Genomic DNA, 72,089 nt, shown 5'->3' with positions numbered 1-72,089 from the left:
ATAAATGTATAGAAGCACTTTGTTGAAGTCCAAGGAAACGTTCAAGGTTAAGAATGTATGTGTAAGTGTGTGTACATTTGTATACATCTTTATCTCAAATAAACATGTTCACACACATTTATGTAGACACACAGAAACTTATTTAGATCTCATCTATTGTGTTGAAAAAACCTGGAAGTTGGAGGGAATATATATTGAAAGAACAAATATTTGAATCAACATAGAACGTAGAATTTTGACACAAACATTTAAGTAGAATGGGTGACCTTAATTTTAATAAGAAATTGGTTCTTTAAAAAAAAAAAAATTGGTTCTTTTTATCTCAAATCTTCAAAGTCCTCAGAATCATGACCACATTAGTATTTCTGCAGTGGGAAATCATTGTCCAGCTAAAGGGGCAGATTATCTCCAAGCTGAAACTGATTTTCTCCTTCCATTTTAGGTGGGATTTCAATACCAAATGCCTTTACCCAAGGGAAGTTGACTGAATGAGTTGAAAGGCTCAAACTCCATTCCTACAAAAAATACTTTTCTGAACAAATGTCTGTATTCAATTCCTGCTGTAACAAATGACCACATCAGTGGCTTAAAACAAAGATTTATCCTATGTTTCTAGAAGGTCAGAAGCCCAAAATGGGTCTCATTGGGCTATAATTAAGTCTGCCGGGCTTTGATCCTTCTGGACACTTCAGAGGGGAATTCACTCCCTTTCCTATTTCACTTTCCCATGGCTACCTGCCTTTTTTGTCTCACGGACATTTTCCATCTTCAAAGCCCACAGCACAGAGTCTGAAAATGTCTCTCAGATTCTAGTTCTTTGTCCTCCCTCTTTCACGTTTAAAGGACCATTCTCCTCTGTAGATGTGATTACACTAATCACATCTAGATAACCCAGGCTACTCTCTTTATATCAAGATCAGTGATTAGCAGCCTTATTCCATCTACTGGCTGCATTCTCCTTGCTCTGTAAACAAAGGTTTTCAAAAGTTCTTTTTTTTTTGTATATTTTTTATTGGAGTTCGATTTGCCAACATATAGTATAACACTCAGGGCTCATCCCGTCAGGTGCTCCCCTCAGAGCCCGTCACCCAGTCACCCCATCTTTCTGCCCTCCTCCCCTTTCACTACCCCTTGTTCATTTCCCAGAGTTAGGAGTCTCTCATGGCTTGCCACCCTCTTTGATTTTTCCCACTCATAATTTCTCCTTTCCCCTATTACCCTTTCACTATTTTTTATATTTCCTGTATGAGTGAAACCTCAAGATTGTCCTTCTCCGATTGACTTACTTCACTCAGCAATAATAACCTCCAGTTCCATCCATGTCACCATCTCACACCAGTGAGAATGGTAAAAATTATCAAAAGTTCTTTGAATGAGGATGTGGACATGTTTTGGAAGCCCTTTTTTGCCTATTACTAAGTCTTTTTCAAATATAAATTTTTTTATGACACTCAAGAGCCTTTATACAAAAGAATTTCAAGGCACCTGGGTGGCTCAGTCAGTTGAGCTTCTGATTCTATTTCCACTCAGGTCGTGATCTTGGATCCATGCAGGATCAAGTCTTGCATCAGGCTCTGTTCTCCTTGCAGAATCTGCTGGAAATTATCTTCCTCTCCCTCTCCTTCTGCTTTTTCCCTGCTGTCTCTCCCTCTATCTCTTTCTTTCTCTCTGTCCACTTCTCCCTCTCTCTCTTTCTCTTCCCCCCCCCCATTGTAAAATAAATAGATAAGATCTTTTTAAAAATTAAAAATTAAAAATAATTGAACACAGAATTTATCAATACCCATAGAGTTATGTGAAAAATTTTTCTTTCAAAATTACAAACACAGAAGACTCCTAGTGGAGAAGACCTAAAGCTACCCACACATGACTCTAACACAGGAACATAGAGCCTTACTCTCAAACTGTGCCCCACAGACCAGGACCTGAAGCATCAACACTACCTTGAAGTCTGTTAGAAATGCAGCATCCGTGGACCCACTAGGCACCTGATGAATGAGAATTTGCATTTTATCTACAAACTTTGGTGATTTGTATGCACAATGAAGGTGGAGAAATGTTGGTCTAAAATCATATTTCTCACCTTCTCACTGTTGACACTTCAGCTGGATAAATATTTGTGTTGGGTGTTGCTGATTATAAATGTTCAGCAGCATCACTTCAGACATGGTCAAATATCCCTTTGGGCAAAATCCTGTCTGGTTGAGAACCACTGTGCCAGTGTGAGAACTGGAAGCATTGTGACAGAATTCCAATAAAGGCTTCATCCAGTCCTACATTTATACTGTGATATTGTGATTTATACCTTAAAAACATACATTTAGTCTACATCCCCATTTCTGGCACAGAGCTTCTAAAACTTCAAATTTTCTAAGTGATAAGAGCCATAAAGATGTCTTTTATTAGGTTAATGAGGTGAATTTGGGAAAGCAAAGGAGGACTATGTGATTAGAGGACTGGAACCTTAGTTCCCACCCCCTAATCTCCTGGGATCAGAGAGGGCCTGGAGATGGAGTTTAATCACCAATGTCCAATAATTTAATCAATCATGTCTATATAATGAAGCTTCCATAAAAACCCAAAAGGATGGTTCAGAGAGCTTTCAGGCTGGTGAACACATGGAGACTGGTAGAGTGGCATGCCTGGAGAAGGCATGGAAGGTCCACACACTTTCCCCATACCTTGCCCTATGCATCACTTCCATCTAGCATCATCCCTCCCCTGAGGTAGTACAGCTTAGGAGGACAGGACTCAAGAGATAGCCATAAACTTGAGCATGCACAAGCTTGCCTACTGAGTCCATCATTTGAGCACCTAAGGTCAGACCCAAGGTGGGCAAGAAGATTCCTGGTAGAGAAGGTCTAAAACAATATCCTTGACTCAAATGCTGAATGACACCCTTAATATTCAAAGACTGGCCCACAGACCTGGACTAGTAACATCAGTGTCAACTGGGAAACAGTTATAATTACAGGAACTCTGAGCCTCACCCACTTCCTGCCAAATCAGAATCTGAATTTGAACAGAATCCTCAAGTGATTTAAATATACATTAACGTTGAAGAAGTTCTGGTCTAGAATAGTGTTTCACAACCTCTCCACCATTGAGACATTTGTGCTAGATGATTCTTTGTGGTGGGGGCCATCCTGTGCATTGTAGGATAAGGGGCAGCATCCCTGGCCTCAACCTCTAGATGTCAGTAGCACCTCCCTAGTTATGACAACCAAAGATTTCTCCATAATTGTCAAGTGTAGTTTGGAGGCAAAATCGCCCCTGCTTGAGAATCACTGACCTAGAGCATGAGAACTAGAAATATCTTGGGGGAGTTCCAGTCAAAGCTCATCCCTCCCTCAGCTAATAACCTTGGGTATCTCATTTCACACTTCTGAGTCTCACTTTTACAACTGTAGATTAAGGTTCATTACTGTACAGATCTTACAGAGTGAGCTTTTGTAAAAATGAAATAAAACAATCCACATAGGATTCTCACTCAGTGTGTGGTGCCTAAAAAAATTTAAATATCTCATAATTAACAAACTTGTTTAAATGGAACACTAAATGGCAGCTCTTAATTTGTGTTATCAGCATAAATCACCTGATTAATCAAAAACATCACGAAGACAAGGGCACAGAACCCATATGTTTATAGCAAATTAACATATCCCTTTCTCTTGTTGAAGAGAGGAAAAGCAATTTTCTAGAGTGATCTGGAGACCTTCTCTGCCATAAGACAATACTTTGAAGGTCCATGAGACCTGGTTACCAGGTCCCTCAGTCTTAGATTTGGAGAAAACATGAACTCAAAAATGGAATAAGATGCAAGGAGGTTAGAGCTCTAGAAGGCAGGCAAGATTATGGAGAAGAAGTAATAAAAACTGAATTGACCTGACTTCTAATCTGGTCTCCTGGGAACAGAGAATTGGCAGGACAAAATCTCTTTTCTGTCCAGACTAGTGGCCCATGGGGAAATAATATGCTCTGGGTGGGAGTAACAATGGAAACAGTGTCTAATGAGAAGACACAGTGAACTGTAAATACCTCTTCCGTTGCAGTCCCTTATCATGGTGCATCCTTGTGTGGGACAGGACATGAATGTTGCTTTTGAGTTCCTAAGTCTGTCTGCAGGACCTATGCTTCACAGTTTCCTGCTGTCCTCTCTGGGAACAGAGCTTCAGTCTCCATCATCAACCATCCAGGGAGGAATTGGGACCTTCACACAGATCTTTCATCTTATAGACCCCACCCAGGTGAGTCTGAGAGCTCAGCAGGTATTTCAAGAAAGGATCAAAGAGAACAAAACCTAAGAACTTTTACCCGAGATCATCTGAGAGCCCGACCAACCTACACCAGAGCCAAGAGATTGCATGTTTGTTTGATAGGTTGACTACTTAGTTTAAGAATCATACAGATTCACTCATAAGGGGAATATAAGAAATAGTGAAAGGGATTAAAAGGGAAAGGAGGGGAACTGAGTGGGAAAAATTAGAGGAGACAAACCATGAGAGATTCCTAACTCTGGGAAACAAAGGGGTGCAGAAGGGGAGGTGGTTGGGGGGTTGGGGTAACTGGGTGACTGCCCATCTCTCCTTCCACCACCCCTAGTTCGTTTCCAGAGTTAGGAGTCTTCCATGTTCTGTCTCCTTTTCTGGTATTTCCCACTTATTTTTTTTCTCCTTTCCCCTTTATTCCTTTTCACTATTTTTTATATTCCCCAAATGAATGAGACCATACAATGTTTGTCCTTCTCTGACTGACTTATTTCACTCAGCATAATACCCTTCAGTTCCATCCACGTCGAAGCAAATGGTGGGTAATTGTCATTTCTAATGGCTGAGGAATATTCCATTGTATACATAGACCACATCTTCTTTATCCATTCATCTTTCGATGGACACCAAGGCTCCTTCCACAATTTGGCTATTGTGGACATTGCTTCTATAAACGTGGGGTGCAGGTGTCCTGGTGTTTCATTGCATCTGCATCTTTAAGGTAAATCCCCAGCAGTGAAATTGCTGGGTCGTAGGGCAGATCTATTTTTAACTCTTTGAGGAACCTCCACACAGTTTTCCAGAGTGGCTGCACCAGTTCACATTCCCACCAAAAGTGCAGGAGGGATTCCTTTTCTCCGCATCCTCTCCAACATTTGTGGTTTCCTGCCTTGTTAATTTTCCCCATTCTTACTGGTGTGAGGTGGTATCTCATTGTGGTTTTGATTTGTATTTCGCCAGGGGAATTTTTTAAAAGAAAACCATAGCTAGGGGCATCACAATGCCAGATTTCAGGTTGTACTACAAAGCAGTGGTCATCAAGACAGTGTGGTACTGGCACAAAAACAGACACGTAGATCAATGGAACAGAATAGAGAATCCAGAAGTGGGCCCTCAACTTTATGGCCAACTAATATTCGACAAAGCGGGAAAGACTATCCACTGGAAAAAAGACAGTCTCTTCAATAAATGGTGCTGGGAAAATTGGACATCCACATGCAGAAGAATGAAACTAGACTACTCTCTTGCACCATACACAAAGATAAATACTAGATTATTGTTCAGTTTTATTTAAGACAGTTATGGAATCCACCATATTTTTTAATAAATTAATTTTTTATTGGTGTTCAATTTACCAACATACAGAATAACACACAATGCTCATCCCATCAAGTGACCCCTCAGTGCCCGTCACCCATTCACCCCCACCCCCCCTCCTCCCCTTCCACCACCCCCAGTTCGTTTCCAGAGTTAGGAGTCTTTATGTTCTGTCTCCCTTTCTGATATTCCCCACACATTTCTTCTCCCTTCCCTTCTCTTCCCTTTCACTATTATTTATAGTCCCCAAATGAATGAGAACATATAATGTTTGTCCTTCTCCGATTGACTTACTTCACTCAGCATAATACCCCCCAGTTCCATCCAGGTTGAAGCAAATGGTGGGTATTTGTCGTTTCTAATGGCTGAGGAATATTCCATTATATACATAAACCACATCTTCTTTATCCATTCATCTTTCGATGGACACTGAGGCTCCTTCCACAGTTTGGCTATTGTGGCCATTGCTGCTAGAAACATCGGGGTGCAGGTGTCCCGGCATTTCATTGCATCTGAATCTTTGGGGTAAGGATTTTTGTTTCCCTACCATTTTCTCTATTTAATGAATTCTGATATTTTAAAACTTGTTTCTATAAAAATGCACACCTTTGTGAACACAAAGAGGTAAAAAAGGTGAGGTCCCTGCTTCTTTGGATCATACTTTATAATGGAGAACAGGCAAATAAGTGCTCATATGACATAATGTCTTCAAGGATAAGTCATATACAGAAAGGGAATAGATTGCCACAGAATATGCCAGATTTTGCAAAGTATGGTCTGAGAAGGTTTCTGCATGGCAAAGAACAGAGAACCAGGACTGGAACATACCCATTAGATTTTGTGTCAAACAGACTAACAGACACCTGCGCGCTCAGGAGAGTGCGCCATTCACCGAAGCCGAGCTCCCTAAGGGCTGCAGCGCATGGCTGGACCCGGAGCAGCTCAGAGGGGCTCGGGCGGTGGCTCCGCGGAGGGGGCTGCGGGGCGGGAGCGCGAATCCAACAGCGCAGGCGCCGGAGCACAGGGCGCCGGGACACAGCCCAGGATCCGGCCTCCCCCGGGACAGGCAGAGGCCGGGAGGGCCCAGGACAGCAAGGACGCTCCTGCCCCGAGCTGAGCAGATCAGCGGCCCCGCCCGGAGCCTCCAGGCTCTGCAGACGGAGAGCCCCGGAGTTACTGCGGGGGCTGAATCCAGGGCTCCAGAGCTGCCCCCGCCACTGTGGCTGTTCCTCCTGGGGCCTCACGGGGTCAACAACCCCCACTGAGCCCTGCACCAGGCAGGGGCAGAGCAGCTCCCCCAAGTGCTAACACCTGAAAATCAGCACAACAGGCCCCTCCCCCAGAAGACCAGCTAGACGGACCAGTTCCAGGGGAAGTCAAGGGACTTAAAGTATACAGAATCAGAAGATACTCCCCCGTGTTTTTTTTTTGTTTGTTTTTTGTTTCTTTCTTTTTGATTTCTGATTGCTTCCCCCACCCCTTTTTTTCACCTTTCTTTTTTCTTTCTCTCTTTCTTCTCTTTTTTCCTTTTTTTCTTCTTTTTCTTTTTTCTTTTTCTCTTTTCTTTCATTCTCTCTCTTTTTCACCTTTTCCCAATACAACTTGTTTTTGGCCACTCTGCACTGAGCAAAATGACTAGAAGGAAAACCTCACCTCAAAAGAAAGAATAAGAAACAGTCCTCTCTCCCACAGAGTTACAAAATCTGGATTACAAATCAATTTCAGAAAGCCAATTCAGAAACACCATTATACAGCTACTGGTGGCTCTAGAAAAAAGCATAAAGGACTCAAGAGACTTCATGACTGCAGAATTTAGATCCAATTGGCAGAAATTACAAATCAATTGAATGAGATGCAATCCAAACTAGAAGTCCTAACGACGAGGGTTAACGAGGAGGAAGAACGAGTGAGTGACATAGAAGACAAGTTGATGGCAAAGAGGGAAACTGAGGAAAAAGAGACAGACAATTAAAAGACCGTGAAGACAGATTAAGGGAAATAAACGACAGCCTGAGGAAGAAAAACCTACGTTTAATTGGGGTTCCTGAGGGCTCTGAAAGGGACAGAGGGCCAGATATGTATTTGAACAAATCCTAGGTGAAAACTTTCCTAATCGGGGAAGGGAAACAGGCATTCAGATCCAGGAAATAGAGAGACCCCCCTAAAATCAATAAAAACCATTCAACACCTCGACATTTAATAGTGAAGCTTGCAAATTCCAAAGATAAAGAGAAGATCCTTAAAGCAGCAAGAGACAAAAAGTCCCTGACTTTTATGGGGAGGAGTATTAGGGTAACAGCAGACCTCTCCACAGAGACCTGGCAGGCCAGAAAGGGCTGGCAGGATATAATCAGGGTCCTAAATGAGAAGAACATGCTACCAAGAATACTTTATCCAGCAAGGCTCTCATTCAAAATGGAAGGAGAGATAAAGAGATTCCAAGACAGGCAGGAACTGAAAGAATATGTGACCTCCAAACCAGCTGTGCAAGAAATGTTAAAGGGGACTCTTAAAATTCCCCTTTAAAAAGAAGTTCAGTGGAACAATCCACAAAAACAAGGACTGAATAGATATCATGATGACACTAAACTCCTATCTGTCAATAGTAACTCTGAATGTGAACGGCTTAATGACCCCATCAAAAGGCGCAGGGTTTCAGACTGGATAAAGAAGCAGGACCCATCTATTTGCTGTCTACAAGAGACTCATTTTAGACAGAAGGACACCTACAACCTGAAAATAAAAGGTTGGAGAACCATTTACCATTCAAATGGTCCTCAAAAGAAAGCAGGGGTAGCCATCCTTATATCAGATAAACTAAAAGTTACCCCGAAGACTATAGTGAGAGATGAAGAGGGACACTATCTCATACTCAAAGGATCTATCCAACAAGAGAACTTAACAATCCTCAATATATACACCCCAAATGTGGGAGCTGCCAAATATTTAAACCAATTAATAAACAAAGTGAAGAAATACTTAGATAATAATATACTTATACTTGGTGACTTCAATATAGCTCTTTCTACCCTCGATAGGTCTTCTAAGCACAACATCTCCAAAGAAACGAGAGCTTTAAATGATACACTGGACCAGATGGATTTCACAGATATTCACAGAACTTTACATCCAAACTCAACTGAATACACATTCTTCTCAAGTGCACATGGAACTTTCTCTCCAGAATAGACCACATACTGGGTCACAAATCGGGTCTGAACCGATACCACAAGATTGGGATCATCCCCTGCATATTCTCAGACCATAATGCCTGAAATTAGAACTAAATCACAAGAACTTTGGAAGGACCTCAAACACATAGAGGTTAAGGACCATCCTGCTAAAAGGTGAAAGGGTCAACCAGGAAATTAAGGAAGAATTAAAAAGATTCATGGAAACTAATGAGAATGAAGATACAACCGTTCAAAATCTTTGGGAGGCAGCAAAAGCAGTCCTGAGGGGGAAATACATTGTAATACAAGCATCCATTCAAAAACTGGAAAGAACTCAAATACAAAAGCTCACCTTACACATGAAGGAGCTAGAGAAAAAACAGCAAATGGACCCTACACCCAGCAGAAGAAGAGAGTTCATCAAAATTCGAGCAGAACTCAATGAAATCGAGACCAGAAGAACTGTGGAACAGATCAACAGAACCAGGAGTTGGTTCCTTGAAAGAATTAATAAGATAGATAAACCATTAGCCAACCTTATTAAAAAGAAGAGAGAGAAGACTCAAATTAATAAAATCATGAATGAGAAAGGAGATATCACTACCAACACCAAGGAAATACAAACTATTTTAAAAACATATTATGAATAGCTATGAGCCAATAAATTAGGCAATCTGGAAGAAATGGACACATTCCTGGAGAGCCACAAACTACCAAAACTGGAACAGGAAGAAATAGAAAACCTGAACAGGCCAATAACCAGGAAGGAAATTGAAGCAGTCATCAAAAACCTCCCAAGACACAAGAGTCTAGGGCCAGATGGCTTCCCAGGGGAATTCTATCAAACGTTTAAAGAATAAATCATACCTATTCTACTAAAGCTGTTTGGAAAGATAGAAAGAGATGGAGTACTTCCAAATTCGTTCTATGAGGCCAGCATCACCTTAATTCCAAAACCAGAGAAAGACCCCACCAAAAAGGAGAATTACAGAACAATATCCCTGATGAACATGATGCAGAAACTCTCAACAAGATACTAGCCAATGGGATCCAACAACACATTAAGAAAATTATTCACCATGACCAAGTAGGATTTATCCCCGGGACACAAGGCTGGTTCAACACTCGTAAAACAATCAATGTGATTCATCATATCAGCAAGAGAAAAACCAAGAACCATATGATCCTCTCATTAGATGCAGAGAAAGCATTTGACAAAATACAGCATCCATTCCTGATCAAAACTCTTCAGAGCGTAGGGATAGAGGGAACTTTCCTCGACATCTTAAAAGCCATCTACGAAAAGCCCACAGCAAATATCATTCTCGATGTGGAAGCACTGGGAGCCTTTCCCCTAAGATCAGGAATAAGACAGGGATGTCCACTGTCACCACTGCTATTCAACATAGTATTGGAAGTCCTCGCCTCAGCAATCAGACAACAAAAAGACATTAAAGACATTCAAATTGGCAAAGAAGAAGTCAAACTCTCCCTCTTCGCCGATGACATGATACTCTACTTAGAAAACCCAAAAGCCTCTACCCCAAGATTGCTAGAACTCATACAGCAATTTGGTAGCGTGGCAGGATACAAAATCAATGCCCAGAAATCAGTGGCCTTTCTATACACTAACAATGAGACTGAAGAAAGAGAAATTAAGGAATCAATCCCATTTACAATTGCACCCAAAAGCATAAGATACCTAGGAATAAACCTAACCAAAGAGGTAAAGGATCTATACCCTAAAAACTGTAGTACACTTCTGAAAGAAATTGAGGAAGACACAAAGAGATGGAAAAATATTCCATACTCATGGATTGGCAGAATTAATATTGTGAAAATGTCAATGTTACCCAGGGCAATTTACATGTTTAATGCAATCCCTATCAAAATACCATGGACTTTCTTCAGAGAGTTAGAACAAATTATTTTAAGATTTGTGTGGAATCAGAAAAGACCCCGAATAGCCAGGGGAATTTTAAAAAAGAAAACCATAGCTGGGGGCATCACCATGCCAGATTTCAGGTTGTACTACAAGGCTGTGGTCATCAAGACAGTGTGGTACTGGCACAAAAACAGGCACATAGATCAATGGAACAGAATAGAGAATCCAGAAGTGGACCCTGAACTTTATGGTCAACTAATATTCGACAAAGGAGGAAAGACTATCCTTTGGAAGAAAGACAGTCTCTTCAATAAATGGTGTTCGGAACATTGGACATGCACATGCAGAAGAATGAAACTTGACCACTCTCTTGCACCATACACAAAGATAAAGTCAAAATGGATGAAAGATCTAAATGTGAGACAAGATTCCATCAAAATCCTAGAGGAGAACACAGGCAACACCCTTTTTGAACTTGACCACAGTAACTTCTTGCAAGATACATCCACAAAGGCAAAAGAAACAAAAGCAAAAATGAACTATTGGGACTTCATCAAGATAAGAAGCTTTTGCACAGCAAAGGATACAGTCAACAAAACTAAAAGACAACCTACAGAATGGGAGAAGATATTTGCAAATGACGTATCAGATAAAGGGCTAGTTTCCAAAATCTATAAAGAACTTATTAAACTCAACACCAAAGAAACAAACAATCCAATCATGAAATGGGCAAAAGACATGAAGAGAAATCTCACAGAGGAAGACATGGACATGGCCAACATGCTCATGAGAAAATGCTCTGCATCACTTGCCATCAGGGAAATACAAATCAAAACCACAATGAGATCCCACCTCACACCAGTGAGAATGGGGAAAATTAACCAGGCAGGAAGCCACAAATGTTGGAGAGGATGTGTAGAAAAGGGAACCCTATTACACTGTTGGTGGGAATGTGAACTGGTGCAGCCACTCTGGAAAACTGTGTGGAGGTTCCTCAAAGAGTTAAAAATAGATCTGCCCTACAACCGAGCAATTGCACTGTTGGGGATTTACCCCAAAGATTCAGATGCAATGACACGCCGGGACACCTGCACCCCGATGTTTCTAGCAGCAATGGCCACAATAGCCAAACTGTGGAAGGAGCCTCAGTGTCCATCGAAAGAAGAATGGATAAAGAAGATGTGGTCTATGTATACAATGGAATATTACTCAGCCATTAGAAACGACAAATGCCCAGCATTTGCTTCAACGTGGATGGAACTGGAGGGTATTATGCCAAGTGAAGTAAGTCAATCGGAGAAGGACAAACTTTGTATGTTCTCATTCATTTGGGGAATATAAATAATAGTGAAAGGGAAGAGAAGGGAAGGGAGAAGAAATGTGTGGGAAATATCAGAATGGGAGACAGAACATAAAGAGTTCTTTATGTTACAAAGTTAGGAACTCTGGGAAATGAACTAGGGGTGGTGGAAGGGGAGGAGGGCGGGGGTTGAGGTGAATGGGTGATGGGCACTGATGGGGACACTTGACAGGATGAGCACTGGGTGTTATTCTGTATGTTGGTAAATTGAACACCAATAAAAAAATAAATTTATTATTAAAATAAATAAATATTGGGGATTTACCCCAAAGATACAGATGCAATGAAACGCCGGGACACATGCACCCCGATGTTTTAGCAGCAATGGCCACAATAGCCAAACTGTGGAAGGAGCCTCAGTGTCCATCGAAAGATGAGTGGATAAAGAAGATGTGGTTTAAGTATACAATGGAATATTACTCAGCCATTAGAAATGACAAATACCCGCCATTTGCTTCAACCTGGATGGAACTGGAGGGTATTATGCTGAGTGAAGTAAGTCAATCGGAGAAGGACAGACATTATATGTTCTCATTCATTTGGGGAATATAAATAATAGTGAAAGGGAATATAAGGGAAGGGAGAAGAAATGTGTGGGAAATATGAGAAAGGGAGACAGAACATAAAGACTCCTAACTTTGGGAAACGGACTAGGGGTGGTGGAAGGGGAAGTGGGCAGGGAGTGGGGGTATATGGGTGATGAGCACTGGGGATTATTCTGTATGTTGGTATATTGCACACCAATAAAAAGTAAATTTAAAAAATAAAAACAAAACAAAACATAAATAAATAAAAAATAAAATTAATGGTGAAAAAATAAAGTAAAATAAAATAAATAAATAAATATATATATATAATAAAATATCAAAATAATAAAAATTAATGAAAATTTTAAAAAAAGATTTTGTGTCAAACAAAGATCAAACCCCAAAGTCCAAGATAACAAAGGAAGGAATGCCACCCAGCCAGGAATTTAAGAGAAGTCAGCCTTATCCACTTGGGCCACATAAAAACCAGTGTGGTCAAATAAACAGGGAGTAAGGACAGTAATAACAATTAGATCAGGGTCCTGAGGCAGACCCTGTGATGAGACTAGTGGAGCAGCGTGGGCTCCCTGGAGTCTGATGTCACATCAGCACCACGCTGACTGCCTTTTTCCTCTGTGACCTGGTCTTCTTATGAACTCTTATTTATATTATTTTCCTACATTAACAGGCACTGACCTTCTATTAAAACCATTTTTTCCTTTACTGCAGTGTATTCCTTTTTTTTTAACCATCCACAGTAAATATGCCTTATATGTTATGATCAAGTTTGTGTGCATGTGCAAACTCACAAATAACATATGTGTTACACACACGTACAAACACGTCTGAACAGAGAGAATAACCATTCATATACTAACAGGAAGGAACCATGCTCAACTTTTTATATATGGACCCAATCTGTCAACCGCCTTAGGAGGATGGATAGCACTACCCCACTATTCCGGTGAGAATATTATTATTTTAGAATGAATTGGTTGTTTTCTCAAAATCAAATAGGGATCATGTGGTAGATCCAAGGTTCAAAACTCATTTACTGATTCCAAAAGTTGCATTTAATTTCATTTTTGAAAAGTCCTTTACCATTTCATCTTGATAAATCCCCAATATTTTTGTAAGTTAAGTATTTCCTTTGGTCAATTGTGGATTAATTCCTTTTACTCATATTTCTCGAGGATGTTCATACATTAAGGTGTCCTGACACCGCATAAATATATCACTGTTTTCTCTTTGGAGAATTGGTTTTTTGTGACTTTGTTATTCTGCGCATCAAGGGGCAATACCTAGGGCTGGAATGCAGCCAGGACCAGTGAAGCTTTCTCATCATCTATATCTCTCAAGGACCACATGAGCTTATCAAATGCTTCTCCCTCCTCTTCATTTTCTCTTCTTTTTGAATTTTTTATACTTCTGTAAATACGGGACAAAATGGTCCTATTAAATTAAAACACCAAGTTACATGATCATGGGCGTCTTACCAACTGGAATTTGAGTACTTTTCTATATTCTTTATGGCAATGATAATTTGATGTTGAGAGCTTAACTAGTATCATTTCTTTCCTAAATATTGTAGGAGGGGCTGAGAAGAGCCTGGTAGTCACATGGTCCCAGAAATGTGTAGTGTGCCAATATAGTACCTTTAAAATACAGACTCCAGGGTCTTTTTTTAATATTTTATTTATTTATTCATGAGAGACACAGATAGAGAGAGAGAGAGGCAGAGACACAGACAGAGGAGAAGCAGGCTCCATGCAGGAAGCCCAATGCGAGACGGATCCCAGGACTCCAGGATCATGCCCTGGGCCAAAGGCAGGCACCAAACCGCTGAGTCACCCAGGGATCCCCCAAGACTCCAGGGTCTTAACCAACACTTGGAAATAAGGAAGGGATCCATTTTTATTGACAGGATTCCTTGGAAACAAATTAATGAAGTGCAAAAATACCATGTGAATGAAGGCCTCCCTGTGTCTTGAAGTCTCAGCTGCAGTGGGGAGGCCATCTCATTCTTCAACATTCCTGACACCTACTCTCATCACTCTCCCTCTTGCTTGTCTTCTGACCATTCCAGTTCCATTTTGAGTCCTAGATATCCATCTGAAACAGGTGCCTTCCACAGGGCTTTTGCACTGGCTCTTTCTCCTGCAGGGCCCACACGTCCACAAATAAACTTGTGTCTTCCATGCAGACTTCCCTGAGGTCTCTCTTCAAGTGTCACCTTATTTTAGAGCCCCTTGAACTCCTAGTAAAGATAACACCCCATCTATTTTCTTTTATGCCTGCTTCCTTTTTGCACATGATATTGTAATGCTACCATTTCTACCAAATTACTAATGCCCATTTGTGTTGAAATTAATCATTTTTTCTAATTTCTAGTCATCACAACCACCACATGGGATCAGGCAATAATACCCAAATTTCAGGATTTCTTCTTCTGGGATTATCAAACAAACCAGAACTGCATCCCCTCATATTTGGGCTTTTCCTCTCCATGTACCTGATCACTGTGATTGGAAATCGGCTCATCATCCTGGCTGTCAGGTCAGACCCCCACCTCCACACCCCCATGTACTTCTTCCTCACCAACCTGTCCTTTGTAGACATCTGTATCACCTCCACCACTATCCCCAAGATGTTCCATAACATTCAGACTAGGATTAAAGTCATAACCTATGAAGGCTGCATCACACAGATATACTTTTTCTTACTCTTTGCTGGACTGGGTTACTTTCTCCCGTCCGAAATGGCCTATGACCACTCCGTGGCCATCTGCCACCCCCTGCACTACATGGCCATCAGAAACCCCAGCTCAGTGGATTGCTGGTTCTAGTGTCCTGGATCATCAGTGTCTTCAATTCCTTATTAAAAAGTTTAATGGCATTGCAGTTGTCCTTCTCTACAGCCTTGGAAATCCCCCACTTTTTCCTGTGAACTCAATCAGATGATCCAACTTGCTTGTTCTGATACCTTTCTTAATGACACAGTGCTATATGTTTCAACTATGTTGCTGGCTGGTGGTCCCCTTGCTAGGATCCTTTATTCATACTCTAAGATTATCTCCTCCATACTTAGAATCTTATTAGTTCAGGGCAAGTATAAAGCATTTTCCACCTCTGCATCTCACCTCTCAGTTGTCTTCTTCTTTTTTTTAAAACTTTTTTTACTGGAGTTCAATTTGCCAACAAATACCATAACACCCAGTGCTCATCCTGCCAAGTGCCCCCCTCAGGGCCCATCACCCAGTCACCCCAACCCCCGCCCACCTCCCCTTCCACTACCCCTTCTTTGTTTCCCAGAGTTAGGTGTCTCCCATGTCTTGTCACCCTCACTGATATTTTCATTCATTTTCTCTCCTTTCCCCTTTATTCTCTTTCACTATTTTTTATATTCCCCAAATGAATGAGACCATATAATGTTTGTCCTTTTCCGATTGGCTTATTTCACTCAGCATAATACCCTCCAGTTCCATCCATGTCAAAGCAAATGGTGGGTATTTGTCGTTTCTAATGGCTGAGTAACATTCCATTGTATATATGGACCACATCTTCTTTATCCATTCATCTTTTGGTGGACACTGAGGCTCCTTCCACAGTTTGGCTATTGTGGACATTGCTGCTAGAAACATCAGGGTGCAGGTGTCCAGGCGTTTCACTGCATCTGTATCTTTGGCGTAAATCCCCAGCAGTGCAATTGCTGGGTCGTAGGGCAGATCTATTTTCAACTCTTTGAGGAACCTCCACACAGTTTTCCAGAGTGGCTGCACCAGTTCACATTCCCACCAACAGTGCAAGAGGATTCCCCTTTCTCCACATTCTCTCCAACATTTGTTGTTTCCTGTCTTGTTAATTTTTCCCATTCTCACTGGTGTGAGGTGTATCTCATTGTGGTTTTGATTTGTATTTCCCTGATGGCCAGTGATGCAGAGCATCTTCTCATGTACTTGTTAGCCATGTCTATGTCTTCCTCTGTGAGATTTCTGTTCATGTCTTTTGCCCATTTCATGATTGGATTGTTTGTTTCTTTGCTGTTGAGTTTAATAAGTTCTTTATACATTTTGGATACTGGTCCTTTATCTGATACGTCATTTTCAAATATCTTCTCCCATTCTGTAGGTTGTCTTTTAGTTTTGTTGACTTTTTTTTTTTTTTTTTTTTTTTTTTTGCTGTGCAGAAGCTTCTTATCTTGATGAAGTCCCAATAGTTCATTTTTGCCCTTGTTTCTCTTGCCTTTATGGATGTATCTTGCAAGAAGTTACTGTGGCCAAGTTCAAAAGGGTGTGCCTATGTTCTCCTCTAGGATTTTGATGGAATCTTGTCTCACATTAAGATCTTTCATCCATTTTGAATTTATCTTTGTGTGTGGTGAAAGAGAATGGTCTAGTTTCATTCTTCTGCATGTGGATGTCCAATTTTCCCAGCACCATTTATTGAAAAGACTGTCCTTTTTTCCAGTGGATAGTCTTTCCTGCTTTGTCAAACATTAGTTGGCCATAGAGTTTAAGGTCCACTTCTGGATTCTCTATTCTGTTCCATTGATCTATGTGTCTGTTTTTGTGCCAGTACCACACTGTCTTGATGACCACAGCTTTGTAGTACAACCTGAAATCTGGCATTGTGATGCCCCTGGCTCTGGTTTTCTTTTTTAATATTCCCCTGGCTATTCGGGGTCTTTTCTGAACCTACACAAATCTTAAGATGATTTGTTCCAACTCTCTGAAGAAAGTCCATGGTATTTTGATAGGGATTTCATTAAATGTGTAAATTGCCCTGGCTGACCTCTCAGTTGTCTTCTTATTTTATTGCATAGTCCTGGGAGTGTACCTCATCTCTACTGCTCCCAGAGCTCCCACTCAATTGCAGTAGCCTGGGTAATGCACACACCCATGCTGAACCCCTTTATCTACAGCATGAGGAACAGAGACATAAAGGAGGCTCTGATGAGATTTTTCAGGAGGGCAGCCCTAAAAGAGATAATTGTCCTGGTGGTGAAGAAGTGCACTTGATTACAAGGCTCAAAGCCATGATTTTTGATCATTGTGAAGTAGAATTTGCTCCTATATACTTCCAGAAATTTCCATTTCTTAGAATTCAACTTCCCTATACAAAAAAAATGCTTTTCATGTCAAATCCTAAAAATTATTGCCAAGACCAATATCTTCCCATTTGTGTCACCTTCCATTTTTTTCACCAATGTCTTATAGTTTTCAGTGTATGGGTGTTTTGCCTTCTTGTTTAAATGTATTCTTAGGTATTTTATTCTTGTTGGTGCAATTGTAAATGGGATTGCTTTCTGAATTTCTCTTTCTGATAGTTTCTTATTAGTGTATAGAGTTGTAGTAAATTTTTGTATATTGACTTTATATCCTGTTGAATTCATTAATTAGGTATAATAGATTAATTTCTTTTAAATAATTCATTGAAATACAATGATATATAATAAAACTTAAAATGCAAATTTTTCTGAATTAAAGTAATAATATAAAAGTTAAGAGTGCATACTGCATTAATCCATTTACACATAATTCCAGAAAGTACACAAAAGTTTTAAAGCTTTGTTATAGGGCAGCCCAGGTGGCTCAGCGGTTTAGCACCGCCTTCAGCCCAAGGCCTGATCCTGGAGACCTGGGATTGAGTCCCACATTGGGCTCCCTGTCTGGGGCCTGCTTCTCCCTCTACCTGTGTCTCTGCCTTTCTCTCTCTCTCTCTCTGTCTCTGTTTCTCATGAATAAATAAATAAAATCTTAATTAATTAATTAATGAAACTTTGTTATATAATTATAGAAATGTAATCAACCTGAAACCTCGGTTTCCTTGTTTCTGATTCATGTGGATGTTGTTAGGAATAAATACAGTGTTTAGAAATATTTGAACAGGATGTGATGAGCACCAGGTGTTATACTATATGTTGCAAATTGAATTTAAATAAAGAAAAAAGAAGTATGTGGTGAGTTCAGAAAGTCTTCAGTGGGTAAGGAGTGTATAAACATATATGTATGTGTGCATTTGTATGTTACTTCCTACAAATATTTGGAGATGATAGAAATCAAAAGAGGGGGCAGCCCGGGTGGCTCAGAGGTTTAGCGCCACCTTCAGCCCAGGCCCTGATCCTGGAGACTGGGGATCGAGTCCCACATCAGGCTCCCTGCATGGAGCCTGTTTCTCCCTCTGCCTGTGTCTCTGCCTCTCTCTCTATCTCTGTGTCTCTCATGAATAAATAAATAAAATCTTAAAAAAAAAAAAAGAAATCAAAAGAGTCGAGATCCCTGGGTGGCTCAGCGGTTTGGCGCCTGCCTTCGGCCCAGGGCATGATCCTGGAGTCCCGGGATGGAGTCCCACGTGGGGCTCCCTGCATGGAGCCTGCTTCTCCCTCTGCCTGTGCCTCTGCCTCTCTCTCTCTGTGTCTCTCATGAATAAATAAATACATAAAATCTTTTAAAAAAGAAATCAAGAGTCAATGTTTGAATTAGCATGAAATTTTTAAAATATAGATATTTAGCCATAAAGACTTAAAGTAGGATTTGCAAATTAAATTTATTAATGAATTCCTTCTGTTACTCTAATGCAAAAAGGGCTCAAAGTCAGAATTTATATTTTAAAAAAGAATTTATATTTAAATCTATAGTTCTGGGAACCTAGCTGGCTCAGTCAGTGGGGCAAGCAATTCTTTTTTTCTTTTTTTAAGATTGTGTTTTTAAGTAATCTTTATTTTCTCCATGGGGCTCAAAACAATGCTGAGATCAAGAGTCATGCGTTCACCAACTGAGCCAGCCAGGTAGGCAGAGCATGCAACTCTTGATCTCTGGGCCATGAGTTCAAGCCCCATTTTAGGCATGGACATTACTTTTAAAATAAATAAAAGGGGAACCTGGGTGGCTTAGTCCATTCAACTCTTGATTTTGGCTCATGGCATGATGGCAGGATTCTGGATTTGAGCACCTCAGCAGCTCCACGGTCAGTGTGGAATCTGCCTGAGGATTCTCTTTCCCTCCCCTCTGCCCCTCCCTTTGACTGTGCATGCTCGCTCTCTCTCTCTCCATAATATATAAATAAATTTAAATCTAAATAATTAAATTAACTAAGTAAGTCAGTCACATTTATATTTTAGCAATGGGGAGCATTAATTCGGTTCAGTTGAGTAGCAGCCTTAGTCCATCTGCTACCTTAATCTCCCTCTTCTTATGTAAAATAACATATTCAAAGTTTCCAGGAATTAGAATGTAGACAACTTTAGAAGGCTCTTTTTCTGCTTCCTAGAAAGTCTTTTCCAAAAGTAACTTTTTTGGTGCCACTGAAGGGTCCTTATTTAAAAGAAACAAACACAAAATTTCTCACATCCCCTAGAGTGACTTGATACATTAGTCATAAAAAATTTTATGCAAATGCAATTTTTTTTTTTTAGAAGACCTACACTCTGTTCTGACACCCTGTCTTAAACCTGAGTTGATGTGTGGTGGGAGCAGCTGGATGTTGAAGATATTTTCATGATTCTTTTTCTTTTATAAATCTTGCCCCCCGACCCTTTTTTGTATATGTAATGATGAAACATGCTCTGGTGGTTGAACAAGGAAGGAGAAAGAAACACCTTAAATTCCGAGTGAAGAATCTTCTGTCTGGAAAAGTAGATCAAGACTGTTAACAAAAGTTGGTGTGGTGAGACAAGATTCCATCAAAATCCTAGAGGAGAACACAGGCAACACCCTTTTTGAACTTGGCCACAGCAACTTCTTGCAAGATACATCCATAAAGGCAAGAGAAACAAGGGCGAAAATGAACTATTGGGACCTCATCAAGATAAGAAGCTTCTGAACAGCAAAAAAAAAAAAAAAAAAAAAAAAGTCAACAAAACTAAAAGACAACCTACAGAATGGGAGAAGATATTTGCAAATGACTTATCAGATAAAGGGCTAGTATCCAAGATGTATAAAGAACTTATTAAACTCAACACCAAAGAAACAAACAATCCAATCATGAAATGGGCAAAAGACATGAACAGAAATCTCACAGAGGAAGACATAGACATGGCCAACAAGCACATGAGAAAATGCTCCACATCCCTTGCCACCAGGGAAATACAAATCAAAACCACAATGAGATACCACCTCACACCAGTGAGAATGGGGAAAATTAACAAGACAGGAAACAACAAATGTTGGAGAGGATGTGGAGAAGGGGGAACCCTCCTACACTGTTGGTGGGAATGTGAACTGGTGCAGCCACTCTGGAAAACTGTGTGGAGGTTCCTCAAAGAGTTAAAAATAGATCTGCCCTACGACCCAGCAATTGCACTGTTGGGGATTTACCCCAAAGATACAGATGCAGTGAAACCCCGGGACACCTGCACCCCAATGTTTATAGCAGCAATGTCCACAATAGCCAAACTATGGAGGGAGCCTCGGTGTCCACTGGAAGATGAATGGATAAAGAAGACGTGGTCTATGTATACAATGGAATATTACTCAGCCATTAGAAACGACAAATACCCACCATTTGCTTCTACGTGGATGGAACTGGAGGGTATTATGCTGAGTGAAATAAGTTAATTAGAGAAGGACAAACATTCTATGGTCTCATTCATTTGGTGAATATAATTAATAGTGAAAGAGAATAAAGGGGAAAGGAGAAAATATGAGTGGGAAATATTGAAAAGGGAGACAGAACATAGAAGACTCCTAACTCTGGGAAAAGAACTAGGGGTGGGGGAAGAGGAGGTGGGCAGGGGGTGGGGGCGACTGGGTGACGGGCACTGATGGGGGCACTTGATGGGATGAGTACTTGGTGTTATTCCATATGTTGGCAAATTGAACAACAATAAAAAATAAATTTACAAAAAAAAAAAAAGTTGGTCTGTGTTATTGCACCTGACTTTAGGATCCAAAAATTTATTTGCCACGTTGTGCCTTTCCTTCTGGAATTGTAAGTTGAGAACACAATGCTAGTACCTGTTTACACTGTGAAGTGGATATTGTTACAGAGAACACACCAGAGCCCTTCTCCCTGTTAAGCAAATCATGCCCATGTGAATGTATGATCTGTGGAGAAACCCCTGTAGTTTTTACCTGCTGATGCTGTCTGTCTTGTTGGAGAATACATTTTGGATGGGTTTTTTTTCTTTCCTCCCCCCCCCAAAGAAAAAGAGAAGACCTACACTCATCTGCACCTTACTCTATCACAGAACCACAGCCTTACTACTCAAAAGAGTGGTCCACAGACCAGGACCTGCAGCACCAACATCACTCAGGAGCTTGTTAGAAACGCTGAACTCCTGGGCCAAGCAGAGTCTGCCTTTAGGCTAGAACCCTAGGTGATTCCTATGCACTTTGAGGTTGGAGAAGTGCAGGTCTAGACTGTGTTTCCTCACATTCTCAATTTGACCTTTAAGGTAGGGTCATGATGTGTGTTGGGAGCTGTCCTACTCAATGGAGGTATTGAGCAGCGTCCCTCAGACATTGCCAAATACGCCCAAGAGGAAGGAATCACCTCTGATTGGGACCACTGGTACAGAGTTTGACAACTGTGAGCATCCTGACAGAATGCAATTAACACCCATCCCTTTCTGCAATGATAACTGAGAAGACCACTAAATTCTTCAAGCCCCATGTCTCCATGGGGAAGGGAGTTCACACCAGCGCTTCCTCACAGAATGTACTTCCATAAAAATGGAATCAGGCAACTCCTGTAAGGTGCTAAACTCAGATTACAGTTCATAAAAAGATCTAAATCTATCTCTAACAATTAACAAACATTTTATAATGACATTTTAAGCCATGGCTCTGAACTTGTGATAGAAGTGTGAAATTCCTAATTGTTTTGACAAAACTGCCATAAAGCCAAGGGTGAAGTGCCCAGGGATTTATATTAAAGGAAAAAACTTATCATCTTGGTTGAGAAAGGGAAAAGTAACTTTCTAGAGATATCAGGGGTTGTGACTCCACCACAAGTCGATGCTTTGAAGGGCCCAAGGGTCCTAGGCAGGATTGATTCCTCAGTCTTAAACAGGAGAAAATATTCACTCAGGATTGGGATAAGGTGCTGGGGCTGTAGATCTCTGAAAGGCAGAAGAAGAAATAGAAAAAGAGTAAGAAAAAATTACTTCACCTGGTCTCCTGGGAAAAGAAATTCAACAGGAAAAAATCCTTTCTGTCCACATCAGTATCCCAAAGGGAAATCATGAGCCTAGAGGTGGGAGGAACAGGATGGAAATGTGCCTAATGAGAAGCCTGAAGGAGCTGTAAATACCTCCTCTGATGCAGTCCCACAGCTCAGGCAACCTCGGGATGGACAAGACCTGGTCTTTTCCTGTGCATTCATAAGTCTGGACGGGACGCTGACGTCTGACCCACTGCTATTCTCTTGTCTGGGGACACAGCTTCATCTCTATCATCAACCAGCCACATAGGTATTTTGATTTCCATGTACAGACCTTCTTCTCAGAGACCCCACCTAAATGAGTTTTACCACCCAGTAGGGACTGCAAGAGAAGGAAAGTCAAGAACATTTACCTGAGGACACCTGAGGTTCAGTCCAGCCTAGCCCAGAGATGAGAGCTTGCTGTGGATGTTTGCTGGCTTGATTGAGAAATTTATTGATTGATTCATTTATGTATTTATGATGCTAAATATAGAAGTGAAATAGAACTCAGAAATCCAAGGTTCAAGTAAATCTTTAACAACTAAATCATAATCATAGAAACCCAATCTTATGGGGGGGAATGGGAAGCATAAAGGTAGACCATGAGACCAAGGATCTTTGCAATTAACCAGAGTAGAAAAGTCAAAGTATTAGCTGTGGAGGGATATACGGTGAAGTGAGGATATGTCTTTTCATTTTTAAGATGGGACATATTAGACTACATATCCATACTAAGAAGAACAATCTAGACAAAAGAATTCTCACAGGTACATCTATGCAAGAACAGTACATGAAACATACATATCACAGTAACTCCTCTCCCTTGAGTATTCAAATGAATTTTTTAAATGAATTATTTGAAAAAAGGTATGCTAATGAGCTTCCTTTACAATTACCTTATTACCTGTGAACCTGACTATGGTCTGGGTTAGCTAGCCACTCACTTTCTCTGTCAAAAATTGTCTGTGGGAGTCCTTGGTGTTTGCAGAGTGGGGACAGAGTGGCTTTATTCCTGTTTTTCATTGTGTTCTTTCAAGCAAAGAATTGGTGTTTATTTCACCAATTTAGCTACTTGCCATTTTGCTTTTTTATGTATGTGTGGATATATTTGTGCAGAATGTGTGAGAGTATATAAATTTTGTGTGGTAAAGTCTGTGAGTTAGTCGCAATATATTCCCTCCACTTCTTTTACTGATTGATCTATTACCTTAATATTTATTCATCACTTGTGAATACCTGCTTTCTTCTGCATACTTAACTTCCCACAAATCAGCCTTTATACATATTTTCAACTAGTGTTCACATCTCCGTATTCCTTATTGTTCGTTGTGGCCTTTTATTATTGGATCTATTTCTAAAATAGGAATGCTGTTACATGAAAGGCATTCTTCTTTATGTTTGACCAGGAATCATCTCTACCTTCCATAAGCATACTAGTCCCATGTATCTTTATGTGAGGTGAAACTAAAACTTTAGAGACCACTCTTTCTCCACATTAAAAGACCTTTTCATATTCTTTTTTCCTGAGTCCTTAGCAATCTAATTTAGATTTGTACCATCGTCAATTTAATTAAATTCCTACTCTCTTAAACCTCTTTGTTCAGAAATTTGTTTGAAGACTTCCTTCAATTTGATTTCAGACAGTTGTTTTGACCCACTCTGCTTAGCCTAAATGCGCTTTCATTGTTCTTCTTTCATTCAAAAGTTTCACTTATTTTAAAACTATGCTGTGTTATGCATACTTACACATTCATACAATCAACTGGACTGTATAAAAAGATACTAATGTATATCATAAGTACTCTTTATGTTCTGCACAATCTCTTTTGTCTAGTTTTTCTCCCCCATCCTTCTGACTCAGGAGTGTATAAGGTGTATAAGGAGGACCTTATACATGTCCCTCTAGTCAACCAGTGGAATTCTTTCTTTTTAAATAAAAGATTTTATTTATTGAATTGACAGAGACAGAGTGAACACAAGCAGAAGGAGCAGCAGACAGAGGGAGAGGGAGAAGCAGGCTTCCCATTGAGCAGGGTGCCAGATGCAATGGTGGAGAGCTCGATCCTATGACCCTAGGATCATGATCTGAGCCGAAGGCAGATATTTAACCGAACGAGCCACCCAGACAAACCATACATACTTAATTTTTTTAAACTTCATTCATTCATTTTTCATTTTCTCTAGACCCAACGTAGGGCTCTATCTCACGATCCTGACTGAGATCAAGAGTTGAGTGCTCTTCTGATGGAGCACACCATCAAATGTGCTCCTTACATTTCATTTTTTCAATAACCCTGGAATCATGGCTCAGAGTCACCACTTGTCCAGTGAGACCCCCCATTCACCCCACCATGCGGAGGTGCCATCTGTTGGGCTGGTTTACGTTTGTCTGTCTTCCTTCCTCCTTTTAGTGGACAGAAGGTGGCTGGGAAACAGCCAGTGACGTATGTGGAATGAGACTGAAGATTTCCTCTGGGAAGTGGGTGCAAAAGGGCGGACATGTTGATGGAGAACCAATCAACTCTTGGCATTGCTTTAGAAGCAGAGGTGTGCTTGCTGGCCCTCACCCCAGGTGGATGAGTCAGAGCTGTCCCCTGCCATGCCTCCCTTAGCCCTTCGCCCTTATCACTCCATGCTTGTGTTTGGCCTCTGAACCCTAAGACACCACGGTCATGTGTTGAAGGCCCCCTCAGACTCAGCAGGCTGCACCATGCCACGCCCTCCCAGATGCATCCCCACCCCTGGGAGGCATTAGAGTGAAACAAAATTCAGTAGATTTATAATAGCAAAATTCCAATCATCTAAATGCCTTACTACAGCTATTAACATGACTCATTCCTACATTAATTATAATTTTATTTTATTTTATTTTTATTAACTTTTATTGGTGTTCAATTTACCAACATACAGAAAAACACCCAGTGCACATCCCGTCAAATGTCCACCTCAGTGCCCGTCACCCATTCCCCTCCAACACCCGCCCTCCTCCCCTTCCACCACCCCTAGTTCATTTCCCCGAGTTAGGAGTCTTTATGTTCTGTCTCCCTTCCTGATATTTCCCAACATTTCTTTTCCCTTCCTTTATATTCCCTTTCACTATTATTCATATTCCCCAAATGAATGAGAACATACACTGTTTGTCTTTCTCCGATTGACTTATTTCACTCAGCATAATACCCTCCAGTTCCATCCACGTTGAAGCAAATGGTGGGTATTTGTCGTTTCTAATTGCTGAGTAATATTCCATTGTATACATAAACCACATCTTCTTTATCCATTCATCTTTCGATGGACACCGAGGCTCCTTCCACAGTTTGGCTATTGTGGCCATTGCTGATAGAAACATCGGGGTGCAGGTGTCCCGACGTTTCATTGCATCTGAATCTTTGGGGTAAATCCCCAACAGTGCAATTGCTGGGTCGTAGGGCAGGTCTATTTTTAACTCTTTGAGGAACCTCCACACAGTTTTCCAGAGTGGCTGCACCAGTTCACAGTCCCACCAACAGTGTAAGAGGGTTCCCTTTTCTCCGCATCCTCTCCAACATTTGTTGTTTCCTGCCTTGTTAATTTTCCCCATTCTCACTGGTGTGAGGTGGTATCTCATTGTGGTTTTGATTTGTATTTCCCTGATGGCAAGTGATGCAGAGCATTTTCTCATGTGCTTGTTGGCCATGTCCATGTCTTCCTCTGTGAGATTTCTCTTCATGTCTTTTGCCCATTTCATGATTGGATTGTTTGTTTCTTTGGTGTTGAGTTTAATAAGTTCTTTATAGATTTTGGAGACTAGCCCTTTATCTGATATGTCATTTGCAAATATCTTCTCCCATTCTGTAGGTTGTCTTTTAGTTTTGTTGACTGTATCCTTTGCTGTGCAAAAGCTTCTTATCTTGATGAAGTCCCAATAGTTCATTTTTGCTTTTGTTTCTTTTGCCTTTGTGGATGTATCTTGCAAGAAGTTACTGTGGCCAAGTTCAAAAAGGGAGTTCCCTGTGTTCTCCTCTAGGATTTTGATGGAATCTTGTCTCACATTTAGATCTCTCATCCATTTTGAGTTTATCTTTGTGTATGGTGAAAGAGAGTGGTCCAGTTTCATTCTTCTGCATGTGGATGTCCAATTTTCCCAGCACCATTTATTGAAGAGACTGTCTTTCTTCCAATGGATAGTCTTTCCTCCTTTATCAAATATTAGATGACCGTACATTTCAGGGTCCACTTCTGGGTTCTCTATTCTGTTCCATTGATCTATGTGTCTGTTTTTGTGCCAGTACCACACTGTCTTGATGACCACAGCTTTGTAGTACAACCTGAAATCTGGCATTGTGATGCCCCCAGCTATGGTTTTCTTTTTTAAAATTCCCCTGGCTATTCGGGGTCTTTTCTGATTCCACACAAATCTTAAAATAATTTGTTCTAACTCTCTGAAGAAAGTCCATGGTATTTTGATAGGGATTGCATTAAACGTGTAAATTGCCCTGGGTAACATTGACATTTTTACAATATTAATTCTGCCAATCCATGAGCATGGAATATTTTTCCATCTCTTTGTGTCTTCCTCAATTTCTTTCAGAAGTGTTCTATAGTTTTTAGGGTATAGATCTTTTACCTCTTTGGTTAGGTTTATTCCTAGGTATCATATGCTTTTGGGTGCAATTGTAAATGGGATTGACTCCTTAATTTCTCTTTCTTCAGTCTCATTGTTAGTGTATAGAAATGCCATTGATTTCTGGGCATTGATTTTGTATCCTGCCACGCTATCAAATTGCTGTATGAGTTCTAGCAATCTTGGGGTGGAGGCTTTTGGGTTTTCTATGTAGAGTATCATGTCATCGGCGAAGAGGGAGAGTGTGACTTCTTCTTTACCAATTTGAATGCCTTTAATGTCTTTTTGTTGTCTGATTGCTGAGGCGAGGACTTCCAGAACTATGTTGAACAGCAGTGGTGAGAGTGGACATCCCTGTCTTGTTCCTGATCTTAGGGGAAAGGCTCCCAGTGCTTCCCCATTGAGAATGATATTTGCTGTGGGCTTTTCGTAAATGGCTTTTAAGATGTCGAGGAAAGTTCCCTCTATCCCAACACTCTGAAGGGTTTTGATCAGGAATGGATGCTGTATTTTGTCAAATGCTTTCTCTGCATCTAATGAGAGTATCATATGGTTCTTGGTTTTTCTCTTGCTGATATGATGAATCACATTGATGGTTTTACGAGTGTTGAACCAGCCTTGTGTCCCGGGGATAAATCCTACTTGGTCGTGGTGGATAATTTTCTTAATGTGTTGTTGCATCCTATTGGCTAGTATCTTGTTGAGAATTTTTGCATCCATGTTCATCAGGGATATTGGTCTGTAATTCTCCTTTTTGGTGGGGTCTTTGTCTGGTTTTGGAATTAAGGTGATGCTGGCCTCATAGAATGAATTTGGAAGTACTCCATCTCTTTCTATCTTTCCAAACAGCTTTAGTAGAATAGGTATGATTTCTTCTCTAAACGTTTGATAGAATTCCCCTGGGAAGCCATCTGGCCCTGGACTCTTGTGTCTTGGGAGGTTTTTGATGACTGCTTCAATTTCCTCCCTGGTTATTGGCCTGTTCAGGTTTTCTATTTCTTCCTGCTCCAGTTTTGGTAGTTTGTGGCTTTCCAGGAATGCGTCCATTTCTTCTAGATTTCCTAATTTATTGGCGTACAGCTGTTCATAATATGTTTTTAAAATCGTTTGTATTTCCTTGGTGTTGGTAGTAATCTCTCCTTTCTCATTCGTGATTTTATTAATTTGAGTCTTCTCTCTCTTCTTTTTAATAAGGTTGGCTAATGGTTTATCTATCTTATTAATTCTTTCAAAGAACCAACTCCTGGTTCTGTTGATCTGTTCCACAGTTCTTTTGGTCTCGATATCATTGAGTTCTGCTCGAATTTTAATTAACTGTCTTCTTCTGCTGGGGGTGGGGTCTATTTGTTGCTTTTTCTCTAGTTCCTTTATGTGTAAGGTGAGCTTTTGAATTTGAGATCTTTCCAGTTTTTGAATGGATGCTTGTATTGCGATGTATTTCCCCCTCAGGACTGCTTTTGCTGCATCCCAAAGATTTTGAATGGTTGTATCTTCATTCTCATTAGTTTCCATGAATCTTTTTAATTCTTCCTTAACTTCCTGGTTGACCTTTTCATCTTTCAGCAGGATGGTCCTAAACCTCCACGTGTTTGTGGTCCTTCCATACTTCTTGTTGTGATTAAGTTCTAATTTCAAGGCATTATGGTCTGAGAATATACAGGGGACGATCCCGATCTTTTGGTATCGGTTCAGACCCGATTTGTGACCCAGTATGTGCTCTATTCTGGAGAAAGTTCCATGTGCACTTGAGAAGAATGTGTATTCAGTTGAGTTTGGATGTAAAGTTCTGTAGATATCTGTGAAATCCATTTGGTCCAGTGTATCATTTAAAGCTCTCGTTTCTTTGGAGATGTTGTGCTTAGAAGACCTATCCAGGGTAGAAAGAGCTAGATTGAAGTCACCAAGTATAAGTGTATTATTATCAAGGTGTTTCTTGAGTTTGGTTATTAATTGGTTTAAATATTTGGCAGCTCCCACATTCGGGGCATATATATTGAGGATTGTTAAGTCCTCTTGTTGGATAGATCCTTTGAGTATGAGATAGTGTCCCTCTTCATCTCTCACTATAGTCTTTGGGGTAAATTTTAATTTATCTGATATAAGGATGGCAACCCCTGCTTTCTTTTGAGGACCATTTGAATGGTAAATGGTTCTCCAACCTTTTATTTTCAGGTTGTAGGTGTCCTTCTGTCTAAAATGAGTCTCTTGTAGACAGCAAATAGATGGGTCCTGCTTTTCTATCCAGTCTGAAACCCTGCGCCTTTTGATGGGGTCATTAAGCCCGTTCACGTTCAGAGTTACTATTGATAGATATGAGTTTAGTGTCATCATATCTATTCAGTCCTTGTTTTTGTGGATTGTTCCACTGAACTTCTTCTTAAAGGGGAATTTTAAGAGTCCCCCTTAACATTTCTTGCAGAGCTGGTTTGGAGGTCACATATTCTTTCAGTTCCTGCCTGTCTTGGAAGCTCTTTATCTCTCCTTCCATTTTGAATGAAAGCCTTGCTGGGTAAAGTATTCTTGGTTGCATGTTCTTTTCATTTAGGACCCTGAATATATCCTGCCAGCCCTTTCTGGCCTGCCAGGTCTCTGTGGAGAGGTCTGCTGTTACCCTAATATTCCTCCCCATAAAAGTCAGGGACTTTTTTTCTCTTGCTGCTTTAAGGATCTTCTCCTTATCTTTGGAATTTGCAAGCTTCACTATTAAATGTCGAGGTGTTGAACGGTTTTTGTTGATTTTAGGGGGGGATCTCTCTATTTCCTGGATCTGAATGCCTGTTTCCCTTCCCAGATTCAGAAAGTTTTCAGCTAGGATTTGTTCAAATACATATTCTGGCCCTTTCGGCGCCCTCAGGAACCTCAATTAAACGTAGGTTTTTCTTCCTCAGGCTGTCATTTATTTCCCTTAATCTATCCTCATGATCTTTTAATTGCTTGTCTCTTTTTTCCTCAGTTTCCCTCTTTGCCATCAACTTGTCTTCTATGTCACTCACTCGTTCTTCCACCTCGTTAACCCTCGTCGTTAGGACTTCTAGCTTGGATTGCATCTCATTTAATTGATTTTTAATTTCTGCCTGATTGGATCTAAATTCTGCAGTCATGAAGTCTCTTGAGTCCTTTATGGTTTTTTCTAGAGCCACCAGTAGCTGTAAAATAGTGCTTCTGAATTGGCTTTCTGACATTGAATTGTAATCCATATTTTGTAACTCTGTGGGAGAGTGGGCTGTTTCTGATTCTTTTTTTTGAGGTGAGGTTTTCCTTCTAGTCATTTTGCTCAGTGCAGAGTGGCCAAAAACAAGTTGTATTGGGAAAAGGAGAAAAAGAGAGAGAAGGAAAGAAAAGAGAAAAAGAAAAAAGAGAAGAAAAAAAAGGGGAAAAAGAGAAGAAAAAGAAAGAAAAAGAAAGAAAGGAGAAAAAAGAAAAAAAAGGGGGGGGGTCGGGGAAGCAATCAGAAATGAAGAAGAAAGAGAGAAAAAAAAGCACAAAACAAAACAAAACAAAAACAAAAACAAAAAAAAACAAAAACAAAACAAAACAAAACAAAAAAAACACGGGGGAGTATCTTCCGATTCTGTGTACTTTAAGTCCCTTGACTTCCCCTGGAACTGGTCCGTCTCGCCGGTCTTCTGGGGGAGGGGCCTGCTGTGCTGATTCTCAGGTGTCAGCACTTGGGGGAGCTGCTCTGCCCCCTGCCTGGTGCAGGGCTCAGTGGGGGTTGTTCACCCCGTGAGGCCCCGGGAGGAAGCCACAGTGGCGGGGGCAGCTCTGGGACCCTGGAGTCAGCCCCCGCAGTAGCTCCGGGGCTCTCCGTCTGCAGGGCCTGGAGGCTCCGGGGCGGGGCCGCTGATCTGCTCAGCTCCAGGCAGGAGCGTCCTCGCTGTCCTGGGCCCTCCCGGCCTCTGCCTGTCCCGGGGGAGGCCGGATCCTGGGCTGTGTCCCGGCGCCCTGTGCTCCGGGGCCTGCGCTGTTGGATTCGCGCTCCCGCCCCGCAGCCCCCTCCGCGGAGCCGCCGCCCGAGCCCCTCTGAGCTGCTCCCGGAGCCGCGCCGCCCCCTCCGCGCGGAGCTTCTTCCTCTGCCCGAGCCGCCGCCGCCGAGCTGTTCCCGGAGCCGCGCAGCCCCCTCCGCGGAGCCGCCGCCCGAGCCCCTCCGAGCTGCTCCGGGTCCCGCCGAGCGCTGCAGCCCTTAGGGAGCTCCGCGCACTCCCCGGGGCGCAGGTGCCTGTTACTGTCCCAGGGAGCCCGAGGGCATCCCCGCCTTTCTGGGGATCCTGCTCCAATTCCCCGGGAGGCCTTTCCGCGGGGAAGGTCGGTGCAGCTCCTGCTCCTCCGGGACGGGGCTCTCCTGTCCTGGGGACACTCGCCCCCGCCTTAGCCCGGCTCCTCTCGGGGCCCCTCCCCCTCGGAGGCCTTTTGTTTCTTTATTTCTTTTTCCCCGTCTTCCTACCTTGATAGAAGCGCGAACTCTTCTCACTGTAGCGTTCCGGCTGGTCTCTCTTTAAATCTCAGGCCGAATTCGTAGATTTTCAGGATGTTTGGATGGTTTTCTAGGTAATTTGTTGAGGACAGGTGACCTGGAGACCCTACTCCGCCGCCATCTTGCCCCTCCTCTAATTATAATTTTAAAATGAACATAATATACTAATTTTTAAAAGCTATAAATAGTATATACAGTTCAATCCCGTATTTGCAAAAAAAAAATTGTATATGTACATGGAGAGGTGCCTAGTAGAATGCAGTCTGGAAGGGGTGCCTCGGTGGCTCACTTGGTTAAGATCTAACTTTGGCTCAGGTCATGATCCCAGGGTCCTGAATTCGAGCTCCACATCAGGCTTGGCACTCAGCAGGGCATCCACTTCTTGTCCCTCTGCTCCTCTCCTGCTCTTCTTTTACCTCTGTCTCGCTCTCAAATAAATAAATTACATCTTTTTCAAAAGAAAAGAAAGGAAAAGGAAAAAAAGAAAGGAAAAGAAAAGAAAAAAAAGAAAAAGAAAGCAGACTGGAAGACTGCTATAAATAGTTCAATGACTATTCTCTCTTATTTTTTTAAAGATCTTATGTTTAAGTAATCTCTACGCCCATTGTAGGGCTCAAATGTAAAACCTTGAGATCAAGAGTTGCATGCTCTATGGACTAAGGTACCCAAAGTCTATTCTCTAGTTAGTAAGATCACAAACTTATTGTCTTCCTTATATTCTCTGTAGCTTCTTTTTTTTCTTTTTTTAATATAAATTTATTTATTATTGGTGTTCAACCAGTGTAATTCTGATTCATAATTTCTATGCCTGCATGACATTGCATGGTGTGGCTGTGTCATTTACACTTTTGATGGCCTCTTATATTTTTTTCTCATTAAACTACAATGTATTCAGGGGCACCTGAGTGGTTCAGTGGTTGAGCATCTGCTTTTGGCTCAGGTCATGATCCTGGGGTCCTGGGATGGAGTCCCACATCAGGCTCCCCACAGGGAGTCTACTTCTCCCTCTGCCTATGTCTCTGTGTCTCTCTCTGTATATCTCATGAGTAAATAAAATCTTTTTTAAAAAGTACAATGTATCAATGTTATGAAATATTTATAAATACTTAAAACTATGTTTCACAACCAAAGCCCAACACAGAGAAGGATCTGGCCCAGAATGTCCATAGTGCAGAATGTCCAGACTGCAAAACCCAAAGTTAAAGAATATCTGTATTTTTTAAAAAATATTTTATTTCTTTTAAGTAATCCCTACACCTAACATGGGGCTTGAACTTACAACCTCAAGCTCAAGAGTCCTGTGCTCTACCAACTGAGCAAGCCAAATGCCCCAGAGAACATCTGTATTTTTAATATTTACAACTGACTTCAGAGCCTCCGCAAGATGTTATAACACTTCTAAATTCTGACAGGAAAATTACAACGTACTCTTTAGTTAATGTTTAAAAATTCCAATCCCCCAATTAATGTGACAGCCTTCTGAGCAATTTCTTGGGGTGGGGCTGTGAAAGAGATTTCTTATTGAGTTTTTAAACTATCTGTGAGCTCAAGTAAAGGCTTATCTATATGATTACCATGTATATTTGTCTATTATTAATTTATGTACACGTATTATATGCCTACTTATCTATAATTATCAGCATTGCATATACTTTTCACAAATCACAGTTTCTCTATTGACTTTTAGTTATATATTTTTGGCCATAAAATGGTCTTAAGTTCTATTTAGTTAAATATATCTATCTTCTTACCTCTGAGGTTTTTTGCCTTGATTATTATAGTTTTATTTTTTTAATTTTTTAATTTAAATTCAATTTGCCAACATATAGTATAACACCCAGTGCTCATCCCATCAAGTGCCCTCCTCAGTGCCCATCACCCAGTTACCCCATCCCCCCACCTACCTCCCCTTCCACAACCCTTTGTATCCCAGAGTTAGGAGTCTCTCATGGTTTGTCTCCCTCTCTAATTTTACCCCGCTCAGTTTCCCTCCTTTCCCTTACAATCTCTTTCACTATGTCTTATATTCTACATATGAGTGAAACCAACGATGATGGTTTTATATGTAGGTTTCTAGATATGCATCTAAAATGGAATGGAATGGTTACTCCTAAACTGAGGTTTACTCCTTCTGATTTTCATGAGTTGTGTGAGAAAAGGAGTCACTGTACTTCCTTCCAGGTAGAAGGCTATTTGCGCAAACTTCCATTTGACGATACAATCTTTTCCAGCTAAATTGAAATGCAGCTTTGCCGGGTATTAAATATCCATATATAATGAGGCCTAATTCCTGATTCTTCAACAAATACTAAAAGTGGGATCCCTGGGTTGCTCAGCGGTTTAGTGCCTGGCTTCAGCCCAGGGTGTGATCCTGGAGTCTCAGGATCGAGTCCCGCATCGGGGTCCCTGCATGGAGCCTGCTCTCCCTCTGCCTATGTCTCTGCCTCTCTCTCTCTCTCTCTCTCTCTCTCTCATGAATAAATAAATAAAATCTCTTTTTAAAAAATACTAAAAGAGCATCTTCTATGTTCCAGAAATGTCTAAGAATTTTGTAAATACTTAATTCCCTCCTATTTCAAGATCTTGGAGAAATTTATTATTTGTCCATGTTGATTTTGTGGAATTACTGCTCCTGTAGATCCTGTTTCAGTGCTCAAAACTCCCTTCAATCTTGCTGGATATGGTTGTATCAAAACCACCCTCTTTAACCTGGTTTTCTCTCCTCTGTCATTCTCTGTATTTCATAATGTTTCATTGTTTTAAAATTGTTTCTATATAAGTGCATATACATCCACACCCGTAAAGAAGAAGATGAACAGTGCAGGTGAAGTCCCTGCTCCTTTTGTCTTAGGTCACAGTGACAGACAAGAGCACAGTGAGATAAATGTGAGTACGAGATAATGCCCTCAGATAAGTCACATGAAAATTATTCAGAGTAAGAGGGTAGATCGCCACAGGGTGTTTAGGGTTTTACAGAGTCTGGGGAGGCCCTTGCATGTTGGACAAGGAACAGAACTGTGAGTAGTTGTGCTCCTGAGGCTTGTCAAGAAAGTGACTAAAACCCAAAGGCTAAAAATAACAAACATAAAAAGATGTCATATAGAAAAAGTGATAAAGGGGTTCATCACATCCTCTATTGGGCCAAATAACAACCAACTGGTCAAATAAATATGTAATAGGCACAGGAAAAACAAGTCTTCTGCTATCTGCTATCTGGTAATAAAAATGCCCAAATTTTGTCAAGTATTGTTTCCTTCTTTTTACTATTTTTCTCTTGTGATGTTCAATCTGTAAGGTGTTTCACACCATAAAGATGTCATTACTTTGCCTTTTGGACAAATTTGTTTTTCCTCTTTTATTATTTTTGCTAGGTTATAATAGGATGAAACCAGAATGGAATGCCACCAGCACCAGGGGAGCTTTCCTTCCTAACAATCTTTCAGGTCAGCTGAACGTATTAGATCATTTTACTCTTTATATCCATCCCATTTCTCCCTCCTTCTCTCTGTCTCTATTTCTCTGTATTGAACACAATTTTTTCTTGGTGTTATTTTTTTTCTTATTTAAATTCAGTTTAGTTAATATACAATGTATTATTAGTTTCCGAGGTAGAATGTAATGATTCATGAGTTGCGTATAATATCCAGGGCTCATTACATCACATGCCTTCCTTAATACCCATCACCCAATTATCCCATTCCCTCACCCACCTCCCCACCAGCAACCCTCTATTTCTGTCCTATAATCAAGAATATTTTAGGCTGAGTGAAATAAGTCAATCAGAGAAGGACAAACATTATATGTTCTCATTCATTTGGGGAATATAAATAATAGTGAAAGGGAATAGAAGGGAAGGGAGAAGAAATGGGTAGGAAATATCAGAAAGGGAGATAGAACATAAAGACTCCTAACTCTGGGAAACGAACTAGGGGTGGTGGAGGGGGGAGGGCGGGGGGTGGGGGTGAATGGGTGGAGGGCACTGGGCGGGGGGGGGAACCTGATGGGATGAGCACTGGGTGTTATTCTGTATGTTGGCAAATTGAACACCAATAAAAAAATAAATTTATTATTAAAAAAAATATCCAGGGCTCATTACATCACATGCCTTCCTTAATACCTATCACCCAATTATCCCATTCCCTCACCCACCTCCCTGCCAGCAACCCTCTATTTCTGTCCTATAATCAAGAATATTTTAGGGTTTCTGCCCTCTCTTTTTTTTATCTTATTTTATTTTTCCTTCCCTTCTCCTATGTTCATCAGTTTTGTTTCTTAAGTTTCACTTATGAGTGATATCATATGGTATTTGTCTTTCTCTGACTGACTCATTTGGCTTAGCATAATACACTCTAACTCTATCCATGTCATTGCAAATGGCAAGATCTCATTCTTTAATGGCTGAGTAATTACCCATTGTGTATATATATACCACATCTTCTTTATCCGTTCATCTGTTGATGGACATCTGAGGTTTTCCATATTTTGACTATCATGGACATTGTTGCTATAAACATTGGGGTTCAGCTGCCCCTTTGAATCACTGTTTGTGTACATTGGATAAATACCTAGTAGTGCAATTGCTAGGTCATAGGGTAGCTCTATTTTTAATTTTTTGAGCAATCTCCATACTATCTTCCAGAATGGCTGCACCAGTTTGCATTCCCACCAACAGTAGGAGAGGGTTCCCCTTTCTCCACATATGGGCCAACACCTATTGTTTTCTGTCTTGTCGATTTTAGCCATTCTGACCGGTGTGAGGTGGTATCTCAATGTGGTTTTGATCTGTATTTCCCTGGTGATGAGTCATGTTGAACATTTTTTCATATGTCTCTTAGCTGTTTACAATTGTACCAAAAACCATTAAGATATCTAGGGATAAACCTAACCAAAGAGGTAAACGATCTGTACTGTTAATTGTAGAACATTTATGTTAAAAAATGGAGGAAGTCACAAAGAAATAGAAAAAATTCCATGCTCCAATTGGAAGAACAAATATTGTTAAAAATGCCTGTTACCCAAAGCAATCTACACATTCAATGTAAACCTGATCAAAATACCACCAACATTTTTCACAGAGCTGGAACAAACAATCTAAAATTTATATAGAATGAGAAAACACCCCAAATATTGAACACAATTGCTGGGTATATTTTTACATTCTTATGGAAAAGATGATATTATTTGTACGCATTCATATCCTAAACAGTGTGTTGGAGTGGTTGGGGGGGGAGGTGAGAAGGACATAGGAGTAACACACAATAAGAGGGCATGCTGTGCTGTGTTGTGTATATATGAGAATGTATGTGTGCATGTGTATCCATGCATGTGCACACATACACGTTGATGAGTGAGAGCAGTCCTCGAGCAAGAACACACAGGATTCTCTATTTCAAGGAGGAGCCTTATACTACACAGGCAAAACTCACTCAATAGATAATACTAAGGAGGGATGTTCAATGGACAGACAGGACGCTACTGCAATCAGATCATAAAGCACAAGAGGTACATAGTGTGAACAAGGAAGTCCCTGTGTCTTGAACTGTAACCATCTATGAGGCCAATGGTTCTACAAAATTCCCTGCCACCACCTCTCATCACTTTCCCTCTTGTCCATTCCCCTCAACACATTGGCTTCCTTCTGAGCCTTGATTTTCTAACAGAAGCACTACCTCAGAGCCTTTGCACAGCCCTTCCCTCTGCCAGGAAGACCTCTGGTCTTCCACCCTCTTCCTTGAGGTCTCTGTTCAAATGCCACCTCCTTAGCCAATCTTGACTGAACACCCAACATAACACCCATCCACTCTCTCCTTTAAACCGCTTCTGTGTTCTTCATAGCATCTGTCCCCATTTCATGATTATTTAATCTTTATTTCTACTTCCACCACCATCACAGAATTGTAGGGACTTTTGCTTTTCACCTCCTACACTTTATGACTAGAATTTTGAAACGTGGCCCACACTCTATATATTCCTCAAATGCATGAAAGAATTCCCTACTAAGACTATACAATACTTGAACTGTTGGGAAACATCTGATGTTGGGATGAAAATTCCAAACCTTAAATTAAAAAGAAAAAAATAAAATTCCAAGTCAGAGAGGAAATCGGAATCACTTCAAAGGTCCCAGATCCATTCAAAAATATTGAAATTAGTTTCTTGACTGGAAAATATAAATTGTGGCATTTCCACAATGTGAGCAATATCCATTTCTGTGAAAATGAGTCATGTTATTTTCCCCTGTGCTAGTAGTCGCCTCCACCATATGGACCCAGGAAATGATACAGGAATTTCAGAATTCTACCTTCTGGGATTTTCAGAGGAACTAGAACTACAGCCCCTCGTATTTGGGCTTTTCCTCTCCATGTACCTGATCACTGTGTTTGGAAACCTGCTCATCATCCTGGCCGTCAGCTCTGACCCCCACCTCCACACCCCCATGTACTTCTTCCTCACCAACCTGTCCTTTGTAGACATCTGTTTCACCTCCACCACCATCCCCAAGATGCTGCGGAACATCCAGACCCAAAGCAAAGTCATCACCTATGCAAGGTGCCTCACACAGATGTACTTTTTCATACTGTTTACAGGATTAGACATCTTTCTTCTAACTGTGATGGCTTATGACCGGTTTGTAGCCATCTGTCACCCCCTGCGCTACACGGTGATCATGAATCCCTGGCTTTGTGCACTGCTGGTCCTAGTGTCCTGGGTCCTGAGTGTCCTGCATTCCTTGTTACAAACCTCCATGGTGTTGGGGCTGTCCTTCTGTACAGAGGTGGAAATCCCCCACTTTTTCTGTGAACTCAATCAGATGATACAACTTGCCTGCTCTGACACCTTTCTCACCAACATGGTAATGTATTTTGCAGCTATGTTGCTGGCCTGTGGTCCCTTCCTTGGGATCCTTTACTCTTACTCTAGGATTGTTTCCTCCATACATAGAATCGCATCAGCTCAGGGCAAGTATAAAGCATTTTCCACCTGTGCATCTCACCTCTCGGTTGTCTCCTTATTTTACTGTACGGGCCTAGGAGTGTACCTTAGCTCTGCTGCTACACAGAGCTCCCACTCAAGTGCAGTGGCCTCAGTGATATACACAGTGGTCACGCCCATGCTGAATCCCTTCATCTACAGCCTGAGGAACAGAGACATAAAGGAGGCTCTGATGAGATTCTCTGGGATGCCAGCTCTAAAAGGGCCAATCGTCGTGGGGCTGAAGAAGTGCCCATGATTTCAAGGCCCCAAACCTGAGCCAAATCTTGAGATACTCTGATCAGATTGTGGAAGTGGGACATGCCTCTACTATTTTTTTTCCTGAATTTCTATTTCTTCTTTGCCGTTCTATATAATTTATGCAACTCACTTTATTAAGCTTTGTGATATCTCTGATATCCCAGAGATTTTTCCCTTTGTCATTTTCCTACTCTCTCAATGCTATTCCTAACCTTGGTTGTGAAATATTTGGAAATTCTCATTTTTTAAAGGACTACATGTATCTGCTAAGAATAATTTCTCCTCAAATAAAATATATAATAGTGAGTATTTTTTTGTTTTGTTTGACCAAATACTACTCCTATGGAAAATCTATTCTTGGCCACCATAGCTATTTATATAAATTTATAACAGAGAAAAATCTGAGACCACTGTTCTTCACTTTATGAACATGATTCCTTTGTATATAATTACCTTAAATGCTCTTCCTGAGAATGCACACTTTGACACACTGGTTGTTATAGCTGATGCTGAGGATTTTTCTACATATTAGGATCCTGTTGTTACACAGCTTGTGTCCACCGTGCCTACCATAGTCACTAGCAAAAGAAATGATAATAAAAATCCATGTCTCCAAGTGGAATCTACATGGAAAGACATATATGGAGAAAAATAGATTGACATAATATGGCCTTGGAGTCCAGTTGACTTTAAGGATGATGAAGCAAAATATTAAATCATTGATTTATTGCTATGCAAAGTATTACTTTCTCAGGCACTTCATCTACTCATTTAATTATGGAATATTGGGGCAGCCCAGTGGCTCATGGTTTAGCACCGCCTTCAGCCCAGGGCATGATCCTGGAGACCCGGGATCAAGCCCCAGGTCAGTCTCCCGGCATAGAGCCTGATTCTCCCTCTGCCTGTGTCTCTGCCTCTCTCTCTCTCTCTCTGAGAAAGAAAGAGAATAATTTTATTCATTGTTCTCATGAATAAATGAATAAAATCTTTTTAAAAATTAAATAAATTATGGAATATCAGGGTCCATTTGTAAAGTATATTCAGTAAGAGGAAAGATGGTGGCATGTTTGGGGTTTTATTAAATTATTTTCTGGATTTGGGTTGAAATTTTCCAGTGCTATATACAAATATCATTCCTTCCATTTCTCTAAGTGAAATATCTCCCACTATTCAAAAATTTCCCATAATTTCTGAAGGGACAGTGAATGAACACTATCAGTATCATCCATTATATATCATCCTCATAATCACAGGACACCTCACTGGCAGGCTTGGATTCCTGTCCAGATGTGTGATTCAGAGTCCCAATTTTGTGCACACATGCAAGTCCTTCCAACCTCTCACATTGCCTCAAAGAGGCCTCGATGGACTCATTTTTTAATACAGTTCAGTGAGACAAACTTGAAGAACAGAGTAATCATGAAGGCTACTTTCAAGTATCAGACCAATGCCTAGAATAAAAAAGAATCCGATCACTACACATGCCATGAGTTCTGCCTAATTTAATTATTATATCAGTGAGCTTTTGTTGCATACAAAGCATTGTAAAATAAAGTGGCTTAGTGTAGGGCCGCCTGGGTTGCTCAACTGATTAAGTGTCCGGTTTTGGCTCAGGTCATGGTCTCGGGGTCCTGGGATCGAGTCCCATATGAGACTCCCTACTCAGCAGGGAGTCTGCTACTCCCTCTCACTCTCCTCTGTGCTCTCTCACTCTCAAATAAATAAATCATAGAATGTTTTTTTCAAATGAATTTATCAAATGTGAAAAGTCTTAATTCCACTATTTTAACATCCACATGTGAACCTTAGCTTTTCCACAGTTAGAAGAGAGCTCTCCCATTCCGATATGTATGACTCAGGAAACGATGCTCTAGATCTGACCTTGAGTCATGCACCACTAGAATTTTTTGATTCTAATTAATTTATTCAATGATTATTACATGAGAAAAACTACGCATATTTAAAGTTCACAACTTATGGAATTGAAAGAGTCATTGAAAAGTCATGGGACAAGGACGCCTAGTGGCTCAGTGGTTGAGCATCTGCCTTTGGCTCAGGGCCTGGGATCCAGGACCAAGTCCCACATTGGGCTCCTTGCAGGGAACCTGCTTCTCCCTCTGCCTCTCTCTGTGTCTTCATGAATAAATAAAATATTTTTAAAAAAAGAAAAATCAGGAGATACACTGCATGATTCCATTTCCATAGAACTCAAGAAGGTACACAGTAAGTTCTAACTGCTTCATTACACAATGTTAGAGTGTAATCCATCCAGCCTTCATTTTCTTCTGAAGGCAATGTGGAATCAAAAACACAACTTCAAGTAATTTTGTAAGGAAAGATGAAAAGTGTGGAAATACTTTCTGGGTCCAAAGAATGTTCAAGATTATAAGTGGGGTGTATGTAAATGTATGTATATTCATGTACATTTTCATTTCAAGAAAACACACTCTTGTGCATATATGTACATGCCCAAAACCCAAAGACCTCATTGTAGCTCATTATAACCAATATTGTGTTGAAAGAAAGCTGAGAGAAACTTGTAGGGTAAAGAAATGAAAAGAATAAACATTTGTTTTCACGTGGAATTCTAGGTTTATAGAAATTCTGACAAAAATATTTAGAGAACGGTGGCTTTAATTTTCACAATGAATCAGTATTCCTTTCTTAATGTCCTGCCTTGTTAATTAACAATAAATGGTGCTGGGAAAATTGGACATCCACATGCAGAAGAATGAAACTAGACCACTCTTTTTCACCATACACAAAGATAAACTCAAAATGGATGAAAGATCTAATGAGAGACAAGATTCCATCAAAATCCTAGAGGAGAACACAGGCAACACCCTTTTTGAACTCAGCCACAGTAACTTCTTGCAAGATACATCCACGAAGGCAAAAGAAACAAAAGCAAAAATGGACTGTTGGGACTTCATCAAGATAAGAAACTTTTGCACAGCAAAGGATACAGTCAACAAAACTAAAAGACAACCTACAGAATGGGAGAAGATATTTGCAAATGACGTATCAGATGAAGTGTGAGTTTCCAAGATCTATAAAGAACTTATTAAACTCAACACCAAAGAAACAAACAATCCAATCATGAAATGGGCAAAAGACATGAAGAGATCTCACAGAGGAAGACATAGACATGGCCAACATGCACATGAGAAAATGCTCTGCATCACTTGCCATCACAGAAATACAGATCAAAACCACAATGAGATCCCACCTCACACCAGTGAGAATGGGGAAAACTAACAGGGCAGGAAACCACAAATGTTGGAGAGGATGCGGAGAAAAGGGAACCCTCTTACACTGTTGGTGGGAATGTGAACTGGTGCAGCCACTCTGGAAAACTGTGTGGAGGTTCCTCAAAGAGTTAAAAATAGATCTGCCCTACGACCCAGCAATTGTACTGTTGGGGATTTACCCCAAAGACTCAGATGCAATGAAACACCGGGACACCTGCACCCCAATGTTTCTAGCAGCAATGGCCACAATAGCCAAACTGTGGAAGGAGCCTCGGTGTCCATCAAAAGATGAATGGATAAAGAAGATGTGGTTTACGTATACAATGGAATATTACTCAGCCATTAGAAACGACAAATACCCACCATTTGCTTTGATGCGGATGGAACTGGAGGGTTTATGCTGACTGAAATAAGTCAATCAGAGAAGGACAAACAAATGGTCTCATTCATTTGGGGAATATAAAAAATAGTGAAAGAGAATAAAGGGGAAAGAAGAAAAAAATGAGTGGGAAATATCAAAAAGGGAGACAGAACATGAGAGACTCCTAACTCTGGGAAATGAACCAGGGGTGGAGGAAGGGGAGGTGGGCCGGGGTGGGGGTGACTGGTTGACGGGCACTGAGGGGGGCACTTGATGGGATGAGCATTTGGTGTTATTCTATATGTTGGCAAATTGAACAACAATAAAAAATAAATTTACAAAAAAAAAAAATGTTGGTCTCTGTTATTGCACCTGACTTTAGGATCCAAAAATTTTTTTGCCACGTTGTGCCTTTCCTTCTGGAATTGTAAGTTGAGAACACAATGCTAGTACCTGTTTACACTGTGAAGTGGATATTGTTACAGAGAACACACCAGAGCCCTTCTCCCTGTTAAGCAAATCATGCCCGTATGAATATATGATCTGTGGAGAAACCCCTGTAGTTTTTACCTGCTGATGCTGTCTGTCTTGTTGGAGAATACATTTTGGATTTTTTTTTTCTTTCCTCCCCCCCCCCCAAAGAAAAAGAGAAGACCTACACTCATCTGCACCTTACTCTATCACAGGACCACAGGCTTACTACTCAAAAGAGTGGTCCACAGACCAGGACCTGCAGCACCAACATCACTCAGGAGCTTGTTAGAAACGCTGAACTCCTGGGCCAAGCAGAGTCTGCCTTTAGGATAGAACCCTAGGTGATTCCTATGCACTTTGAGGTTGGAGAAGTGCAGGTCTAGACTGCATTTCCTCACATTCTCAATTTGACCTTTAAGGTAGGGTCATGATGTGTGTTGGGAGCTGTCCTGCTCAATGGAGGTATTGAGCAGCATCCCTCAGACATTACCAGATACGCCCAAAAGGAAGGAATCACCTCTGATTGGGACCACTGGTACAGAGTTTGACAACTGTGAGCATCCTGACAGAATGCAATTAACACCCATCCCTTTCTGCAATGATAACTGAGAAGATCACTAAATTCTTCAAGCCCCATGTCTCCATGGGGAAGGGAGTTCACACCAGCGCTTCCTCACAGAATGTACTTCCATAAAAATGGAATCAGGCAACTCCTGTAAGGTGCTAAACTCAAATTACAGTTCATAAAAAGATCTAAATCCATCTCTAACAATTAACAAACATTTTATAATGACATTTTAAGCCATAGCTCTGAACTTGTGATAGAAGTGTGAAATTCCTAATTGTTTTGACAAAACTGCCATAAAGCCGAGGGTGAAGTGCCCAGGGTTTTATATTAAAGGAAAAAACTTATCATCTTGGTTGAGAAAGGGAAAAGTAACTTTCTAGAGATATCAGGGGTTGTGACTCCACCACAAGTCGATGCTTTGAAGGGCCCAAGGGTCCTAGGCAGGATTGATTCCTCAGTCTTAAACAGGAGAAAATATTCACTCAGGATTGGGATAAGGTGCTGAAAGGCAGAAGAAGAAATAGAAAAAGAGTAAGAAAAAAATTACTTCACCTGGTCTCCTAGGAAAAGAAATTCAACAGGAAAAATCCTTTCTGTCCACATCAGTATCCCAAAGGGAAATCATGAGCCTAGAGGTGGGAGGAACAGGATGGAAATGTGCCTAATGAGAAGCCTGAAGCAGCTGTAAATACCTCCTCTGATGCAGTCCCACAGCTCAGGCAACCTCGGGATGGACAAGACCTGGTCTTTTCCTGTGCATTCGTAAGTCTGGACGGGGCACTAATGTTTGACCCACTGCTATTCTCCTGTCTGGGGACACAGCTTCATCTCTATCATCAACCAGCCACATAGGTATTTTGATTTCCATGTACAGACCTTCTTCTCAGAGACCCCACCTAAATGAGTTTTACCCCCCAGTATGGATTGCAAGAGAAGGTGAAGAGAAGGAAAGTCAAGAGCATTTACCTGAGGACACCTGAGGGCCAGTCCAGCCTAGCCCAGAGATGAGAGCTTGCTGTGGATGTTTGCTGGCTTGATTGAGAAATTTATTGATTGATTCATTTATGTATTTATGATGCTAAATATAGAAGTGAAACGGAACTCAGAAATCCAAGGTTCAAGTAAATCCTTAACAACTAAATCATAATCATAGAAACCCAATCTTATGGGGGGAATGGGAAGCATAAAGGTAGAACATGAGACCAAGGATCTTTGCAATTAACCAGAGTAGAAAAGTCAAAGTATTAGCTGTGGAGGGATATACGGTGAAGTGAGGATATGTCTTTTCATTTTTAAGATGGGACATATTAGACTACATATCCATACTAATAAGAACAATCTAGACAAAAGAATTCTCACAGGTACATCTATGCAAGAACAGTACATGAAACATACATATCACAGTAACTCCTCTCCCTTGAGTATTCAAATGAATTTTTTAAATGAATTATTTGAAAAAAGGTATGCTAATGAGCTTCCTTTACAATTACCTTATTACCTGTGAACCTGACTATGGTCTGGGTTAGCTAGCCACTCACTTTCTCTGTCAAAAATTGTCTGTGGGAGTCCTTGGTGTTTGCAGAGTGGGGACAGAGTGGCTTTATTCCTGTTTTTCATTGTGTTCTTTCAAGCAAAGAATTGGTGTTTATTTCACCAATTTAGCTACTTGCCATTTTGCTTTTTTATGTATGTGTGGATATATTTGTGCAGAATGTGTGAGAGTATATAAATTTTGTGTGGTAAAGTCTGAGAGTTAGTTGTAATGTATTCCCTCCACTAGTTTTTATAAAAATCTGTGAGTTAGTCATAATATATTCCCTCCATTACTTTTACCGATTGATCTGTTACCTTAATATTTATTCATCACTTTCGAATACCTGTTGTCTTCTGCATACTTACTGCCCACAAATCACCCTTTATACATATTTTCAACTAGTGTTCACATCTCTGTATTCCTTATTGTTCGTTGTGGCCTTTTATTATTGGATCTATTTCTAAAATAAGAATCCCATTACATGAAAGGCATTCTTCTTTATGTTTGACCAGGAATCATCTCTACCTCCATAAGCATACTAGTCCCATGTATCTTTATGTGAGGTGAAACTAAAACTTTAGAGACCACTCTTTCTCCACATTAAAAGATCCTTTCATATTCTTTTTTCCTGAGTCCTTAGCAATCTAATTTAGATTTGTACCATCGTCAATTTAATTAAATTCCTACTCTCTTAAATCTCTTTGTTCAGAAATTTGTTTGAAGACTTCCTTCGATTTGATTTCAGACAGTTGTTTTGACCCACTCTGCTTAGCCTAAATGCACTTTCATTGTTCTTCTTTCATTCAAAAGTTTCACTTATTTTAAAACTATGCTGTGTTATGCATACTTACACATTCACACAATCAACTGGACTGTATAAAAGATACTAATGTATATCATAAGTACTCTTTACGTTCTGCACAATCTCTTTTTTATAGTTTTCTCCCCCATCCTTCTGACTCAGGAGTGTATAAGGAGTATAAGGAGTACCTTAGACATGTCCCTCTAGTCAACCAGTGGAATTCTTCTTCATGATTTCTATGCCTGCATGACATTGCATGGTGTGGCTGTGTCATTTACACTTTTGATGGCCTCTTATATTTTTTTCTCATTAAACTACAATATATTCAGGGGCACCTGAGTGGTTCAGTGGTTAAGCATCTGCATTTGGCTCAGGTCATGATCCTGGGGTCCTGGGATGGAGTCCCACATCAGGCTCCCCACAGGGAGTCTACTTCTCCCTCTGCCTATGTCTCTGTGTCTCTCTCTGTATATCTCATGAGTAAATAAAATCTTTTTTAAAAGTACAATGTATCAATGTTATGAAATATTTATAATACTTAAAACTATGTTTCACAACCAAAGCCCACCACAGAGAAGGAACTGGTCCAGAATGTCCATAGTGCAGAATGTCCAGACTGCAAAACCCAAAGTTAAAGAATATCTGTATTTTTAAAAAATATTTTATTTCTTTTAAGTAATCTCTACACCTAACATGGGGCTTGAAATTACAAGCCCAAGCTCAAGAGTCCCATGCTCTACCGACTGAGCAAGCCAAATGCCCCGAAGAACATCTGTATTTTTATTTTTTTTAAGATTTATTTATTTATTTATTCATGATAGACATAGAGAGAGAGAGAGAGGCAGAGCCACAGGAGGAGGGAGAAGCAGGCTCCATGCCCGGAGCCCAACGTGGGACTCGATCCCGGGACTCCAGGATCACACCCTGGGCCAAAGGCAGGCACTAAACCACTGAGCCACCCAGGGATCCCCTCATCTGTATTTTTAATATTTGCCACTGACTTCAGAGCCTCCCCAAGATGTTATAACACTTCTGCATTCTGACAGGAAAATTACAAAGTAATCTTTTGTTACTTCTTTAAAAATTCCAAACCCCAATTAATGTGACAGCCTTCTGAGTGCTTTCTTCGGGTGATGGGTGTGAAAGAGATTTCTTTTTTTTTTCAAGCTCACAGCCCTTTCATTTTTTTAATAATAAATTTATTTTTTATTGGTGTTCAATTTGCCAACATACAGAATAACACCCAGTGCTCATCCCGTCAAGTGCCCACCTCAGTGCCCGTCACCCACTCACCCCCACCCCCACCCCGCCCTCCTCCCCTTCCACCACCCCTAGTTCGTTTCCCAGAGTTAGGAGTCTTTATGCTCTGTCTCCTTTTCAGATTTTTCCTACCCATTTCTTCTCCCTTCCATTCTATTCCCTTTCACTATTATTTATATTCCCCAAATGAATGAGATCATATAATGTTTGTCCTTCTCCGATTGACTTACTTCACTCAGCATAATACCCTCCAGTTCCATCCACGTTGAAGCAAATGGTGGGTATTTGTCGTTTCTAATGGCTGAGTAATATTCCATTGTATACATAAACCACATCTTCTTTATCCATTCATCTTTCGATGGACACTGAGGCTCCTTCCACAGTTTGGCTATTGTGGACATTGCTGCTAGAAACATCGGGGTGCAGGTGTCCCATCGTTTCATTGCATCTGTATCTTTGGGGTAAATCCCCAACAGTGCAATTGCTGGGTCGTAGGGCAGGTCTATTTTTAACTCTTTGAGGAACCTCCACACAGTTTTCCAGAGTGGCTGCACCATTGAAAGAGATTTCTTATTGAGTTTTTTAAACTATCTGTGAGCTCAAGTAAAGGCTTATCTATATGATTACCATGTACACTTGTCTAATATTATTATATGTACACGTATTATATGCCTACTTATCTATAATTATCAGCGTTGCATATAATTTTCACAAATCAGTTTCTCTATTGACTTTTAGTTATATATTTTTGGCCATAAAATGGTCTTAAGTTTTATTTAGTTAAATATATCTATCTTCTTACCTCTGAGGTTTTATTGCCTTAATTATGATGGTTTTATTTTTTTAATTTTTTAAATTAAATTCAATTTGCCAACATATAGGATAACACCCAGTGCTCATCCCATCAAGTGACCTCCTCAGTGCCCATCACCCAGTTACCCCATCCCCCCACCTACCTCCCCTTCCACAACCCTTTGTTTCCCAGAGTTAGGAGTTTCTCATGGTTTGTCTCCCTCTCTAATTTTACCCCACTCAGTTTCCCTCCTTTCCCTTACAATCTCTTTCACTATGTCTTATTCTCTACATATAAGTGAAACCAACTATGATGGTTTTATATGTAGGTTTCTAGATATGCATCTAAAATGGAATGGAATGGTTACTCCTAAACTGAGGTTTACTCCTTCTGATTTTCGTGAGTTGTGTGAGATAAGGAGTCACTGTACTTCCTTCCAGGTAGAAGGCTATTTGTGCAAATTTCCATTTGACGATACAATCTTTTCCAGGTAAATTGAAATGCAGGTTTGTCGGGTATTAAATATCCATATATAATGAGGCCTAATTCCTGATTCTTCAACAAATACTAAAAGTGGGGATCCCTGGGTTGCTCAGCGGTTTAGTGCCTAGCTTCAGCCCAGGGTGTGATCCTGGAGTCTCAGGATCGAGTCCTGCATTGGGCTCCCTGCATGGAGCCTGCTCTCCCTCTGCCTGTGTCTCTGCTTCTCTCTCTGTCTCTCATGAATAAATAAATAAAATCTCTTTTAAGAAAATACTAAAAGAGCATCTTCTATGTTCCAGAAATGTCTAAGAATTTTATAAATACTTAATTACCTCCTATTTAAAGATCTTGGGGAATTTTATTATTTGTCCATGTTGATTTTGTGGAATTACTGCTCCTGTAGATCCTGTTTCAGGTCTCAAAACTCCCTTCAATCTTGCTGGATATGGTTGTACCAAAACCACTCTCTTTAACCTGGTTTTCTCTCCTCTGTCATTCTCTGTATTTCAAAATGTTTCATTGTTTTAAATTTGTTTCTATATAAGTGCATATACATCCACACCCATAAAGAAGAAGATGAACAGTGCAGGTGAAGTCCCTGCTCCTTTTGTCTTAGGTCACAGTGACAGACAAGAGCACAGTGAGATAAATGTGAGTACGAGATAATGCCCTCAGATAAGTCACATGAAAATTATTCAGAGTAAGAGGGTAGATCGCCACAGGGTGTTTAGGATTTTACAGAGTCTGGGGAGGCCTTTGCATGTTGGACAAGGAACAGAACTGTGAGTAGTTGTGCTCCTGAGACTTGTCAAGAAAGTGACTAAAACCCAAAGGCTAAAAATAACAAACATAAAAAGATGTCATATAGAAAAAGTGATAAAGGGGTTCATCACATCGTCTATTGGGCCAAATAAAAACCAACTGGTCAAATAAATATGTAATAGGCACAGGAAAAACAAGTCTTCTGCTATCTGCTATCTGGTAATAAAAATGCCCGAACTTTGTGAAGTATTGTTTCCTTCTTTTTACTAATTTTTCTCTTGTGATGTTCAATCTGTAAGGTGTTTCACACCATAAAGATGTCATTACTTTGTCTTATGGACAAATTTATTTTTCCTCTTTTATTATTTTTGCTGGGTATTAATAGGATGAAACCAGAATGGAATGCCACCAGCACCAGGGGAGCTTTCCTTCCTAACAGTCTTTCAGGTCAGCTAAACATATTGGATCATTTTACTCTTTATATCCACCCCATTTCTCCCTCCTTCTGTCTGTCTCTATTTCTCTGTATTGAACACAATTTTTTATTGGTGTTATTTTTTTAATTTCTTATTTAAATTCAATTTAGTTAATATACAATGTATTATTAGTTTCAAGGTAGAATTTAATAATTCATCAGTTGCGTATAATATCCAGAGCTCATTACATCACATGCCTTCCTTAATACCCATCACCCAATTATCCCATTCCCTCACCCACCTCCCCACCAACAACCCTCTATTTCTGTCCTATAATCAAGAATATTTTAGGGTTTCCGCCCTCTCTTTTTTATCTTATTTTATTTTTCTTTCCCTTCTCCTACGTTCATATGTTTTGTTTCTTAAATTTCACTTATGAGTGAAATCATATGGTATTTGTCTTCCTCTGACTCATTTGGCTTAGCATAATACACCCTAACTCCATCCATGTCATTGCAAATGGCAAGATCTCATTCTTTAATGGCTGAGTAATTTCCCATTGTGTATATATATATATACCACATCTTCTTTATCAATTCATCTGTTGATGGACTTCTGGGGCTTTCCATATTTTGACTATCGTGGACATTGTTGCTATAAACATTGGGGTTCAGCTGCCCCTTTGAATCACTGGATAATCACATTGGATAAATACCTAGTAGTGCAATTGCTAGGTCATAGGGTAGCTCTATTTTTAATTTTTTGAGCAATCTCCATACTATCTTCCAGAATGACTGCACAAGTTTGCATTCCCACCAACAGTAGGAGAGGGTTCCCCTTTCTCCACATATGGGCCAACACCTGTAGTTTTCTGTCTTGTTAATTTTAGCCATTCTGACCGGTGTGAGGTGGTATCTCAATGTGGTTTTGATCTGTATTTCCCTGGTGATGAGTCATGTTGAGCATTTTTTTCATGTGTCTCTTAGCTGTTTATATTTGTACCAAAAACCATAAGATATCTAGGGATAAACCTTACCAAAGAGGTAAAAGATCTGTACTTTTAATAGTAGAACATTTATGTTTTAAAAAAAATTTTGAGGAAGACACAAAGAAATGGAAAAAATTCCTTGCTCCTGAATTGGAAGAACAAATATTGTTAAAAATGCCTGTTACCCAAAGCAATCTACACATTCAATGTAAACCTGATCAAAATACCACCAACATTTTTCACAGAGCTGGAACAATGATCTAAAATTTATACAGAATGAGAAAACACCCCAAATATTGAACACAATTGCTGGGTATATTTTTACATTCCTATGGGAAAGATGATATTATTTGTATGCATTCATATCCTAAACAGTGTGTTGGAGTGGTTGGGGGGAGGTGAGAAGGACATTGAAGAACACACAACAAGAGGGCATGGTGTGCCGTGTTGTGTGTATGTGAGAATGTATGTGTGCATGTGTGTGCATGCATGTGCACACATACACATTGATGAGTGAGAGCAGTCCTCAAGCAAGGACACAAAGGCTTCTCTATTTCAAGGTGAGCCCTATACTACACAGGCAAAACTCACTCAACAGATTGAGTAAGGAAGGATGTTCAATGGACAGACAGGACACTATTCCAATCACATCATAAAGTACAAGAGGTACATAGTGTAAACAAGGAAGCTCCTGTGTCTTGAACTGTAAGCATCTATGAGGCCAATGGTTCTACAAAATTCCCTGCCACCACCTCTCATCACTTTCCCTCTTGTCCATTCCCCTCAACACATTGGCTTCCTTCTGAGCCTTGATTTTCTAATGGAAACACTACCTCAGGGCCTTTGCACTAGCCCTTCCCTCTGCCAGGAAGACCTCTGGTCTTCCACCCTCTTCCTTGAGGTCTCTGTTCAAATGCCACCTCTTTAACCAGTCTTGACTGAACACTCAACATAACACCCACCCACTCTCTCCTTTAAACCGCTTCTGTGTTTTTCATAGCATCTGTCCCCATTTCATGATTATTTAGCCTTTATATCTACTTCCATCATCATCACAGAATTCTAGGGATTTTTGCTTTTCACCTCCCTACACTTTATGACTAGAATTTTGAAACATGGTCCACACTCTATATATTCCTCAAATGCATGAAAGAATTTCCGACTAAGACTATACAATACTTGAACTGTTGGGAAACATCTGATGTTAGGATGAAATTTCCAAATCTTAAATTAAAAAGAAAAAAATAAAATTCCAAGTCAGAGAGGAAATGGGAATCACTTCAAAGGTCCCAGATCCACTCAAAAATATTGAAATGAGTTTCTTGACTGGAAAATATAAATTGTGGCATTTCCACAATGTGAGCAATATCCATTTCTGTGAAAATGAGTCATGTTATTTTCCCCTGTGCTGGTAGTCGCCTCCACCATATGGACCCAGGAAATGATACAGGAATTTCAGAATTCTACCTTCTGGGATTTTCAGAGGAACTAGAACTACAGCCCCCTCGTATTTGGGCTTTTCCTCTCCATGTACCTGATCACTGTGTTTGGAAACCTGCTCATCATCCTGGCTGTCAGCTCTGATCCCCACCTCCACACCCCCATGTACTTCTTCCTCACCAACCTGTCCTTTGTAGACATCTGTTTCACCTCCACCACCATCCCCAAGATGCTGCAGAACATCCAGACCCAAAGCAAAGTCATCACCTATGCAAGGTGCCTCACACAGATGTACTTTTTCATACTGTTTACAGGATTAGACATCTTTCTTCTAACTGTGATGGCTTATGACCGGTTTGTAGCCATCTGTCACCCCCTGCGCTACACGGTGATCATGAACCCCTGGCTTTGTGCACTGCTGGTTCTGGTGTCCTGGGTCATGAGTGTCCTGTATTCCTTGTTACAAACCTCCATGGTGTTGGGGCTGTCCTTCTGTACAGAGGTGGAAATCCCCCACTTTTTCTGTGAACTCAATCAGATGATACAACTTGCCTGCTCTGACACCTTTCTCACCAACATGGTGATGTATTTTGCAGTTATGTTGCTGGCCTGTGGTCCCTTCCTTGGGATCCTTTACTCTTACTCTAGGATTGTTTCCTCCATACATAGAATCTCATCAGCTCAGGGCAAGTATAAAGCATTTTCCACCTGTGCATCTCACCTCTCGGTTGTCTCCTTATTTTACTGTACGGGCCTAGGAGTGTACCTTAGCTCTGCTGCTACACAGAGCTCCCACTCAAGTGCAGTGGCCTCAGTGATATACACAGTGGTCACGCCCATGCTGAATCCCTTCATCTACAGCCTGAGGAACAGAGACATAAAGGAGGCTCTGATGAGATTCTCTGGGATGCCAGCTCTAAAAGGGCCAATCGTCGTGGGGCTGAAGAAGTGCCCATGATTGCAAGGCCCCAAACCTGAGCCAAATCTTGAGATACTTTGATCAGATTGTGGAAGTGGGACATGCCTCTACTATTTTTTTCCTGAATTTCTATTTCTTCTTTGCCTTTCTATATAATTTATGCAACTCACTTTATTAAGCTTTGTGATATCTCTGATATCCCAGAGATTTTTCCCTTTGTCATTTTCCTACTCTCTCAATGCTATTCCTAACCTTGTTTGTGAAATATTTGGAAATTCTCATTTTTTTAAAGGACTACATGTATCTGCTAAGAATAATTTCCTCTCGAATAAAATATATCAAAGTAAGTATTGTTTTGTTTTGTTTTGTTTGACCAAATACTACTCCTATGGAAAATCTATTCTTGGCCACCATAGCTATTTATATTAGTTTATAACAGAGAAAAATCTGAGACCACTGTTCTTCACTTTTATGAACATGATTCCTTTGTATATAATTACCTTACATACTCTTCCTGAGAATGCAGACTTTGACATACTGGTTCTTATAGCTGATCCTGAAGATTTTTCTACACATTAGGATCCTGTTGTTACACAGCTTGTGTCCACCATGCCTACCCTAGTCACTAGCAAAAGAAATGATAATAAAAATCCATGTCTCCAAGTGGAATCTACATAGAAAGACATATATGGAAAAAAAATATATTGATATAATATGGCCTTGGAGTCCAGTTGACTTTAAGGATGATGAAGCAAAATCTTAAATCATAGATTTATTGCCATGCAAAGTATTTCTTTCTCAGGCACTTCATCTACTCATTAAATTATGGAATATTGGGACAGCCTGGTGGCTCAGTGGTTTAGCACCACCTTCAGCCCAGAGCATGATCCTGGAGACCCAGGATCATGTCCCACATTGGGCTCCCTGCATAGAGCCTGCTTCTCCCTCTGCCTGTGTCTCTGCCTCTCTTTCTCTCTGTGAGAGAGAAAGAGAAAAATTTTATTCATTACTCTCATGAATAAATGAGTAAAATCTTTTTTTAATAATAAGAAATGTGTGGGAAATATCAGGAAGGGAGACAGAATGTAAAGACTCCTAACTCTGGGAAACGAACTAGGGGTGGTGGAAGGGGAGGAGGGCGGAGGGTGGGGGGAATGGGTGACGGTCACTGAGGGGGGACACTTGACGGGATGAGCACTGGGTGTTTTTCTGTATGTTGGTAAATTGAACACCAATAAAAATTAATTTATTTATTTAAAAAAATAAAATAAAATAAAATTTTCATCTATAAAAAAATAAATAAATTTTATTGGAGAAATGTCTTTGTCACTTTCCTATTGCTGTTATCATCAATTTCCACACTGAGGATTTAAAAGAAACAAATTTACAGTCTTCCAGGGATTCCTGGGTGACTCAGCGGTTGAGTGTCTACCTTTTGCTCAGATCCTGATCTCAGGATCTGGGATCGAGTCCCGCATCCGGCTCCCTGTAGGAAGTCTGCTTTTCCCTCTGCCTATGTCTCTGCTTCTCTCTCGTCTCTCATGAATAAAAAAATAAAATATTTGAAAAAAATGCACTCTTCCAGCCTTGGAGGTAAAAGCCAAAAATAAGTCTCATTAAGCTAAAATCAAGATGTCTCTGCAGAACACAGAGAGCATGAATTCCTGTCTAGTCATGTACATGACTCTGGGTCACTATTCATTCTCTACAAAAAAATACATGTCCTTCCATGTAACTGAAAAGGATCCTTATCAGAGCCACTCTTTTTTAAGATTTATTTGTTTATTTGAGAGAAAGAGAGAACAAGAAAGGGGTACAGGGAAGAAAGAAAGGGACAGAGAATCTTGATCAGACTCCTAGCTGAGTGTAAAGCCCAGATGAAAGGTGGCGGAAGAGTCTCCACCACCTGATGGAAGGTGCTGCCCACATTGCCAAACACATGGCTACCTAGAAAGAAGGGGATGTGGAGCCATCTCTGCAAACAGTCTACTACTACTGTAAATTTCTATTTGAAAGGTTTCATTTCCACTTCAACTTTCAACAGTAGAATGATCTCTGAGAATACAGTGAGATTTAATTATGTATCCACTGGGCAGTTATTTATGGAAATTTACTCCAGAGGCTCAGGCTTTCCTGTAAATATTTGCTCCCCACCACTTGCTTGTAGATCACTATTCCTAGTCTAAGAAAAGCTCAGAGAAATAAAAGATTTTCTTTCCAGATGTCTCAGAGAGACTGGAGACCTTGTATCTAACTCACCAATTGATGGACTAAGAACTGTTTATCACTGATACTATCTTCATGGAATCCTTATGTAGATACTTATGTCTTCCTTATGTTTTCCTATTGACTGGTTGATTCCTATCACTTTCTCAGTGATATATTCATAACGGTTTTCATTCTGGTACTGTTTGGTTTTCTTTTATGGGGAGGCTTCCACTGGAAGGAGATGGCATTGGAATGCAAATAGAAGACAGAGAAGACGGAAAGATTTTTTCTTCATTTTTCCAGTTTTTTTTAATTTAAATTCAATTAGCCAAGATATAGTACATCATTAGTTTCAGAGTTCAATAATTCATCAGTTGCATATAATACCCAGTGCTCATCACATCACATGCCCTCCTTAATGCCCATCACCCAATTACCCCATCCCTCCACCCCTCATTTTTCCAGTTTTATTAACATGTAATTGCCATGTAAAATTCTAAAATTTTAAGCATACAACTTGGCGATTTCATATAAATGAAATGATCACCAGGATACATTAGTGAATACATCCATCACTTCACATACTTCTCTTTTATTTTTGTTGTAAGAACATTTACTCTGTACTCTGTTAGCAACATGGCAGTATACAACACAATATAGTTAACCAAAATGACCATGTTGTACATGACATTCCCAGAACCCATTCATCTTATAATTGAAGATTTGTAGGCTTCCACCAGCATCTTCTCATTTCCACAAACCCCAGCTACAGGCAAACATCAACCTGCTCTCTGTTTCTATGAGTTCAGATTCTTGTATTTCACATATAAGTGAAATTCTACACTATTTGTCTTTCTCTGTCTGATTAATTCACTTAGTGTAATGCCCTCAGAGTCCATACGTATTTTAGCAAAGGAAGGATATTCCTTTCTTATTGCTAAGTCACACTGTATAGATATGCTATTATCATTAATTCATCTGTCAATGATGACAGATGATACTCAGCTATATCCATGTTTTGGCTATTGTAAATAATCCTGCAATGAATGTAAGGTCACGGATATCTGAGATACTCACAAATATGTAGGGAGTAGGCCACCCAATCATGAACAGCCAGTGGATGAAATAAGAAACCAAAAAAGAAATTTGAAAATCTTCAATCAAATGAAAAAGAAAACATAGCCTATCAAAACTTATGGGATGTTGCAAACGCAGCTCAAAGAAGGAAGTTTCTAGCAATAAATGCCTACATAAAGAAAAACAAGAGACCTTCAGTAAATAACCTCACTTTATGACTCAAAGACCTACAAAAAGAAGAATAAACTGAGTCCCGTGGAGCAGAGGAAAAAATAACAAATATCAGAGCAAACATAAATAGTATATGGACCAAAAAACCACAGAAAAGATTAACAAAGCTAGGAGCGAATTTTTGAAAAGCTGATCAAAATTGACAAACGATTTGTTAGAGCGAAGAAAAAGGGTAGGGGAGAAAATACAAATAAGTAAAATCAGCAGCAAAATATCACAAGAAAGGTAAAGAAATTGGTGACAGAAATTGTTCACACACAGTATAACATTCATGACAACATTTTTAAAAGGGGAGATATTAAGTCTAGGGCAATGGAAGGAGTAATATTTGTAGGCAGCACTAGAAATTTTCAAAGAGAAACAGCAAAATAATCCAATTAAATAATATAAAATCTGCTACTACATTCTTCACTTCAATTAATAAAACCCTTAAAGATGGACACCAAATATGCCACATTTCAATGAGTAGATGTACATCATCAAAAATATATTTTCCACAGTGAAATATGGTGTGATTAAAATTTTTACTTCATCCTATTTCAGGTCTTCCCTGATACTGAGCCCATGTCAAGTCACTTGGTTTATGCAAACTTGTCTTTATGTAGGTTATACTTGGTTTGTGTTTTTCATAAGCAATTTTAGCCTTACTCTTCTGTACAAGGGATACTGTGGATGCTGAGCTGATAAGAGAACAAGATGCTAATAAGGATCACAAAGCCCCATGACTAGCTACAAAACAAACTAGTAGGTTAAAGACTATATTATCAGGAAAAGCATTTAAGGTACTAACATAAAAAGAATGGCAGACTCAGAGTGAAAAACTGTGCTCTTAGAGTTTCTTCTACAATAAAATTATAAGAATGGTCTCAGTGGGCAATGTAGTTTGTTTCATAAAACTAGGACGATCCATCACTCTATGGCACAAATGGGAATCTCCAAATTGTTTCTGATTCAGAGTTGGAACTAATATGGAAATTAAGAAAACAAAAAAGAAAAGTTTAATAAAGCAGCTAAACTTTAGAAAAAGTGAAACTCCAAGTTACAGGTAGAGGGATTAAGTTCTTAATTCATGAACCAATTAAAGAACCACGATTTCTGGCATTATCTGGCAATCACAGATACTTCTTGAAAAATGACTCTTTTATGTCTTCCTTCTGAAAAATACATTTAGAACCCTCTTTATGTCTCTGTTCCGCAGGCTGTAGATGAAGGGGTTCAGCATGGGCGTGACAACCGTGTACATTACCGAGGCTTCTGCACTTGAGTGGGAGCTCTGGGTAGCAGCAGAGCTAAGGTACACTCCTAGGCCCGTACAGTAAAATAAGGAGACAACCAAGAGGTGAGATGCACAGGTGGAAAATGCTTTATACTTGCCCTGAGCTGATTGTATTTTACGTATGGAGGAAACGATCTTAGAGTAAGAGTAAAGGACCCCAGCCAGGGGACCACCAGCCAGAAGCACAGTTGCAAGATACATCACCATGTTGTTGAGAAAGGTGTCAGAACAGGCAAGTTGGATCACCTGATTGAGTTCACAGAAAAAGTGGGGGATTTCCACCTCTGTACAGAAGGACAGCCGCAACACCATTAAGGTTTGTAACAGGGAATGCAAGACACTCACGACCCAGGACACCAGAACCAGCAGTCCACAGAGCCCAGGGTTCATTATAACCATGTAGTGCAGGGGATTACAGATGGCCATGAATCTGTCATAGGCCATCACAGTCAGGAGGAAGTTGTCCAAACCTACAAAAAGTAGGAAAAAGTACATCTGCATGATGCAGCTTTTATATGTTATTACTTTTTTCTTTGCGTGTATATTCATCAGCATCTTGGGGACAGTGGTGGAGATGAAACAGATTTCTACAAAGGAAAGGTTGGCAAGGAAGAAATACATGGGTGTGTGGAGGTGGGAATCAGAGCTGACAGCCAGGATGATGAGCAGATTCCCAAGTATGGTGACCAGGTACATGCACAGGAAAAACCCAAAGAGGAAGGGTTGCAATTCTGGTTCCTCTGAAAATCCCAGAAGAAGAAATTCTGAAATTCGTGTATCATTCTTTAGTTCCATATAGGCAATGCTACTACTAAAATAAGAGAGAAAGAGCATGACAATCATAATCATGCATTACTAACCTGGCAGGTACATTATTGTTTATATTCTTCTCTCAAAAAATTAATGTTTATATTTGTGTAGAACATCATTAAAATACTAAAAACTAGGAATATAAGGAAACTATCTCAACATAAAGCCTTTTATGATGGGATGCCTGGGTGGCAGGCATGAGTGAAGTGGCAGTGGTTGAGTGTCTGCCTTTGGCTCAGGGTGTGATCCTGGAGTCCCTGGATTAATTCCCATATCAGGCTCCCCGCATGGAGCCTGCTTCTCCCTCTGCCTGTCTCTCTCTCTCTCTCTCTCTCTCTCTCTCTCTCTCTCTCTCATAAATAAATAAAATCTTGAAAAAAATCCTTTTATGAAAAACCCACAGCAAGCATGATACTCAATGGGGGCACAGTGAACATTTTTCCTGTATGGTCTAGAATAAAGCAAGGATGACTGCTTTCATGATTTCTATGCAACATAACACTGGAAGTTCTAGCCAGAGGAACTAAAGAAAGAAGAAGAGTAGGTGAGAGGGTAGTGCAAAGCTGCTCTCCCGGAACTCTGGTAGGAAAGGAAGGAAGGAAGGAAGGAAGGAAGGAAGGAAGGAAGGAAGGAAGGAAGGAAAGAAAGAAAGAAAGAAAGAAAGAAAGAAAGAAAGAAAGAAGAAAGAGAGAAAGAAAGAAAGAAAGAAAGAAAGAAAGAAAGAAAGAAAGAAGAGACATCCAAACTGGAAAGGAAAAAATAAATTAAGTATGTAGATGATGTGATCTTATATGTAAAAAATCCTAAAGATGTCACAAAAACACTAATAAAGCTATTAAATTAATTCAGTCAAGTAACGATACAAAGCTAACTCTCAAAAAATCATATATATATATATATATCCCTCAAAAATCATATATATACATATATGTGTACATACACATATAGGTATATATGTTTGTACATATATGTATGTATATACATTATATATATGTAGTGAGCAATCTGAAAGGAAAAAAAAATTCCATCTATGTGACATCCAGAAGAATAGGACAATCACTTCATACCAGTCAGACTAGCTAGTATAAAAAGACAAGAAATTACAAGTGTGGGTGAGAATGTGGAGAAGATGGAACCCTTGTGCACTGTTGGTAGGAATGCAAACTAGCACAGCTACTGTGGAAACAGTGTGGAGTTTCCTCAAAAAATTAAAAATAGAAATACCACATGATCAAATGGTTCTGCTTCCCAAAGAAGACAAAAACACTAATCAAAAATATATGCACTCCATGTTTATTGCAGCTTTGTTTACAATAGGCAAGATATGAAAGCAGCCCAAGTGTCCATCAATAGATGAATGGACAATGCATCTATTGATGGACAAATAAGATTTGTATATATATATATATACACACACACACACACATACAGATGAATAAAGATTTGCATATATATATACATACAGATAAATGGATACAGAAGATTTGTATGTATACATATATATACAGATGAAATTTTATATACATTTTAATATATACAAGTTTTATATACATTTGTATACATATGTGTGTGTGTGTGTGTGTGTGTGTATGCACTGGAATATGACTCACCCACAAAAAAGAATGAGATCTTGCATTTACAACAACATGGATGGATCTAGAGGATGTTATACTAAGTGACATAATTCAGACAAAGACAAATACCATATGACCTCACTTACTTGTATAATCTAATGATTAGAACAAACAGACAAACAAATACAGAAAACAAACTGGAGGACGCCTGGGTAGCTCAGAAGTTGAGCATTTGCCTTCGGCTCAGGTCCTGATCCCGGGTCTGGCGGGGGACTACACATCGGGCTCTCTGTGAAGAGGCTGCTTCTCCCTCTGCCTATGTCTCTGCTTCTCTCTTTCTCTCATGAATAAATAAATAAAATCTTAAAAAAAAAAACTGGTACTTGCCAGAGGGTAGGTGGAGGGGGAGTGGTTAAAGTGTATTAAGAGGTGCAAATGAGATGTTGCCATTTGCAACAACGTGGATGAATCTAGAGGGTATAATGCTAAGTGAAATAAGTCAGTCATAAAAAGACAAATACCATATGATTTTACTTAAAATTGATACTTAAGAAACAAAACAAATGATCAAAAAAAGAAAGAAGCAAACCAAAAACAGACTCTTAACTGTAGAGAACAAACTGCTGGTTAAAAGAGGAGACGTGTGTGGAGGGATGGGTGAAATAGGTGAAAGGGATTAAGAGTACCCTCATCATGATGAGCACTGAGTAATGTGTACAACTGTTGAATCACTATACTGTATACCTGAAACTAAAAAACACTGTATTGAATTATATGGAAGCTAAAAATTAAATTTTAAAACTGCAAAAGAAAGTCTTTAAAATTACCAGAAAAATCCCCCAAATAAAAAATAAAATCTACAGCCAAATCATGATTTTGACATCCTGGTCCAGATCAGTCTCTGTACTGGGGTTTTTCCTGGGCATTGTAGGACAAAACATGAGAGACACCTAACTCTGGGAAATGAACAAGGGGTAGTGGAAAGGGAGGTGAGCGGGGGGTTGGGGTGACTGGGTGATGGGCACTGATGAGCACTGGGTGTTATGCTATATGTTGGCAAATTGAACTCCAACAAAAAAATAAAAATAATAATAAAAAATAGTAAAAGAAGGCATTTATTTAAATAAATAAATAAATAAATAAATAAATAAATAAATAAAGCCTCCCCAATCTGACAGCCTAAAATGTCTCTGGACACTGCTCAGTGTTCCCTGCAGGAAAAAATTGCCCCTGGTGGAGAACCAGCATTCTAACTCAATCTCAAAATATTTTTCTATAATTGATATAATAGCAATTTAATGATAAAGAATATGAAAAATCCTCAAAAGGTGTAAATGACAATAAAATACTATGCAATCACTGAAATAATGAATTAGCATTTATTGGTTGATGGAGGCAAGGTGCTATTGAGGGAGACAAGCTATAAAAAATAGACTGCATGCAAGCACAAAGACCATTTACAATGTGCATAACATTCTGTGCATGAATTTGTATAAAACTGTATGAATATTTCTGTGTGCATAATATAGAAACATTAGTTTTAAAAGAAGCTAAGATCTTATGGAACAAAGGGTAGCAATGAGAATGAGACTAGCTTAGGCATGGAGCTGTGTCAAACAATTGCCTGAAACACAATGACAATCTAAAACTGATTTTATAGAGAGGTATAAAATACTATTAATGTAATGACATTGACGTGGGTCATTAATGGGAGATTAAAGTGCTAAAGACTTGAAATCAGGGGAGCTGACTGGCTCAGTTGGGAGAGAATGTGGCTCTTGATCTTGAGGTTGTGAGTTCAAGCCCAAAGTTGGGGTAGGTATTACTTTTTAAAAACATAAACTTAGAAATAAAAGAATATAACAAAAAGTCTTTTTTTAAATGGGTAGGGAAAAAATAAATAAAAGTGGGTAGGAAGCATTATCTAAAGTTACGATTTCATCTTATATAAAGAAATATTAGTTCATATTTGTTTAGGAATAAAAGGTGAATGTTAGTCAAACGATAAAGAAGAACACCTTCCAAATGATGGCTGCAGGTGACGTGACTTGGAGAAATAGATCTAATCACAAAAAGCCTAAAAGTACAATGAGGAATAATAGAAATGTGAAGGCAGTTTGGAAATATGTATAAATGGTGATTTATTTATTCAAATGATGCAGAACCTTCTACACTTAAATGTGCAAGAGGGGGGAGGAAAAGACCACATGATAAGTTTGAGTACACAAAATACATTAACTTTCCTACTACCCTCTAATACATCTGTATATACATAAAGGAACTGAAGATCAAACAGCAAAGTTAGTGGGAAAATTCCAATTCTTAGATTTGAAAAAATGTAATCAAAAACAGTAATATAAACACTCCACCAAACAAAAGCACAGAACTGGCACAGACAATTTGCAGCAGAGAAAGCAAACATCTAAGAAACCCACAAATATACTTATGCTCCCCAGTAAGAAAATAATTGCAACATTAAGCTTTTTTTAGTATATCGCTTTTCACCTACACATGTTTAAAAAAAATTGATTGAAATACCCAGCTTGAAAAAGGACACCGTGAAATGTATGTCTCATGACCCATGGTCTGGATCTTTCTCATCAGTATGGGAACGTACTCAAATTTTTCTGGCTTAAAAAGAACAAAAGGAAAGACCTCAATTGACTGCATGGCCCTTGTAGCTAATAGCCTATATCTCTATTCCCCTTAATAGCAAAAATCTTAGACTCATGTTCTACTCCTATTGAGACCACTTGCTGCCACCCATCACCACTATTCCATTAACACTAGTCAACCCTCAACAGTTTCCCCTGAATGGCTGATTTAAATGTTTACTTTTCTTTTTAGGATCATAAAAAGTGATGTCCTGGTGCTGGGCTAGGCTGGACTGGCTCTCAGGTGGCTTCAGGTAAATGTTCTCACCCTTCCACTATCTCTGGCCCTTTCCTGCACTACCTGCTGGGTTTTTGGACTCACCTGCATGGGGGTCTCTGTGGGGAAGTCCAAATTCTTCCCTCCATGGTTGATGATGGACACTGATGCTCTGCTTTCCAACAATACAGCAGGAGTATCCTAGCTAGACTTAGGACTCCAGAAGAAGTACCAGTGTTCCATTCATCCCAAGGTTGTACCTGCTGAGGGACAACAGCAAAAGAGATATTAACAGCTTCTCATCTGCTCTTTAGGCATATTTCCTTCCTGTTTCTCCAACCCCTGGGCACATCATTCCCTATGGGACATTGTTCTGCACAGATGGACTTTTTTTCCTGTAGTTTCCTGTTCCCAAGAGACCAGCTTATGAGTCAAGTGAATCCAGTTCTTACTGTTGCCTGAACTCACCTGCCTCCCACAGAGCTGATCTCCTAGCATCTTATTTCCAATCCTGAGTTAAAGATTTCTCCAAATCTAAAAGTGAAGAGCTTTTCTTCACTAGGCTCTTTGGGTCTCACCCAAATGTTGACTCATGGTAGGAAAAGCCCTAGTATCTCCAGAAGATTGTCTCAAGAACCCCGGGGTCACAGAAAGGACGGGAGTGCCTGAGCCAACAGAGTTCTCAAGCATTGCAGCAGAGAAACCAGTACAGTCAGTGAGCCCAGAAGAGGGCTCTCAGCTCAGTTTGCCAACAGCCATGAAATGTAGCAGGATCTGATGACCGGTCTCCCAGTGAGGACCTTGCAAATGGCAAAAACACAAAGATCCTCCACCTTCCCCTGGGAGGGGTGGCTTGGGTGGGCACCGAAAGAGTCTGCAGAGTTTGGTGCACACAAAAGTGAAGACTGCTTTTCCCTAAGGGTGCACTGAAGAGTGAGACTAAGGATCTTTCAGCTTCAGGGCTGGAGATCAGGGTACAGCCATTTTTATTTTCATCCTCTAAAGAGGGAGGGAAATCCTCAAGGAACAAAAGCCACATAGAGCAACCAGAAGCAGCTTACACTGAGCCTCCTGGCAAGGGACAGTGCAACTCTGCTCTGGCAAAGATACCTGAGAATTAGCAGAGCAGGTCCCTCCCTCAGAAGACAAGCTTAAACATCAGGCAAATGTCAAATTTACAGATCATACAGAATTGAAAAATTCCAGGAGGGAGAAAAAATGGGTAGGAAATATCAGAAAGGGAGACAGAACATGGAAGACTCCTAACTCTGAGAAACGAACTAGGGGTGGTGGAAGGGGAGGAGGATGGGGGGTGGAGGTGACTAGGTGGCGGGCACTGAGGGGGGCACTTGACAGGATGAGCACTGGGTGTTATTCTGTATGTTGGCAAATTGAACACCAATACAAAATAAATTTATTATTAAAAAAAAAAAGAAAAATTCCAGCGCCAGAGGAAAACAATATAGTATTTGAGGTTTTTTCTCATGATTCTTTTATCTCTCAGATTAAAATTTTCCTTTTTTTCTTTTTTTCCCTTTCAACAAGTTTCTTATTTAATCAACTTTTTGTCTTTAATCCTTTTTTTAGTTTTCATTTTTACATTTACATTTTATAGGTATAGTCTTCATTTGTGGTTTCCTTTCACTATATTCAATGTTATTTTTGTAAATATATCAGTTTTCCATTCTTTACACATGGGGGGGGATTTAGTGTCTTCTAACAAACAGACCAAAACACACCCAGGACCAATTGGATCACCTTGTTTTGTCCACCTGGAAGATTATATTCACTCTATTTTCCCTTTTTTTCTTTATTTTACTTTTCTTTTTTTGTTTCAGAGCTCACTGCATTTGTCTAGTGTATATTTCACTAACATGGTGGATGATATTTTTTATTTTGTTCTCTCATTCATCCATTCTTCTCTGGGCAAAATGACTAGAAGGAGGAATTCACAAAAAAAGAAAGAATGAGAGGTAATACTCTCTGCCACAGATCTAATTGATATGTATATAAGTAAAATATCAGATCTGGATTTCAGGATAACAATTATAAAATTACTACCTAGGCTTGAAAAAAAGCGTAAAAGACACTAGGGAATTTGTTAGTGCAGATATAAAATCTAATCAGGCAGAAATTAAAAATACTTTAGGAGAGATGCAGTCTAAAATGGATGCTCTAACAGCGAGGGTAGATGAGACAGAAGAGAGAGTCAGTGACATAGAAGACAAGTGATTGGAAAGGAAGGAAGCTGAGGAAAAGAGAAAAAAACAACAAATGGACCATGAGGAGAGGCTTCAAGAAATCAGCAATACCATAAAGCTAAACAATATTAGAATTATTGGGGTCCCAGAGGATAAGAGAGAGAGAGAGAGAAGGCGAGAAGGCCAGAAGGTATATTTGAGCAAATCACAGCTGAGAACTTCCCTAATCTGGGGAAGGAAAGAGGCATTCAAGTGCAGCAGGCACAGAGAACCTCTCCCAAAATCAGTAAAAATACATCAACACCCCAACATATAATAATGAAGCTTTCAAATTCCAGAGAGAAACAGAAAATCCTGAAAGCTTGAGACAAGAGGTTCTTAACCTACAGAGGTAAGATCATTAGACTGGCAGCAGACCTATCCACAGAGACCTGGCAGGCTAAAAATGGCTGACATGATATATTCAGGGTAGTAAATGAGAAAAACATGAACCCAAGAATAATTTATCCAACAAGGCTGTCATTCAGAATGGAAGGAGAGATAAAGAGTTTCCAGGACAAACAGAAACTAAAAGAACTGTGATCACTAAACCAGCCCTGCAAGAAATATTAAAGGGAATCCTGTAAGCAAAGAGGGAGCCCAAAATTAACATAGATCAGAAAGAAACAAACTACAGAAACAGGACCATTATAGGTAATACATAAGCACTAAACTCTTATCTTTCAATAGTTACTCTAAATGTAAATGGGTGTTATTCTATATGTTGGCAAATTGAACATCAATAAAAAATAAATTTATAAAATAAATAATAAATAATAAAACTTGAATCTCTAAATAAATAAATAAATAAATGTAAATGGACTAAAATCTCAATCAAAAGACAAAGCTATCAGGATTTTTAAAAACAAGACTTACCATATGCTGTCTACAAGAGACTCATTTAAGACCTAAGACAAACATTATATGGTCTCATTCATTTGGGGAATATAAAAGTGAAAGGGTGAAAGGGAATAAAGGGGAAAGGAGAAAAAATGAGTGGGAAATATCAGAAAGGGAGACAGAACATGAAAGACTCTGAACTCTGGGAAACGAACTAAGGGTGGTGGAAGGGGAGGTGGGGGGGGCATGGGGGTGACTGGGTGATGGGCACTGAGGTGGGCACTTGATGGGATGAGCACTGGGTGTTATTTTATATGTTGGCAAATTGAACACCAATAAAAAAATAAAAATAAAAAGATGAATGGATAAAGATGTGGTATATGTATACAATGGAATATTACTCAGCCATTAGAAACATCAAATACCCACCATTTTGCTTCAGTGTGGATGGAACTGGAGGGTATTATGCTGAGTGAAATAAGTCAATAGGAAAAGGACAAACATTATATGGTCTCATTCATTTGGGGAATATAAAAATTAGTGAAAGGGAATAAAGGGGAAGGAGAGAAAATGAGTGAAAATATCAGTGAGGGTGACAAAACATGAGAGACACCTAACTCTGGGAAACAAACAAAGGGTAGTGGAAGGGGGGGTAGTCGGGGGGTTGGGGTGACTGGCTGATGGGCATGGGGGGACCACTTGGCAGGATGTATGCTATATGTTAGCAAATTTAACTCCAATTAAAATTTTTTAATATAAAAATAAAAATTAGAAAATAAAATAATATAAATTTTATAAAGGACTAGAAGTGCTAGCCTCAGCAATCAGACGACAAAAAGAAATGAAAGGCATTCAAGTTGGCAAAGAAGTCAAACTCTCACTCTTCACAGATGACATGATAAATTATGTTGAAAACTCAAAGGCTCCACCCCAAAATTGCTAGAACTCAGACAGCAATTCAACAATTTAGTATGATATAAAATCAATGCACAGAAATCAGTTGCATTTCTATACCTTAATAATTAGACCAAAGAAAGAGCAATTAAGGAATTGATCCCACTTACAATTGCATCAAAAACCATGAGATACCTAGGAATAAACCTAACCAAAGAGGTAAATAATCTATACTCTATAAACTAGAAAACACTCATAAAAGAAATTGAGGAAGACACAAAGAAATGGAAAAACATTCCATGCTCATGGATTGGAAGAGCAAATATTGTTAAAATGTCTATGCTACCAAAAGCAAACTATACATTCAATGCAATCCCTATCAAAATACTATCAGCATTTTTAATGGAGCTAGAACAAATAGTCCCAAAATCTTTATAGAACCAGAAAAGACCCGAAGTCGACAGAGGAATGTTGAAAAAGAAAACTAATGCTGGTGGCATCACAGTGCCAGATTTCAAGCCATATTACAAAGTTGTGATCATCAAGAAAGCATGGTACTGGCACAAAAACAGACACACAGATCAATGGAACAGAATAGAGAGCCCAGAAGTGGACCCTCAACTTTATGGTCAACTAATCTTCCACAAAGCAGGAAAGAATATCCAATGGGGAAAAAAGACAGTCTTCAATAAAAGACAGTCTTTTCAGTATTGGGAAAATTGGACAGCCACACGCTGAAGAATGAAACTGGACTATTTCCTTACATCATACACTATTTTCTTACACCATACAGATACTCAAAATGATTGAAAGATCTAAATGTGAGACCAGAATCCACCAAAAATCCTAGAGTAGACATAGGCAGCAACCACTTCGACCTTGGCCACAGCAAATTCTTGCTAGACACATCTCCAACAGCAAGGGAAATAAAAGAAAAAATGAAGTATTGGGACTTTGTCAAGATAGAAATCTTCTGCATAGCAAAGGAAACATTCAACAAAACTAAAAGGCAACCTATGGATTGGGAGGAGATACTTGCAAATATCATATAAGATACAAGCTAGTATTCAAGATCTATAAAGAACTTATCAAACTCAACACACACACAAAAACAAAGAATCCAGTCAAAAATGGGCAGAAGACATGAACAGACATTTCTCCAAAGAAGTCATACAAATGGCCAACAGATACATGAAAAAAAAATGCTCCATAGCATTTGGCCTCAGGGAAATAGAAATCAAAACCACAATGAGATACCACCTCATACCAGTCAGAATGGCTAAAATTAACAAGATAGGAAACAACAAATGTTCATGATGATGGAGAGAAAGGGGAACCTTATTACACTGTTAGTGGGAATATAAGCTAGTACATCCACTCTGGAAAACAGTATGGAGGTTCCTCAAAAAGTTAAAAATAAAGCTATCCTATGACCTAGAAATTGCACTTCTGGGTCTTTACCCCAAAGAAAAAGTGTAGTTATCCAGAGGGGTACCTGCACCCCCTATGTCCATGGCAGCAATGTCCACAATAGCTAAACTGTGGAAGGAGCCCAGATGTCCTTCAACAGATGAATGGATAAAGTAGATGTGGTGTATATATAATGGAATATTACTCAGCCATTAGAAAGGATGAATATTTACCACTTACATCAACGTGGATAGAACTGGAGGGTATTATACTAAGTGAAATAAGTCAATCAGAGAAAGACAATTATCATATGGTTTCACTCATATGTGGAATATAAGAAACAACGCAAAGGATCATAGGGGAAGGGAGGGAAAAACTAAATGGCAAGTCATCAGAGAGTGAGAAAAACCATGAAAGACTCTCTAGGAAACAAACTGAGGGTTGCTGGAGGAGAGGTCAGTGCGGGAATGGGGTAACTGGGTGATGGGCATTAAAGAGGGCATGTGATGTGATAAGAACTGGGTGTTTGATGCAACTAATGAAACTATTGGACACTACAATCTGACACTAATGATGTACTATATGTGGGATAATTTAATTTAAATTAAAAAAGAAAATAATAGTAAAACCATAAAAGGGGGGACAAGGAACCTAACAAAAGATACTGTATTATCCTATTTATATGAGGTAACTAGAGTAGTCAGATTCATAGAGACAGAAAGGATAATAGTGATTACCAGGGCCTGTGGGCAGAGAATGGAGAGTTGTTTTTTTTTTTTAACAATGACAGCGTTTCAGTTTTGCAAAATAAAGCTGTTCTGTGGATGAATGTGGCTGATGGTTACACAACAGTGTGAATGTACTTACTATCACAGAAATGTACACTTCAAAATGAATGAGATGGTAAATTTTATTATGAGTATTTTGTGAAAATTTTAAATTGAAGGAAGAATAAGTCGAACACAGATCCCTTTACCTGTGTAAATCTGGAAGAATGGATAGAAAATTTTTATTGTGGGACCCCTGGGTGACTCAGCGGTTGAGCATCTGCCTTTGGCTCAGGGCATGATCCAGGGATCCAGGATCAAGTCCTGCATCAGGCTTCTTGCAGGAAGCCTGCTTCTCCCTCTGCTTATGTCTCTCCCTGTGTGTGTGTGTGTGTGTGTGTGTGTGTGTGTGTGTGTGTGTGTCATGACTAAATAAATAAATAAACAATCTTTAAAAAAAGAAAATTTTCATTGTTATAATACAGATATCTACAGTGTTTTTTTTTAATTTGTATCTCCAGATTACTTGGATTTGGGAATTATCAAATTCACATATAAAATTAGAAATCTAAGACATTAAAAATGAACATTTTTTAAAGTATTTTTTTCACTCAGCATAATACCCTCCAGTTCTATTCATGTTGAAGCAAATGGTGAATATTTTTCATTTCTAATGGTTCTGTAATATTCTGTTGTATACATAAACCACATCTTCTTTATCCACTCATCTTTCGATGGACACCAAGGCTCCTTCCACAGTTTGGGTATTGTGGACATTGCTGCTATAAACATTGGGGTGCAGGTGTCCTGCCGTTTCACTGCATCTGTATCTTTGGGGTAAATCCCCAGCAGTGGAGGAGGGCATGGGGTTGGGCTGACTGGGTGACGGGCACTGAGGGGAGCACTTGACAGGGTGAGCACTCGGTGTCATGCTATATGTTGGCAAATCAAACTCCAATAAAAAAAAATACAAAAAATAAAATGAATCTCTTGTAAGCAGCAAAAAAAGTATATTTTTTAAATTTTTACTTAAATTCCTGTTAGTTATTCTAAATCTAACTATCTTTTTTCTATGCTAGTCTCCACACAATTTTTATTACAACTGGATAAGATTAGAAGAATAATAATCAAAATAACTATATGGACATCTTGCTATCTGAAATCAAATTGTTCTTACCATTCAAAATTGAAGAACTGAGTAGATCTGGATAATAAGGGGTTATTTGTTTTTAAGATTTTATTTTTAAGTGATATCTACACCCAATATGGGGCCCAAACTTACAACCCTGAGATCAAGAGTTGCATGCTCTTCCAACTAAGCAAGCAAGGCACTCCTATTTGGTTTTTCTTTTTAATCATCTTCATTAGGAGACATATGTTGAAGTTCTTGAATATTTATGAGTAAAATTATATCCTATCTGGGAATTGCTTTAAAATAATCCTCTTGTGGTGACTAGGAGTAGAGTGGCCTGGTTACTGAGGAAATAAGACAGGCCATGGGCTAATAATTATTGAAGCTCAATGATGAGTACAGGGATGGGAGTTCATTAGTATCTTCTCTCTATTTCTGTATGTGTTTGGATATTCCATAATTAAAAGGGGTTTTAATGGCCCCAGTGGGAGGGGATACATTCTTCTGACATCAAAGATAGCCCCAAGAGGACACAATTGACTGAAATTTTTCCATTTTGATTACAATCCCCAGATTCCTAGCAGTTATCCTGCCCCAAGATTACAACAACAGAAAATTTTATTTAAGAGGAAGCTATGAAAATTCAGCATGGAGTTCAATAAACCTTGTCCTTCAACTTCAGTCCATAAGTCTGAGGAAAGACAGAAAACTTCTCGTGCCTCCCAGAACCATCACCCTGATCCAGGGATCCATGCCTGATGCCATCTTCCTGATGTGGAAGGCACAACTGCTGCCTCCACCCTTCACCTGCCTGGGAAGGCAGGATTCCCAAAACACATCCTATAGATGGCTCCATCTTAGTGGGAAGAGCAACACAGCACATTCTTGGGAAATGAAATGAGAGGGAGGAAAAGCAGTTTCCCTATCTGCACAGCCAAGGGTAAGGAAACAGAAAGCCTATACATTCGAAATGATTCAATAATATTGAAGTGTCCAACTGGCAAACCAAGCAGGAAGCCTCAGGTTTGACAGCACCCTCTTCTCTATTAGCGTGTACTTCATCCTGTGCTTGTTCCAACATTTCCACAGCCCTCCCTCTCCTCACAGGAATTGTCCTAGTTCTCTCCCGGTGGCTTTGGGCTTCCCCTAACACCATATCCAGTGCCCAGTCTCCCTCTGCTCACCCTACTGGCACTTGTACAACAGAGGGACCATACTCCTCACAGACTCACACACTCAACAAGCATTACAGCCACTCTATTGTCTCTGCCATGTGCATGAATGATGGCAACCCTCTCATTCCACTTGTTTCTGTAGAGATGAAAAGAGACCGCTCAGAAAAGGTCATCATGGTTCCCGCACCTTGGAAGAGTTCATAAATATTAGTTACTGTTGTGTTACTTAAAACTCTTCAATGAGTTTCCAAATGTACTTGATATAAAATATATAATCTTTAATATCTTTCTGAGCACCTTCAACGAGCCAGCCCCTGGTCTGTGTATGTTACATTTTTCCTACAATTTTGAATACGCTATTTTTCCCATTGTGTACCTGTTTATTGCTGGAACTAGAGAAGAAAAGGATACATGTTTGTTTTTAAATCTAGTCTTATCAGAATGACTTCTTAGTTGTAACAGCTTTCCAGCTGATTTTATGTAACCGATTACATCATCTGAGAAATGTGATCAATTTACTTTTGCCTAAGACATAAACCTTGCTTTTTCTCATT

At 39.8% G+C, this 72,089-nt stretch overlaps 4 pseudogenes; 3 read left to right on the top strand and 1 right to left on the bottom strand.

The window, feature by feature from the left end:
- Positions 1-14,937: 14,937 nt before the first annotated feature.
- On the top strand, positions 14,938-17,547 carry LOC140594018 (olfactory receptor 7A5-like; annotated as a pseudogene).
- A 20,461-nt stretch (positions 17,548-38,008) lies between these two features.
- Positions 38,009-38,837, top strand: LOC112913287 (olfactory receptor 7A17-like; annotated as a pseudogene).
- A 13,262-nt stretch (positions 38,838-52,099) lies between these two features.
- LOC112913202 (olfactory receptor 7A5-like) lies at positions 52,100-52,929 on the top strand (annotated as a pseudogene).
- Positions 52,930-57,788: 4,859 nt separating this feature from the next.
- On the bottom strand, positions 57,789-58,617 carry LOC112913154 (olfactory receptor-like protein OLF4; annotated as a pseudogene).
- Between the last annotated feature and the right edge of the window lie 13,472 nt (positions 58,618-72,089).

The sequence above is a fragment of the Vulpes vulpes genome, chromosome 9, assembly GCF_048418805.1.
Source record: "Vulpes vulpes isolate BD-2025 chromosome 9, VulVul3, whole genome shotgun sequence".
Lineage (NCBI taxonomy): Eukaryota > Metazoa > Chordata > Mammalia > Carnivora > Canidae > Vulpes > Vulpes vulpes.
The sequence above is the reverse complement of the archived record's forward strand: the minus strand, read 5'-3'. Positions and strand labels throughout refer to the sequence as shown.